The 72,089-nt window shown below is 41.4% G+C and overlaps 1 long non-coding RNA gene and 1 other non-coding gene across 2 annotated transcripts; one reads left to right on the plus strand and one right to left on the minus strand.

Moving 5' to 3' along the window:
- Window positions 1–17,976: 17,976 nt before the first annotated feature.
- LOC139362417 (uncharacterized) lies at window positions 17,977–56,985 on the plus strand. Its single transcript, XR_011621307.1, has 3 exons — window positions 17,977–18,695; window positions 54,718–54,870; window positions 56,249–56,985. It is a non-coding gene; the product is annotated as an uncharacterized lncRNA (long non-coding RNA).
- On the minus strand, window positions 38,355–38,459 carry LOC112426218 (small nucleolar RNA U13). The gene has a single exon (XR_003017506.2). It is a non-coding gene; the product is annotated as a small nucleolar RNA U13 (small nucleolar RNA).
- Window positions 56,986–72,089: the final 15,104 nt, after the last annotated feature.

A 72,089-nucleotide genomic window follows, 5' to 3' on the forward strand; every position in this document is an offset into this window, starting at 1 on the left:
AGGTCAGATCTGGCTGCCTGTGGACATTTCTGGGCCATTTGACAAATGGGTCCATGTAAATGGGGGTGGCAAGTGGCCGGCAGGGAGGGCGGGGATGAGATAAGAAGGTGGCTCTCCCTTACCCTCACTGAAAGGTTTGGAAATTCCGCAGTCATGGATTCTCCTCCCTTTTCCACCTCAGTCCTCAGCTTGCTTTCTTCGTTGTCATTTCCTCTCTGTTCCTCCACTTCCAGCAATGACTTGGTGGCTCTCAAAAGAACAAATGTCTTCAGGGATGCCTACAGCTGGAGGAGTTTGGCATCTTACGATCTCTAGAATATGCCCTTGCAGGGACTCCAGATGTTGGTGAGTCAGGATACCCCCTGATGTGTGCTTTGACTTGGATCCCAGCCAGGGTCAGGGGAAGAGGCAGGGGTGCCCTGTGCAGGGCTGGGGTGGAGCAACATATTTGCAAGATGGTGAATCAAGCTCCTGGAAGCTGGCTTACCAGTCCTTTGGGAATATCTGAAGACAGAGGGTTCTTGTTTGGCACTGTGTCTACATTGGCTATGGAAATGGGTGGAGGAGGTCACAGCCTGGCCCATTTATATGGCAGTGTCCACACTTCTCCCCAGACTGTGCTGCTTAGATGTGCAAACATCCTCAGGGCTGTCCACACTATCTTTGTTTTGTTTTGTTTTGTTTTGTTTTTTTAATGAAACAGCATGTTTCACTGACATGGATACTCAGGAACTAGATTTGAGCTCACCCATTGATCTGCACTATTCTATAAAGATCTGAGTTTGTAAATTTATTTCTAAAAACATTAGGCTTCTTCCCCAATATGTCCTCAAGAGTTGTGCCAATCTAACCAGATCCACAACCCCTGGGAAGCTCCCAGATTTGAAACACCACTAAAATCCATCCAAGGATCAAAAATCTGAGTCTGCGAACAAGAACCTCCAAATGAACTGGCATCTTGTTTGGTAATACAGAACCTCTGGGCCTGTGAAGGAAGGCAGAGTGCAATGGGGCAAGACAGTAGATTTGCCTGGGTCCAGGTCTGAGCTACTCTCAATGGTTCAGGGCTTGAGCCACATCTTGGGACATAGTGCGACCCTGTAGTCTTGGGCAGACACTGAACTAGACCCATTTGTGGGGAGGGGCACATCTGGAGGAAACAGCTGCCGTGAGTAAGTACCGGAGGCAGGAAGCCGTGGCTTCATCCGGAAGTCCGCATAGGTGAGGGTGTAGGGCAAGGGAGGGGACAGCTCCAGTGAGAGGCCTCCTGAGAGGTGGGTTTCACGCAAGGACAAGGTATCCAGCTCATGTGATTCTTGGAGGCCAGACAAGCATGTGGTTGTCATCAAGTATATTTCCCTAAGTTGTTTCTTACAGCATTTATTTATTTATAACACTCTGTCATCTCAAAAGCAATCTCATGTGGCTTTATTGTATAGATGTTATTAAGATTGTTCTTGAGCTTTAAATCATTAATGTGAAATGCCCAATATAGACTGGAATTGCAAAAACAACTATAAATAGATCCATAAATTGAACCACAACTCTATTTTTTAAGGCTTTTAATTTTCATATTTCATACTTACAGAAAAGTTACAAGAGTGCCACAAAGAACTCCTGTTTAGCCTGTACCTAGATTTACCAGTTGTTTTCATTTTGACCCATTTGTTTCATGATGTTATTAGGTACTCTTGAAAGCCAAGGGCAACACTCTAACTCTCAGGCCCAGGCTCAGGAAACGGGTGGAAGAGGTCACAGGCTGGCCCATTTATACGGCAGTGTCCACACTTCTCCCCAAATTGTGCATTCTCAAGGCTGTCCACACTATCTCTCTCTTTTCATGAAACAGCATTTTTCACTGACATGGATACTCAGCAACTAGATTTGAACTCACCCATTGGTCTACACTATTTTATAAAGGAGGGAGGTGTTTGGGGGGTGGAAGGGTCATGTGATCGTCCTGGTCAAGGTCGTCCTGGAGAGACAGGGGACAGGGCAGGTCAGCAGAGTAGCAGAAAATGTGCTGAACTGGCCACTGAGGCAATTTTCCAGAGGGATGGGATCACTGAAAGATCAACATGCCCAATTCCAGCTCTGTGATCTTGAATAAAGTGCTAAACCTCTCTGAGCCATTATTTCCTCGCTGGTAAGCAAACAGATTAACATCTACTTCATTGGGCTTTATGGAACAAGCTGGTGTATGTAAAGTATCTTACGGTGCCCGGCTCACAGTGCGTGCTCAATCATGGTATTTTTTAATAATGATGAAGATGGTGATGGTTAGAATAATAAAAAGAATACCTCCTGAGGTTGAGATGGGAGCCAGAGGCTGGGACCAGCTTGATGCAGCTGGTGGGTCGCCGGTTTTGCCTGCAGACCAGGAAGGAGCACACAGACCTGGATCCCAGATGAGATTCATGGTTCCCTGGGCATGATGGGGAGGCTGCTGGTGTGGGGAGGACCACGTGAGGAATTCTTCAGCATGAGAGAGCCAAGTTCCTCTGGCCAGGCTCTAGAGGGTGGAGATCTTGGGTAAGAAAAAATTAAAACTGACAGCCGTAGAATGCCCCTCCTTTGGCCCCAGGAAGGATGAATTGAATATTTGAGATGCTGGAAGCCCTCCTACATGGCAAGTTCAAAGAACTGAAAGTGTCTCGCTTTTCTGAGGATTCCAAACAGACTTTTGCTAAAATGTAATTAAGTTCCAAGTCCCTGGAAATCAATCATGCTCCCAGGAACTAATACCTTGGCTTGTTGATTAGAAGTGAGGGGGAGCCAGGGGCAATTACTCTCTGAGAAGCAAATTCTTGGCTCAGAGATCCAAATGCTCAGACAGCCAAGGCCAGAGAGCTGAGGGTGGGGGCGGGGGGTGGGAGTGGGGGTAGGGGTGGAAGTGGAGGTAGGAGAGGGGGTGATGAAGTAGCCTCTGGGAACTGTGGCTAATTACATATGACCTGTTTCTTTGGGCTAAAGTTCTTCACTGGCTACAAAGCCCATCTCCTGATCTATACTTGAGTCTCACGAGCTTTTCTTTATATTGGGGAGAGACTGAGTAGAAGCGATCGCTGGATCGCAGGGCTCAGTGAGGCCAGCAGTCATTGTTTAATCCATTTCCCTCCTGCCAAGCCAGAGGGAGAGCAAATGGAGAGACAAGACAGCCTGCCCGTTAGCCCCTTGTTGAGAGGCTTCTGAGTGCCCAGCCCTGCCCTGGGCACTGGGCTTGGTACTTGCTCTCAGAACTTGACAAGCATCCCTTGATAGGAATGCAAGAATCCTGGGTCCAGCCAGAGTTTTGCCTCAAACCAACCACATGACGTTGGTCCAGCTGGCCTTCTGGCCTCAGTTCCTCACCTATAAAATGAAAGGTTTGCACCACACAGTCTGTAAGGTCCCTTCCAGCACAGACACCCTTCTCTCCAATTCTTTGCCACATGGGAGGGGATGGAGGACAGCATGGTGGTTGACAGCCAGGGTAAATGCAGAGAGAAATCGGAGACAGAGAGTACAAAGAGATGGGCTAGATGTGGTAGAGATGATGGATTGAGGATTGAGGACTGTGTACAGACTCAGAAAAAACAGTCTGCTGAGCGCGTGACGCTGGCTCTGCAGCTGAGGCTCTTGGAGGGCTGAGAGGACAGCAGGGGAAGGGAAGGGAGTCCCATTGTGACCTGAGTGCTGATCAGCCCGGTGCTAGATCTCTCAAACTAGAAGAGGAGGCCCAGCTTCATTCAGACCCAGGCAGAACTGTCTGAGCTGTTCCTCTCCAGCTCATGCTCCTGGATCTGGATGTGCTGTGGGGAGTGAGGGTAGAGAAAAGGACAGGAGGAGAGTCAGAAACCCTTTCAGAAGCAGTACCTCAGTGTCCTTCTTCTTTTGGGGTCTAGGGCAGCTTCAAGTGGGCTCCAGACATAAAGCCTACTGATTGTCCATGAGTGGCCTGTGGCAGGGCAGCCTGAGGCAGACAGAGACTAGGTTCAGAGGCAGAGGTCGAGCAGAGGCTGCGGGATGGGCTTGAGCCTAGTGTCAGTGGTGCACCTGACCCAAGGCATCTGTGGACACTTGGCTTTCTATGATCCAACGCCTGGTCTGGAGGGGCCTCAAAGGGTGTGTGTGAAAACACTGGGAGACACTTCACAGCCCTTACTATAAACTATGTGAAAAGAAAATCACCATTGTTAACCTTCAAGCCTGGACTCCTGAGCCCTTCTCTCTCCCTCCAGCATGTTGGCCCCATGCCCTTAGGCCGAATGCAGAAGGCAGCAGCTCCTATCTCTGACAGTTTTCATTCTGGGATTTCCTTCAAAATTTTGGGCTGGATATCCCTTTACAGATGAAGCAACTGAGCTTGTCCCACTGAAATGAGTATCTCAGGGGATTGGTTAAAAGCAGGGACTTGGGAGTCACAAGGACTTTGGTTTGAATCCCAGATCACACACTTATTAGCTGGGTGACTTAAGGTGATTTTTTTTATAATTGGAGACTCATCCTCTCATCTGAAAAATGAGGACAAAACTAATATCCTCCTCATAAAGCTGTTGTGAGGATTAAATGGATCATCTATGTAAAGAGCTTAGCACAGTATCCAATTCTATAATAAGAGGCTGTTAATACTACTGCTACTACTACTATTATTATTATTAAGTTCCTAGCAGAGCCAGACCTAGAATTCAGGCCACCTTACTCCAGGTAAGTGCTATTCTGTAAATTCACCTTGGCATGAGCTCTTTTGGGTTCCTTAGAGGAAGGGCGAGGATTGAGACGAACTCTGGACCTTTGAGCTTCAGAGCAGCAGTTCTCCTGGTGTCTGCACTCAACTCTACTTGGGTAGTTCTATACCCCCTACTTCCACTTCCCCATCTCTCAGAGCCATATCTGAGTGGGCTGAAGGTCTTCTGACCTCCACTTTCACACATGGCAGCTGCCTCGCGCTGGGCTCACTTGAGTCTTTCTCCTGACCTGCTGTTTGTGCTGTGCCATTGAGGGCTGTCTGCTTTCCTAAGCCAAGCTGCCAATAGCCAATTTTCCATGAATCATAATCGCCTTACCCCATTAGGCAGGATAATTAAGATAGGATGGTGGGCCGTTTGCTCAGCACACACAGGAATCAACAGCTGTGCTGGCTCTCCAGAGAACCCCAGTATCTGTCCACAGCTGCAGCTGCTTCTCTCCCCATGAAACCTGGCATCATTCCCCCATCCTGCGGGATTGGGGGAGGGGTGGCAAACTGTCCACAGTCCCTGGGGTCCTTCAGTGAATTCCACAAGACGTTACTGAGCGCAATTGCAGGAGATGAGCTGCCCAGTTTGCTGAGAGCTGGTTGTAACTAACATTTACTGGTGTTAATTTACATCCATTGAATACTTCTTGTGTGCCAGGCCCCATGCTAAACATATTACATAGATGATCTCATTTAATCCTCACAATAGCCTTCTAACATTGCTATTGTTATTAACCCCAGTTTACAGATGAGAAAACCGAGGCCGCCAGAGGTTAAATAAAGTACTCAAAGATAGAGCTGGGATTTGAATTTGGGCAGTCTGACTCCAGAGTCTATGCTCTTAATTGCCTCTTCTTTGTCTATGTGTAGAAAGTACAAATGTTGAATAGTTTTTCTTCTTTTTCACCATTTTCCTAAATAGTATTTTTATCTACAAATTCCATCTAGGCAACTCCCGCCTTGGAGGGCATGGTGCTGAAACCTCGGTTATTTTATAATTAACAGAAGGTTATAGATCCCCTATCTCCTTGGTTATATCCTGAAGACAGTTAAATGAAGAAAGCTAAAAATGTTGAAGGAAAAATAATCCTGTGTTATGAAACCAAAGAGAAATCACTTTGAGATATGTGTTGTTTTTGGATTATCCATCAATGTGGATAATCAAGAGCTGACTATATTTTTATGCACAACTTAATCTGCACCTTCTAAACAACTTCTGCAGTACAATTTTAGACAACAAATTGTTTCAGATGAGAGACTCTTGCTCCTCCTTGAAAACCATTCTTCATTTAGAATTATCCTCGCTGCCAGCCATCAGGGCTGACAAGAAAGCAGAGACTTAAGCTGTTGATACAAATCCTGGCCCTCGGCTGTCCCTCATTTGCTCATCACAGATTCTCTTTGTATCTCCTCCTTCAGGAGATGTCCTGAGCAGGGAGGAGGAGCTGGTCCAGCATTATTGCAGGCTTCAAAGCTTTGCATGAGCCTTCCTTTCATCCTCCTAGAGGCATTTGTTTATTTGAGGAGCCCTCAGCCAATTCTGGAAATGGGGTCAGCTCAGGGGGGCCTCTGAGCAGCTGGGATCGAACCAGCAGCCTATCTTTCAGGCAGAGCTCCCTGGCGTGAGACCACATCAGGAGGGCCTGGCCACCTGCTGTCGTTTCCTTGAGCCCAGGCAGCCTGTGGGTAATAGGGCCATTTCTCCAGGAAAAAGAAAGTGGAAAGTGCGATGGGCACCTATGCCAAAGCAGACTTGGTATTTGGCATCCTGTAGACCTTGATTTACTTAATTGATCTTTTTACAGCTCCTGGAAGAGGCAGCGATGTCTCCAAACTATGGGTGAAGAAACTGAAGCTTGGGGAGGTTGCCACTTTCCCAAGGTCACACAGCTTGTCAGCGGTCTATTTGGGATTTGAACTCCAATGCAACGCCAGAATCCTTGTTCTTTATTTCTACAGGGCACCACCTCTCTGCACCTGCCATTTGGTCTTCATTTGGGAGGCAAGGGCTCCCTTTAGATCCAACTCCAGGCAACACTGTGATTCCTCTTTTCTTGGATTGGACTGGCAGGTGCCCCTCAACTTCATAGAAGTGAAGAAAATTGTATCAGAAACATTATAAAACCATCTTCAAAAGAAGATGAAATTAGCTGTGCAACTTTGAAGCATAAGGTGTGGTTATGCTTCAAAGTTGCATGGTACAAGAAAAGTCAAAAAACTTTTGTCATGTAGAAAATACAAAAAGTAAAAAGTGCTTTGGTGTCACTTGGCTGATAATTTTCCATACTATCATGTCTACACAGCTTGTAGTCTGCCCTTGTGCCCATGCAGCTTTGTTCTTTTGTAATAGCAAATACTAATAGCAAACACATATATAGCACTTGTTATGTGCCTGTGGCTGACTGTTCTAAGAGCACTTGCTTTATAACTTACTAGCTTCATAACTAACTTAGTCTCCACCAAACTCATGAGATAGATACTATCATCATTCTCAATTTACAGAATTTACAGGTGGGGAAAGTGAAGCACAGAGCAGTTAAGTAACTTCAAGGTCATGCAGCAAGTAAGCGGCAGAAGTGGGATTTGAACTTGGGCAGTGTGATTCCAGAGTCTGTGTTCTTAATCATGCTTATATAAAGTCTTCTGCAGCTTTGTATCACTCAGTGCACAAATTTCTTGCTCTTCTTTGGTGGTGTATTCTGTTGGGTGTGACCCTTCAGCTGGGGTTCCTTGCTTGGCTGTTTTACTCTGCACTTAGCATTTCCGTCTGAAGGCAGCTGTTGGATTGAAGACGGAGCCGTGCAGGACCAGGGGCCTTGGCTTTTCCTTCTCCCTGTGTGCAGCCCAGTGCTGCACCTTGCAGGGACCTTGCATGCTTGCCCCTCTACTCAGGAGGAGCATTTGCTTCTTTGATAAATGCATTTTGGCTGCACACCCTGTGCTGGCCCTGGCCTAAGCGTTAAGAGGCATGGAAGCAACACAAAGCCCACTGGGGACCTCTCCTCTCTCCTGTACCCTCAGCCCAACTCCATCCTTTTCCAGAAGTCAAGGAAAATCAAAGATCCAGGGCAACCTTGAAGGGAAAAGTGATCACACAGCAGCAGCCTGAGGCGGGTGTGGGCAGGGAGACAGCAGCCCCAGCCTTCGGTTGCAGTGAGGGGCTGGGTGTGCTAAGGAGTCCCCATGCAGCTGGGGACCCCAAGTCTCTGCAGCCTCAGCGCTGGCTAGACAATGTGCTCCCGGACAGTGGCCCCCAAATCGGAATCATTTCTGGGCCTTTCACTGTGTCTGGCCCAGAGCAGACCTTTAGCAACCATGTCCTGGATAAGCGAATTTGCCCCTTCGTCACTGTTTGGTGCTCAGGATTTCTCAGGGAGGCTTGGGGCCTGCGTTAGCCACAGTCTCCAAAAGAAAATGGGTTCATCCCAGTTGGTTCATCTCAGATGGTTGAAATGAACAGGACTTAACGAAGGGATGATTTACAGAAGTGCGGGCAGCATGGAGGGAAAACAGGAAATGGTGGGACACCCAGAGACAAGCTGCACTATCCCTAAGGCTGGAGAGATGGGACTGAAGTGGGATAGAGAATGGCGCCCTGGAGCAACTGTGAAAAGGAGGCCACCCTGCAGAAGCTACAGCCATGCAGGGGTAGAGCCAGAGATGTGACCCTGAAACAGGCAGGGCATGGGGAAGAAATGCCCTGACTTTTCTCTCCTCCCATATTCTGAACTCTGGCAGCTGTTCCTGCTTCGCCGCCCCCCCCGGCTCCCCCACAAACCCTACTGGATGCACAGCAAGGGAGCCTGGTGACACAGTCTTCTGGTGTCAGCCTCTTGGGGCCTGAAGGGTGGAGAAAGGATGGGGAGAGGGGTCAGGATATGGTCCTTTCTGTCTCTCCTGTTCACACCCACTGACCACTGGCAGGAGGCCTTTCACTTCTCCTCTGCTGGAGGACGATTCTAGGAGCAGCCAGAGCCTGGGGGCTTGGCCTGGTTTGGAGGAATCAATCTCTCCCTCTCTCCCCTCCTTTCTCCCTCCTTCCTTCTTGCTCTTCTTTTCTCTTGCCCTCCATTTAGACTCCAAATTTTACAGGCCTCACTTGTCCCTCTGACTCTGGGCACCCAGGCACTGCTTCTCTCATCTCCTCCTTCCCAGCCTTCCTTTCCCTTCTTCTGACCCACTGAAAGAACCTTGGCTGTTAGGCCAGCCCTGGACCAGCCCAGAGCCAGGGGTAGCTTCTGAGCCCGGGGTGGGAAGTTGCCACAAGCCAGAGTGTGGTCAGGCTCTCTGCTCAGCTTCCCACTCCCCCAAACCAAAGCCACAGGCCTCCGGGTAGCAAGTAACCACCTGTGTTGCTCAGCACCACAGCTCTGGGCCCTTCTCCTCCACTATGGAGCAGGAAAGCAAGTGGTTCTATATGTCTACAGATTTTGCTCAAAGAGAATTTTGCCGGGGAGGGCAGGGGAGGGGTCAGCATAGGGCCATAGCATATATCTCGTTATAGCCTAGGAAGAAGTTGAGTGAAAGAAACTCTTTTCCAGTGGCTAGCCCGGTGGGGCTTCCATCGCTTTGTTCATTCATTTGTAAATGTTTCTGGAGCACCTACTATGTGTCTACCACTGTGCCAGACCCTGAGGATTCAGAGACGGCTGTTGCTTCTGATGGGTGGTGGCCCTGTTTAGTGCCTGTGGGTGTATTTTGCCAACTTGAGCTCATTCTAATGTGTACCATGCAGGCTCTTACTGATATCAGGTGATGGGACTCAGCCTGCAGTCAGCCAGATTTTGTGCATGTGGGTAAAGAGAGGCAGGAGAGAAATTTCCTATTTCCTAGAAATTGTGTGACTCTGGACAAGCCACCTAGCTTCTATCTGTGGCTTCTCTATCTGTGTGAAAGGTATACCCTTCCTTTGAGGAATTACAGTTTTCCCATCCCATGGGGCTGTCAATCATGAGGCTTTGCCTGCTACATTGGAGGGCACTTGACACAGACTGGCCAACCAGAGTACCCCATTCATCCATCTTGTGCAGTGATTCCTCTCAATGTAGGCACAGAACCCTACCGGTGTCAGTGGGTTTTCCTCTACTGTTTCCCCACCTCCCAAACTGGCCTTTCGTGGTAGTCTTTATCTGAGTTGATGATAATTCTCGCATTCCTATTGCTCAGGCTCGAAATCTTGTAATCATTCTGGACACTTTTCTTTCTATCAATTCACATCCCAGTCATTATTGAATCATTTTGGCTCTATTTCAAAACATGCTCCAAATCTTACCACTGTTTCACTCTGGTGGAAGCCACCGTTATCTCTGCCTGGGTTACTACAATAGTCTCCTAGCATCAGTCACGCCCCCTACAGTCAAGTCAGTTCCAGCAGCCAGCGTGAGGTTTTTTTTTGAGACTAAGTCTCGCTCTGTCGCCCAGGCTGGAGTGCAGTGGCGCCATCTCGGCTCACTGCAACCTCCGCCCCCCAGGTTCAAGCGATTCTCCTGCCTCAGCCTCCCGAATAGATGAGATCACAGGCATGTGCCGCCACGCCCAGCTAATTTTTTGTATTTTCAGTAGAGACGGGGTTTCACCGTGTTAGCCAGGATGGTCTCGATCTCCTGACCTCGTGATCCGCCTGCCTCAGCCTCCCAAAGTGCTGGGATTACAGGTGTGATCCACCATGCCCGGCCTATGGTGAGCTTTTTAAAATGCGTGTCAGCTCACGTCATTTCTGTGCCCCAAACTCTTCAGTGACAACCCATTTCCCTTTCTATATGGCCAAAGGTAAAATGTGCCTCCCAGCCACACCCATTATTTCTCTGATCCTGTTATCTCTAGTTCCTTCTCTCTCACTCTGCCTAGTCACACTGGTCCCTTCTTTGTGCCTCCGTCATGCCAGGCACGCTTCCACCTCCAGCTCTCTGCATAGGCTGTTCCCTTTGCCTGAAATGCTCTTCCTCTATACACCTGCGTCGCACCCTCCTTTGCCTCCTTCAGCTCTGTGCTCGAAAGCTGCTTTCTCAGTGAGTTCTTCTCTACCCTCTACCTCCAGTTTAGTAACATACCTCCTGGTACTCTTATCTCCCTTCCTTGTTTTATTTTCCTTGTGATTATCACTATGTTGCACACTTTATATTTTACTCACTCATTTTGCTTTTTATTTGTTCTCCACCCTTCTTCCAATAGAACATATTTTATTGTAAATGTAAAATGGGATTTACATTTGTTTTGTTTATGGCTGTATCCCTGGTGCCTGACCACGATAGGGGCTGCCTACATCCTGTTGAATGAGTAAATAGACCGGACATATCGGCTCTGGGAGAGGGAGTCTCTGCTCCCTGCTCAGAATGAGGGCTTGGGGCTGTTCTCTCTCCCGCTGTTCCCACTCCCCCAAACCAAAGCCACAGGCCTCTGGGTAGCAAGTAACCACCTGTGTTGCTCAGCACCACAGCTCTGGGCCCTTCTCCTCCACTGTGGAGCAGGAAAGCAAGTGGTTCTGTATGTGAGAGCACCTCCCTGAGTGTGTGTCCCACAGGCACAAGGAGAGCAGATGGAGACATCAAGTCCTCAAGACAGTGTTGGAGTCCTTGGACACAGCATGTCTCTCCTGGACCTGGCCAGCTCCATCGTGGCTTCCTAGTCCCTCCAGAAACCTCTTCTTTGGCATAGCTGGTTGGAGTTTGGGTTGATCACTTTCAACTGAATGAACCCTGGCCAAAAAATTCTTGGCCCTTGGGAATTGTGAGGATTTAGCCAAGTGACAGGGTCAAGACACTTGCAACAGGTGCCCAACCATAGAGGCAAGGGTTGGTACACATTCTGTGGAGTTCTTTCACCCCAGACAGGCGGGGTAGAGTATTCTGGCTATGAAAGAACACTTCTGAGAGCAGAAGCTGAACTTCTGCTCTGCCCTTTGCGCATCTACTAAAGACAGACCTTCTCTGCCTGTGACTCAGGGCCATATAGGAAAGAAAATGCAGGCTGGGAGTTCTTACCTGATTCCAGCCCCTTAAGCCTTCCAAGACCACTGCAAGTGACACAGCGAGGAGGTGCCCTAGGTACATGAAAAACCTTGACCATGATTCTGAAATCTTAAGACAGGATCTTGGCTCTGCTATCTCAGCTGCATGGCCTTGGGCAAGTCTCTGCATCTCCTTGGCCTCAATTTTCTCATCTGTAAGGTGAGGGGATGAAATAAATTACTCCCAAAGTTCTTTTCCACATAACTTTCAATGGAAGCAGTAGAGCATTATGGTTAAATATGCAGGCTCTGGGGCCAGGCTGCCTGAGTTCAGTTCTACTGCTTATTGCATGATTAACTTCTGAGCCTCAGTTTCCTCATATTAAAATGGAATACAAAATGATATCTACCTCATGGGGTGGTTATAAGAATTAAATGAGTAGAAGACATAGAGGGCACAGAAGTAAGCTAGGCATATACTATGTTCCCCAAAATATTAGCCACTATTATTTACCATTACTGAAAGAATTTGCCCTGGATACTGGAATGATTTCTGCTTCATCTCTAAGGGTGACCCCTTCCAAAGGCAGAGCCCTTTTCCCAGGGGTTCTAACTCCCCCATCTTTGCATGAGCACTGACCATTCTCTCCCTCTCCCGGCAGTGTCTGGAGGGAACAGAGTGCCCTGAGGGCCAGGAGTCAGCTTCCTCACCTCCAGGCTGAAGGCTGGGGCTGGCTTCACTCACTTAATTTGGAGAATTTCCATAGCCCTTTTAGCATATTTTGCTTGGGCTAGCTTATTTACGCCAACCATACATCTTATCACTGTCATAAATTTTTATTCCTATGGACATGTCTAAACTTATGGGTTGAAATAACGTAATTTACATGCTGTTTAGTATGCAGATTGGGTTAATCTGCTTCTGCAGATTCACCACCAGGCCTGTGTAGCCGCTCTCTCCCTCCAGGACCTCAGCCTGATTTGAATATTGCATTCTGTTTTGTGTGGGGTGGTGAAAGATGTGTGGATCACAAGCCTCCCCTAGACAGCTGCAGCACCCCACTCCCTGTGCCTGCGGCCAGCCCTGCACACAGCTCCCCCAGGCAGAGGCGTCTTTCCCACTGCATGTCACCCCCACAGACTCCCCATCTCAAGGCTAAAAAGCCACCGGCAATCAGGTGAGCTCCCTTCTGTCTTAGACTGCGTTCTGAGATGAGGATTTCAATGTGAATGAATCCAGCGGGTGGTGAACCCAGGAAGCACTGGCAGGTACAGAAGGGAAGAAAGCCAAAACAACATGTCCTGGAGCAGGTTACCCTTGTGGGCATGTGGGCTCAGTCCCACTGGGGACTCTGGGAGATGGTTTTGAACATGACTCAGAGTTGTCCCATCGAAAGGGTGAAGAAGCCAGGGTCCTTATTCTCTAACTCCTCGCCATCATTGGCTGCATCCATGGTCCTGATTGTCTAACTGCTTGCCGTCATTTGCTGAGGGCTGTTGGCTGAGGGGTATTAATCCTCACCCACTGCCCCCGTGCATCTGACCTGCCCCATGTGTAGACTGAGGAAAGCCTTCAGGAAGGAGCGATAGGTGTTCGCAGAAGGACGTCATTGGCACTTACCTGAATAAAGAAGGACAAAGAGATATGAGTGGGGCACGCTGTTCAAGCCTCTCTTTCCCATTTTCATCCTGATTCTCCCTCATTTCACCTAGGCTTTGTATCCAATTCATTTCCTCAAGGAGGCCTTTCCTAACTCCCCTATTCGAGACAACACTTTCTCATGCTCTATTCTCCTCTTCTACTTGTTTTTCTCTCTGTGTATTTTTTTGTCTGAGTCATTTTAGTGTGGAAAAAGACAGTAAGCTGACAAATATTTAATATATCAGGCAGTCAAGGGCATGACAGAGAAAATTAAAGCAGGAGAAGACGACTTAGGAATGTCATATGGGGATGGGTTGCTATTTTATATGGGACAGAGGGTGTGTCAAGGTTGTCCTCTCCAATAAGACATCAGTGAGCTGGAAGAAACCTTTAGGAAGTGAAGGAGTGAGCTGTGCACAAGAGTTTTCCAGGCAGAAGGAACAGCAGGTGCAAAAGTCCCAAGGTGGACACATGTTTGACTCATTTGAGGCCAACATTGTGGGAGCACAGCATTTGAAGGGGAGAGGAAGGAAATGAGGAGGAAGATGGAGAGGAGAAGAAGAGGTAATAAAGAGGTCTGATTATATAAGACCCTGGCGTTCTTGGTAAAGACTTTGGATCTGTGTGTTAGTCAGGGTTCTGCAGAGAAACAGAATCAACAGGGTGTATATATAAACAGACTTACTATAAGGAATTAGTTCATGCAGTTATGCAGGCTGACAAGTCCCAAGATCTGCTGTTGGCACCCTAGAGACCCAGGAGACTCAATGGTGTAGTTCTAGTCTGCATACTGGCAGGCCAGAGACCTAGAAAGAACCAATATTTTAGTTCAAACCTGAGGGGTGGGGAAAAAAATACCAGTGCTTCAGCTCAAAGGCAGTCAGGAAGGAGGAGTCCCCCCTTACTTGTGGAAGAATCAGCAATTTTGTGCTAGTCAGCTTTCAACTGACTGGATGAGGCCCACCCACACTGAGAAGGGCAAGTTGCTTTACTATCGACAGATCCCAATGTTAATGTCACTGAGAAACACCTTGACTGAGACACCCAGAATAATGTTTGACCAAACATCTGGGATCTCCATGGCTCAAACTGGCACATCAGACTCTGAGTGAGATTGGAAGATACTGGAAGTTTTAGAGACAAGTGGTATAATTTGACTTATGGTTTAAAAAATTACTCTGGCTGCTATGTGAAGAAAAGTCTGCAAGGGGCAAGGGTTAATCAGGGAGAATTTTTCAGAAGCTATTGCAATAATTCAGGCAAGTAATGGTGGTGGCTTGAGGCAGGATGACAGTGGATGGAGGTGGTGAGAAGCGGTTAGATTCTAGATGTATTTTGAAGGGAAAACCTGAAGGACTCATTGATGGGTTGGAATGTAAAATGTGACAGAAGGAGAGGCATCAAGGATGATACTAACGTTTGGGGCCTGAGTAATCAGAAGGTAGGAGGTTCCATTAATTGAGATGTGGAAGACTGTTGAACCAGCTGGTTTGATCAGGATAAATCAGGTGTTAGATTTTAAACATGTCAAGTTCAAGATATCTGTTTATATTTAAGCAGGAATGTAGAGCAGGCCATGGGATATGTTTGACTGGAATTCAAAACTGTGATGTAGTTTTGTTCAGTTTGGCACTCAGTAAGTACTTCTTGGCCAGGTGCATTGCCTCATACCTGTAATCCCAGCACTTTGGGAGGACAAGGTGGGAGAATCGCTTGAGCCCAGGAGTTCAAGACCAGCCTGGGTGACATCGTGAGACCCAGTCTCTACAAAAGACATTTCAAACTTAGCTGTGTATGGTGGCACATGCTTGTAGTCTCAGCTACTCAAGAGGCTGAGGCAGGAGGATCGCTTGGGCCTGAGAGGTCAAGGCTGCAGGCAGCTGTGCCACTGCACTCTGGCCTAGGCAACAGAGAGAGACCCTGTCTAAAAAAACAAAAACTTACTTCTTGAATGAGTAATTAAGAGACTGGTCAGATTTGTCCCATGAGTCTCCAATGACCTTCTGCATATCACTAATCCTTGTAGTCCAGAGAGGCCACCTCCAGCAGGTGACATCAAAGTCTCTGCTCTAGAACAAGGACTCATCAAACTGTTTGCCATGATGCTCTTGCTAATTATCTGACCTGGTAGAGACGAGTAGAATCTAGACTAGTGGTTCTCACTGGCATTGTAACCACCTGGAAATCTTTTAAAACATTCTATTGCTCCATTCCCAAATTCTGATTCAGTTGATCTGGGGTGAAGCTTGTACATTGGTAGTTTCAAAAGATCCTCAAATAATCCTCTGGATCCTAAAGCCTGTCCAGAGACTGAGAACTATTATTCTAGGGTTCTGCCTTAACTGACCTTCTGTACTTCATTGTTTGTTTGTTGTGACTTAAAAGAAAAAGTCAGCTCTTGGCTGTTCGCGGTGGCTCACGCCTGTAATCCCAGAACTTTGGGAGGCCGAGGTGGGTAGATCACCTGAGGTCAGGAGTTCAAGACCAGCCTCGCCAACATGGCGAAACCCTGTCTCTACTAAAAGTACAAAAAATTTAGCTGGGCATGGTGGCAAGTGCCTGTAATCCCAGCTACTCGGGAGGCTGAGGCTGGATAATCACTTGAACCCAGGAGGCACAGGTTGTAGTGAGCCGAGATTGCACCATTGCACTCCAGCCTAGGTGACTAGAGCGAAACTCCATCTCAAAAAAAAAAAAAAAAAAAAAAAAAAGTCAGCTCTTTGTCAAGGCTCCAGAAAAATTATAAAGTCTTAGAAAGAAATGTTTGAAAAAAATCCCACCAATTAGAAGAAGAAAAGTTCTGTGCGAAAAGATATTTGATATAGCATTATTTTTAATAGTGGTAACTTAAAATCATCAAATGGAATATTATGCAGCCAGAATCGTTTTGTAGACAGTATAGTAACTTGCAAATATGTTATGAGAGAAGGTTAAGTAAAAAAGTAATATGCTAAAATGTGTCTACATTATGAGTGCAACCGTGCAAACTTATCCATGCATATAAGTAGAAGACTTTAGAGGAACAAAGAAAAATGAAAGCAGTTGATGTGTTAGCATAATAGTATAGTGAATGATGCTTCTTTCCCTTTTAAATGACTGCTTTACTGTTGTTAAGGTGTTTGCATCGTAAGCAGCAGAAATAAAGAAATGGCAGTGTTGCTCCAAGCACACAGCCATATTCCCTGCCTATCCAGGAAAGGTCCTTAGATTTTTTCTCACTGTCTCTGAAACACTGGGATCAACCTCTGGACTCACTGGGGAATCTATTCTTTGTCAATTAGTTGCCTAATGTGCCAGCACTGTGCTAGCTACTGAGTTGGAACTGGGTTTGGGAATGTATAAATCAGTCGTTGTTCTAGAGGAGCTCACTGTAGAGATGGAGAAATTAATGTATTGTAAGCAAACTATTATAATAATTGTAAGATAATGCTATGAGTATGATCATAATGGCATGAACAAAGTTCTGTGTAAACTCAGTAAAATCTGCTCCATGAGCCCAGGGAGGTAGAAAAGAGGAGATGATATTTGATCTTAGTCTTGAAGTTAGAAAAGGGATGGGGGTAAGGGGGGTAGGGAGTAACAGATATTCCAAACAGAGTGTGTAAGGACAAAGAGCCATAAAAGGCATGGAGTGTTTAGAAAATGGCAAATAGGTTTGGATGGAATATTTATTATTTATTAATTTAATCAACAAGTAATTGTTGAGTATTTGTTGTGTGCCAGGTGTTGAGTTAGGTATTGGGAAGACCAAGAATTATGAACCTTGTCTATGCCTTGAATACTGATCATAATAATAGCAAATATTTATTGAGAGCTTACTCAATGCTTTATATGTATTAACCCATGTATTCTTTCCAATAACTGCCGGAGAGGGTACCATTCTTATTCTCATTTACAAATGATGAAATTGAAATTTAGGGTAAAAGATTTGTCCACAGTCACACATTTGTCATGCAGTGGCACCCCTAGAGATCACAGTCTAGTGGAGGAAACAGATAAGGAAGCATGAAAGCAGAGTGACAAGTCTGAGATGGAGGTAAGGGAGCTCTGAGTAAGAGCCCAGATGCTGTCAAAGTAGACTTCTTGGAGAAGATGACTTAAGCTGAGTCCCGGAGGATGAGTGAGCATTAGACATGGAAAGTGGGAGTGTGAGAAGGAAAGAGAAGAGCTTTACAGTCATGATGGGTGATGAAGCTGGCGAGGTTGATTGGGGCCAGTTTAGGAAAGCCTTGAACATCCCATTAGGGAGTTGAGCCTTTCCTCTATAAGTAATGATGAACTAACAAGCTTTTTTGATCTGTTTTTAATCAGGAGGCTGAGTCACTTGGGCAATGATTCAGCCATACCAACTGTGAACTCTCAATGACTTGGGCTAATGAGAAGAATGACATGGATAATCTAAAAATAATGGACAACTGGAAAAAACATCAGCCTGCTTGTGGAGTGCACCAGGTCATGATTTTCTCCAGTGCAGGAGCAGCTGATTTGCTTCATTCATTCTAGAACCTCTATTCTAGCTGATGTTAAATCTTCTTGTTTTTGAGAGCACCCGTGGCCGTCATGCCCATCTCTGTAACACAGGGGTCTGGGAAAAGAAACTTTCTTCTGGCCAAGGATGGAAGAATAAAAACATAACTGAGTTCCAGATATGCTAATGTTTTCCACTCAACAGGACCTGGAAAGGTGGCAATGACCTCATGGTTCCCAGGTGCTGGGGTTGCTGCAATGGCTGGAGCTGAGGAAAACTTGAAGGTTTTAGAGAAGTTCTGCTTCCAGATGAAGAGTGCAGAATAATTAATGCTACAAGCTACATGGAGTGGCCAGTTGAAGAAGCTATAAAAGTTGGAGCAGTGCAGGAAGCAGCATGCCTGGGAAAGGGGATTTTTTTGCACTTTTTGTTGCAATAATGCAGAAATATTCTGTGAATGGAATCCAGGGGAGCTTTCAAGTCCATGTTCGGGTGGCTGATTTTGATCCTCTTCTGAGACAGCTGTCTTCAGGCTCAGGCAGAGATCACATTATTTTATTAGAGCCTTCAATAGTTAAGAGAAAGTTATTGGTTGACTTGGGAAGGGGACCTAAAAATAACTGTAAAATGTTGAGCTAGCTCTGCCCCTTTCTGTACTAGATACAGCCCTGGATGCAGAGAACCAGAGACTTGAGGTTAAGACCTAGCTCTGGCACCAACTTCAACAAATCACGTCATCTATCTCCACCTATCTCCTTCACTGTGAAATGAGAGGATTGGACTAAATGATATCTAAATCTCCCCTGGCCTCCATTGTTTCTGCTTCGTGGATCCATTTTATGGATTGAGAAATCAAAGGCTATTGACGAAAACGTTTGCAATGTGCAGATTCACTTGGAACACAGAAAGACTCAGAGAGCTGGTCAGTACCAAGGGAAGTTGGAGTGCTTTGCCTTGAATGCAAGAAATAAGGATGTGCAATGTCTATGTAGAATGTTAAAACAATAACAGATGCAAGAAAAAGTCGGTCTGCTTTTTATTATCGTCTTGCACTGACAGTTCTAAGCAACGTCAGTGATAAAATATTCCTCACCTTGATGGACAACTCTCCCCATCCTCCATCCTTGGTATACCACTGTTTATCTGTACAATTCTCTTTTTATTCAGTGCTCTTTCAATTCCTCTCACTACAAAGGGAGAAAATCTCTTTAAGGAGCTCTTTTTTAAAAAAAAACATTGTTCTTTTCTTTTCTTTTCTTGCTTTTCTTTCTTTTCCTTCTTTCTTTCTTTCTTTCTTTCTTTCTTTCTTTCTTTCTTTCTTTCTTTCTTTCTCTCGCTCTCTCTCTCTTTTTTTTTTTTTTTTTTTTTTTTACCACTTCTTAGCATTGATTTGTCTCTAGTAAAGAAACATGATGAATTACTTTGAGTTACTTCTTTAGTAAGAAAGGTATGCTATAGTAGAGAACTGGAAAGGGACCAAGGAAGCAGGGACAATAAACATGGAGAGACCAGAATACGGAATGAGGTATGGAATGGGTACACAAGGCTGGGTGGCTTGTGGGTCAAATCCTGAACACGTGGCTTGTGGACAGGGTGTGGACAGCTCCCTGAAGGCCCAGGTTAGGTTGGGCACGTGGTGCATGAAAACAGACCCTGCCTGCCTCTCACCTCAGATTTCTCAGATCTCCAGCGCCCCAGCCATTTCCTGGGGCTTCCCCTTGCCTCCCCTCAGGTGGATTTCCTAGGAGTGATCCCTCTGTACTACACCTGCAGTCACACCACTCGCCATGCTTCTCTGGGTTGGATTTCCTCTCCACCCTGCCCTGGTGTCTAGAATATGAAGAGGCTTCGCCCCCTGGGGACTTGCATATCCTGCATTGGTGCCTCCCTTTTGCAGGCTTGGCCCCCTTGGTGTTTAACCTTCTGCGAGCTGGCACCTGCTGCAGGGTGCATTTGCATGCTCCAAGGAGCCATTCCTGATAGCAACAAAATAATCTATGCACATTCTTTGGGGGCTGAATGGGCTGCTCTGGAGAAAAACAGAGGGGTCTCCCAGAAAAATACGAGTGTGGTGGAGGAAAAAGCTGAAGGCAGGATGTTGACCCTAAAGATAGAGACCCTTGTCCTCTCAAATTAAATAAGAAGCTTCAGGTTTTTGTTTGTTTATTTGCAAAGTGAGAACCCAGTTAGCAGCAATTAAATTGACAAAAAACCCAATCCAAACCAGTCCACACTGAAGCCATGAGGGCCAAGTTCTAGTTTCTTACAGATTTACAATTTGCTAAATTTTGTCTTTGACACACACACCAGACACATATTCCCTCTTGCACATTTAGTTTCTAATTGCTATCCTAAGATGATTTATTTATTCTTACAGGAAGAGAAAAGAAAGGGGCAGCTTTCACTGAAGTTTGTCTTATTTCTTTCACCCTTTCTTTTCTGATTATAAAAGCCACACATGTTTACCACAGGAAGTTTAGCAGATGAATGTTCTAAACAGAAATAAATCCTTCCTATGAACCCCATCACTCAGAGATGACCACTCTCCATTTGCAGCCATGGTTGAAATGGAATCGCTGGGTGAGTTCTACTGGCAAGAACTTGCTCTATTCGGTTCAGCTTTTCCTTAAGAAGACCCCTGAGGTACCAGCCCTCTCTGGGCCTAGGGGAGGGGGACTTTCTGTGCATGTTGAGGCTCCTTCCCAGCCTGACAGAAGCTTCTAGCTCTTCCTCAGTCGGTTCCCTGCAGGTCTGGGAACCTTGTGCTAGTTCTGTTCTGTGGCCTCTGTGCTGTCGCCTCTGAAGCTGGGTCCTTTGATTTTGTCTTGCAATCCTCTTGTTGCTCACAGCTGGCAACCTTCATAGTCATTCACACTCACACACATACAGCATTTCTTCATTTATTCACATTAAGTCATTTCACACTCATTTTAATAGTTACCATTCACAATACTGTTAGTTTATAGCACCACACAACATTATAATGTTGTAATGAACAGTCATCATTTCTTTGTGCTGCTCAGCCAGCTTTGCACCATTCTGGGTTTGGGACCTCCCCACCCACCCCCTGCTGGGTGTGCAGGCTACTCTTCTCTCACAGTGGAAACCAAAGGGGAGAGTTCTTCTCTCCCAGCCTCCCAAAGGCCATGTGGGAGCTCGCCTGTGATCTTGGTTCAGCCAAACAGGCACTACCATATCACACTTTGACTTTAAGAGAACTTTGCTAAGAATCTGGAACAGGTCAGACTTTCTTTATGGTGGCGGCAGAGCGTTTGAGATTTGGCAGTCAGCCCTGTTGGTTTTGAGCACCCCTAGGCTGCAGTGGCCTAGACCAGCATAGACACTGCCCTACCCAGATGGATCCTGAGGCCCCGGGTAGTCCCCACTGGCCATCCTGGGTTTCCATCGTGTTTCTGGGCCTTGTTCTCCAGCTTTCTGTTGATTTTGTGAGTTATCTGATATTCTTCAAAAATACTCCTTTTCATTTAACGCTAGCCAGAACTGCTTAAATAAAGAACCCTATACTGTTTGACTTTTGTCTTAAAGTTTGAAACGCTACTTAGTAAGTCATAACATATTAATTTGAACTCCATTTGTAACATAACTTATCTTTCTGTAGGCCACATAAGTCAGGGAGATGGAGAGAGAAACAGAGGGGACAAAAATACAGTCACAACAGTACTCACCTGGCTCCACACTTAGCTGCAATCATCCAGAACTCAGGTCCTGCCTCCTAAGATCCTCCACAATAGCATTTCTGTGCTTCTCACTGCCTGGTAGCCCTGTAGACTTCTCCTTGTCTATCTCAGAGATTTCTGGTGGTGCTGCTTTCTTCTTCCATGGTCTGTTTGTCTGTGGGCTATTTGGCTTGCTTGAGTCATATCCACTAATCAACTTTTAAGGCCAATTCTTCTCTTTGGAAGACCCAGAGATTTCAGCTATGATTCTGGGCTAGACTTTGAGCCTCAGAAATGACCACATGTTTAGTGGTGACCTCATGGGCAAATGCCGCAATACTTTTCTGGTGCCTGTCTACCTAAGTCTTTTCTTCTCTGTCACTCCAGTTCTGCCTGTCCCCAGGGATATGATTTTCAAGTTTCATGACTTTATGTCAGGTCACATCCAATGTGATCTGACTGGTTGGGGAGCAGGATGGGGTTAGATGATCTGGAATGACTACCTCCTGTGCTGGAGTAAGCGATAAGCAGACAGGCTCCTCTGCAAGTGCTGGGAGGAACGCCAGTGCTGCAGGTAGAACACAGCATGAAACGGGTATGTGGAGGACGACAGGCCTGAAAAACCCTGCCTCAGGCCAGAGTGGAAGGCCAGAATGTGGACTTTTCCAAGCAAACAGGTTTTGCAACATCTCTAGGAACCCAGGAGCCAGCAGTGAACAGGAGTCTAGGTAGGCAGATGGGAAGCAGCGTCCGTCCTAGACACTCAGCTAGGGTTTGGGACCAAGAATGCAGAAATGAATAACTCTGGGTTGGGGGTGGGAGGTGTGGCACAGAACTAGGACACATCTGTAGAAAAGTATTTTTCTCAAACCATATCTGTATTTTAGGTATTCCAAGTCTAAATATTCCATGGTTAAAAAAGTTTGGAAATTACGGAATTTTAAATTCTTCTCTTGGAGATTCATGATGCACAAGACTATACAAGACGTTGAATCCTATGTTTACAAATAAAACCAAACCTGTTTAGTAGGTAAACAGGGCTATGTAGGCAGAAGACATTTTCTTTTTTTAAATTACTTTTTTCAAATTCATGAGCATTTGAAGTGGCAGCCAGCTGAGTCACAAAATCACTTTTTAAAAATCATGATTATTTTGTAATTATAAAACTGCGTATATAAGACATATAAGTGGTTTCAAAAATATTAGAGAAACAATACCTTAAGAAATAGATTATTACCATCCCTACGAAGTTCCCTTGTGTGCCCCTCCTCATTCAAATTTCTCTCCTCTCTCTAAAGGTAACTCCACCCTGAATTTTACCACTTTTCTATGTATCCCCAAACAATATTGTTTAGCTTCACCTTTTTCAAATATTATACCACTTGAAATCATTGTTTGCAACCTTCTGTGAATTGCATTTTTTCATTAAACATTATATTGATAAAATTAATCTATGTTGACATGTTCTATAATTATTTCATCTTTATGGCTGTTCAATATTCCATTGTATAAATACATCCCAAGCTAGTTGTCTATTTACCTATCGAACATTTGGGGTACTTTCATATTTCTCCTGTAGTTATTACAAACTATGCCATGTGAACATTCTTGGACTTTTCTCCTGCACGTATGAATAAGCCCTTCTCTACAATCTATTCTTCCAAGTAGATGTTGCTGGGTTACAGGAGTTGTGCACATCATCCACTTTACTAGAAACTGTTTTCTAAAGTAGTTGTACCATTTTATACTCCAACCACTGTTTACATGCTAACCAACACTTGGCATTTTCAGAATTTTCATATTTTTTTACAATTAGGTGGGTGTGAAATAATATCTTATTCTGGTTTTAATCTGCATTTCCCTAATTTGCTATCTCCACCACTATTCTCCCAGTATTCTCCAGTGACAAACAGAGATGATCACTGAAACTAAAGTTAATAGGATGTGGGCTACTAAACAGCCTTTGTAGCTGAAAGATAAAAATACAAACTGCATAATTCATGGTTTATTGTTATATGTAACTCCGGTTGACTTCAATGGAAAAGGAATTTTGAATGAAATATCATGGAAAAGACAATACCTATAGCAAGGCTGGAGGACTAGGCTCAGGGAAAGGTCCAGAAGCAAGGAAGACCAGCAGGAACCATGGTAGGATTCACTCCATAGGGCCGTTCTGGTTTTGAATCACTACTGTTTACATAGGCCGCTGCTGCAAGGGAACCACTTAAAGGCAATACTAGTGTTTCTGCGGGGAGACCGGGGGTGGGAAGAGTCAGGTGCAGATAAAATTTTACTTCAAACTCAACAATTCCACATCAAGAAACAGCTACCAGCATTCCTGGAACCATTATGCCATTATTTGCTGTAGCTTGCTTGTCCTGTAGCCTACTTTGGCATCTGGCATCCCTATTTGTTGACATTGTCTTTCTTTTTGAATTATTTATCATCTTCATCATTTTTAAGTGTACAGTTAGGTGGTAATAACTACATTTATATTCTCTTTTTCCCCTTCATCTCCCTTCCCCTCTACCCTTCCCTGGTAACCACCAATCTGTTCTCTATCTTCATGGATCCACTTTTTTAGTTCCCACATGTAAATGAGAACGTGTAATATTTATTTTTCTGTGCTTGACTTATTTCACTTAACACAGTGGCCTCTAGTTGCATCCATGTTCCTGCAAATGGCAAGGTTTCATTCTTTTTTATGGCTGAATAATATTTCACTTCATATACATACCACATTTTCTTTATTCATTCATCCATTGATGGGCACGTATGTTGAGTCCATATTTTGGTTATTGTGAATTGTGCTGCAATAAGCATGGGAGTGCAGATATCTCTTTAATATATTGAATTCCTTTCTTTCTTTTGATTATATACCTAGTAGTGGAATTGCTGGATCATATAGCATATCATATAGTAGTTCTATTTTTTACTTTTTGATTTTTAGAGATGGTTTTTCGCTATGTTGCCCAGGTTGGAGTCGAACTCCAAGCTCAAATGATCTGCCGTCTTGGTCTCCCAAAGTGCTTGGATTATAGGCATGAGGCACTGTGCCTGGCCCTATTTTTAGTTTTTTGAGGAACCTCCATACTGTTTTCCATAGTGATTGTACTAATATACATTCCCATAAATAGTGTATGAGGGTTCCCCTTTCTCCATATCTTCGCCAGCATTGCCTTTTTGATACAAGCCATTTTAACTGGGGTGAGATATTTCATTGTAGTTTTAATTTGCATTTCTCTGATGATTAGCAATGTTGAGTATTTTTCTATACCTGTTGGCTATTTGTATATCTTCTTTTGAGAAACATTTTTTTCAGATATTTGCTCATTTTAAGATTGGGTTTTTTTTTTTTTTTTTTTTTTCGCTATTAAGTTGCTTGAGCCCCTTACATATATATATATATTCTGGTTATTAATCCCTTGTTAGATGGACAGTTTGCAAATATTCTTCCCCATTCTGTGGGTCACCTCTTCACTTTGTTTCCTTTGTTGTGTGGAAGACTTTTAGCCTGATGTTATCCTGTTTGTCTATTTTTGCTTTGGTTACCCATGCTATAGCTGCCTGACATAAAAAAATCTTTGTCCAGACCAAAGTCCTGGAGTGCTTCCCCAGTGTTTTCTTCCAGCAGTTTCATAGTTTTAGGCCTTAGATTTAAGTCTTTAATTCACTTTGATTTGATTTTTGTGTGTGGTGAGAGATAGGGGTCTAGTTTTATTCTTCTGCATATGGATATCCAGTTTTTCTGACACCGTTTTTTGAAAAGACTGTCCTTTCCTCATTGTATGTTCTTGGCACCTTTGTTGAAGATGGGTAGGCTGTAGACGCATGGATTTATATCTGTGTTTTCTATTCTGTTCCATTGGTCTATGTGCCTGTTTTCAGGCCAGTACCATTATATGATGTTTTGATTACTGTAGTTTTGTCATAAATTTTGGAGTCGGGTAGTGTGATGCCTCCAGCTTTCTTCTTTTTGTTCAGGATTGCTTTGGCTCTTCAAGGTATTTTGTGGTTCCATATAAATTTTAGAATGTTTTTTCTGTTTCTGTGAAGAATGTCATCGGTATTTTGACAGAGATTGCATCAAATTTGTAATTTGCTTTACAAATTGCTTTATAATTTGTAAATTGTAATATTTGTCATTTTAGCAATATTAATTATTTTAATCCCTGAACATGGAAAATCTTTTGATTTTTTAATCTCCTCTTCAGTTTCTTTCATCAGAGTTTTATAGTTTTCCTTCTATAGATCTTTCACTTCTTTCGTTAGATTGATTTCTAGATTTGTTTTTTTGCAGTTATTGCAAATGTGATGGTTTTCTTGATATCTTTTTCAAATTGCTCGCTATTGGTGTATATAAATGCTACCAATTTATTTATGTGACTTTATATCCTGCAACTTTACTGAATTTATTTTATCAGTTTTAACAGTTTTTTGGTGGAGTCTTTAGGTTTATCTAGGAATAAGATTGTGTCATATGTGGACAAGGCCAATTTGACTTCTTCCTTTCCAATTTGGATGCCCTTTATTTCTTTCTCTTGCATAAGTGCTCTGGCCAGGACTTTGTGTGTTAAGCTGAATAAAAGTGGTGAAATGGATATCCTTGTAAAGGGAATACTGTTGATTGCTGCTGCCCCCAGAGTTCCAACTTAATTCTCTCTCTCTGTTTTATGCCAGGGAATTTTGGCATCTCAATTTCACTTATTGTAGACCAGTGCTGAGTGTTGAGTCCAAATTTTAGTCAATCAAACAAACTGTTGACTACTAAAGACAATGCATTAAATACAGATTTCCAGATATTGATTAATATATTCCCTATATTGATCAATTCTGCCTTATCCAAGGCTATTTCTATCCTCCTTGGAATCTACTTCTACACAAATACATATTTTCTGGGTTTCTAATAATAAAAATGAGCAGAAATATGCAATTCTTTGGGTGTGTATAGCCTATGTCCTCTTGCATGAGACTTTCCTGGGATTGGTTATAGTTATGAATCTAGAAGCAATAGGTGTACATTGGCATGAACTTGAGGAGCATAGGAATCCTTTGAAAGACAACTGCCTCAGGTGAGGTTATTATAGCAAAGATTGGCTAGTTTCCTTGGAAGGAGAAGAAGTAACTATTCCTGTTGGTAAGGGAAGCTTGGGGGATTTGGGGGATTTTATTTCTTAGATTATTTCTAGTGTACAAAATATCTCCATTCAAAATTGCAGGTTCCTAATCCTCCCATGTCCTAATTTTCACATAGGAGAATTGATGAAGCTATAAATTAAACTTATAATGTAATTCTGCAACATGTAAAATCACATTTGGAATCTTATTTTCAGCCATATCTGCTTTATGGCTACAAAAATTAAGAGATAATTTTAGTGCTTCAACGTACTCTCTAGTTCTCTGACCGTGCCTTATGCTGAAAGTTTAAGTCTTTGAATCTGTCATTTTCTTTGTGTAAGCTCTCCAGTTTCATCAGAAATAGGTAGCTTATCTCAGTCTCTACTGTCATTGTCACTGTCATGACAGTCAAGTGCCCTAGTCACTTGGCCTTCCAAAGCCTGGCCTTTAACAGGCACTACATTCCAAACATTCACGAGTGATAATTTGAGAAATTGTAATGGCACCACAAGGCATGAATTTACAATATCTTATTTCCAACATGTAATGAGATGATCACTGCCCTCTTACTCAAACGGGTCAGCAACCCAACCCCAGGATTCCATTTATGAGGTTCTCTTTCTGGAAGCACTCCTGACACCAAGTACTGATATCAGTCAGGCTTTACTCAGGATTGCAGAAACCACTGTAGGTATTTTGAATAAAGGGAACTTAATAAAGGGAATTGGATATATTTCTTTTGGAAGCGCTGCAGAAGCAAAAAGGAGAAGGAAAGGTGCTGGAGGAGTCAAGAGTAAAAAAGGGTAACACCTAAAGATTAGAAGCTGCTAATGCCCTGGATTGGAACCTATTAGCAACACCTGCCATTGTGCTGTTGGAGGAACTATCTCAGTCAGTTCTGGACCCATCAAATGTTGACCTGGGTTGGAACCACAGACAAAAGGTTGCCTTAGGCCAAACTTCTGGAGTTCAGAATCTCTTTCTTCACTGTTACTACAACAACAACCAGCAACTGCCACACTGTTGGAGCCAAAAGCAGAAAACTTCCCTCTTTATCCACTTCTGATCTTTCAACAGTGACTTTAAATTCCCATTAGCAGAATCTAAAAGAAAGTCCGCTGGCAATGGAAACTGAGGAACGTATTTCGCAGTTTCCAGCCTTGGCAGTATAGAACACAGTATTAAAGGGTAGGTCTGAGCTGCCAAGGGTGGGTAATGGGGTAAATAACTGGCACACATAGCCTTGAGGGAGATTGGCCTGTAATGTTCATTCCCATTCTAAATTCATTAGTTTCTTTTAATCATTTATTACTGAAAATTTAAAATACACAAAACGGAATAATTTAATGAACCTCCATGCTTATCAGCCAGTCAGCAATGATCACTTCATAGGCAATCTTGTTTCACTTATATGCCCCTCTCTAGAACCTTCCCTTTATTTTGAAGCAATTCCCATACATCATATAATTTAATAATTCCTCAATAGCATCAATATTCAGTAAACACTTGAATATCTTTCTCTTAATGTCTTCTCGCCCTTTCAACAGTTTGTATGGATCAGGATCCAAATGGAATCCATACATTGCTACTAACTGAAATGTCTCTCTCTCTCTCTCTATTATATATATATATAGAGATATATATATATATCTATATAGAGAAAGAGAGAAAGGAGTTCAAGGAGTGCCATTTCTCCTTTCCTCGCCTCTAAATTTTATACATTTATATGTTTAAGAAGCTGAGTTGTTTGTCCTACAGAGTTTAGCACAGTCTGAGCTTTGATCATTGCATCCTCGTAGTGTAATTTGACATATTTCTTTGCTCTTGTATTTCTGGGGAATCGGTAGACAGGTAGAGAGGCTTGATCATATTTAGGTTTGAAAATTTATTTAGAGATTTAAAAACTTGTCTCTTTGCATTGATTTATAACTTAATTGTTTTGTGCCTAGAGAATACTTTTTTTACGTACCAATTTTCTGAAAGTTTTGAGGCTTGCTTTATGGTCATGCACATGATACATTTCTATCAGTGTTTCATGAATATATTAAAAGAATGCATATAGTCCAATATTGAGTCAATTATTCTGTAGTTATTTATTAGATTAAGCTTGTAAGTTATGTTGCTTGCTGATTTTTTGACTGTTTATTAATTATTGAAAAACAGGCGTTAAAATCTTTCATTATGGTGGTGACTTAGAACATTTCTTCTTAAGAGTTCTTTTGATGTTTGTTTTACTTATTTTGAGCTATGTTTTCAGTGTGTATGAGGTTAGATTTTTTACACATTCCTGGTGAATGAGACCTTTTATTATTATATAGTAACTTTCTTTGCCCCATTATTCTATGTTCATATGTTCTAGTTATTTGTTTATTGAAAGTAATATGACTTCATTCAACAACTTTTAAAATTTTTGTGGTATGTAGTAGGTGTATATATTTATAGGGTATGTGGGGTATTTTGGCACAAGCATACAATGTATAATGATCACATCAGGGTAAATGTGGTATCCCCACCTCAAGCATTTAGCTTTTTTGTTAGAAACAATCCAATTATACTCTTTTAGTTATTTTTAAATGTAAAATTACATTATTACTGACTATAGTCATTCTATTGTGCTTTCAAATACTAGGTCTTATTCATTAGTTCTATGTTTTTGTACTCATTAACCATCCCCACTCCCTACCTCACCCCCACACTACTCTTCTCAGCCTTTGGTAACAATCATTCTACTTTCTATCTCCATGAATTCAATTGTTTTAATTTTTAGCTCCCACAAGTAAATGAGAACAGGTGAAGTTTGTCTTAAGGGGCATTTTAAAAAACATTGGGTCTCATAATTTTTGTTTATTCCATTTACATTTAGTTTGATGAATTATACATTTGGATTTATTTTTACTATGGATTTGGTGCTTCCTACTTGTTTAACTTTTCTTTATTCTTTATCAAATTATGGAAATTCTTTTCCATCCTTAGTTTGCTATGAGTTTTTATCTTAAATTGGAGTTACAATTTTTCAAAGACTTTTCTGAAATCTCTGAGATGATCCCATTTTTAAAAATTATTTTGTTACTCTAGTGAATTAATCGATTGATTTTCTAATGTTAAATTAGTCTTGCATTCCCAAAACACATAAAACTTGGTCATGACTGTTAAAAATATATAGGTATATAAACAGTTCTCACTTTGTATGGTGGTACACAATGGTAAAGTAATTATGCAAGCTGAAACCGTGCAAAGAAATCTTAATCCATAGAAAAATTATAATTTTTCTGTGATCTTTGAAATTTTTTTCAAAACATTAAAAACTGTTATAAACATATAGATACATGAAAAAATAGTAAAAGTGGTGCTTATTGAGTACACTATAAAACACAGAAACATTGAGAACTAAAATGTTTTATTTCTTTGCAAAAAAGCTGATCAAACAGTAGTTTGAATAGTGCTTGCCGTCTTACGATTACATAATTTTTGAAGCAAGCATCTTTTACATGCCTTGGAGAATTGTCATATGCCTTTCTAGGTTTGGGCTAACTTCCAACATTTTGTTTCTTTTGCTTTCAATGCTATGAAATATCTCTGAGAGCTTTTTTAATGTGAAATTTGTTATTAGTGTCACTTTCTCTGGGACCTCTTCATCCTTTTCATCACAACCACCTTCCTTGTTTATGTCAATAAGTTTGTCTTCGCCAAGTTTCTCTGGTTGTCTACGTATAGTTTCTTGAAGGAGGCAGTGTCAACATTCCCATGACCATCTATTTCTTTTACAACTTTATTTGCATTCTCTTTGAATTTCACTTTCAGTATTATCACTTTTCATTTCTTTGCTGTCATTTCATCTTTGTTGGCCTTTTCCCTTTTAAAACTATCCATTTTTTTGTAATATGAGCTTATCACTGAGAAACAAAGAGGAAACATGCTTTGCTGTCTGCGTATGACCTGAATAACAAATGTGTAGTGACCAATCATCAACAGATTTTGAAGGCATTATATGATTAGTCACCAATCATATTGCAATCTATTATTTACATAGTGATTTGTGGACTGAAGATCTACAGTGATTTTTGTATTTATGTAATTATTAGCAGTTACTATATTTGAGGACTGGTATTACTTAAAAAGTAGTAACTGAAATGTCTGCACTTCTGAACTGTGCAAAGCGAGAACTGCCCATGTATTGTTGGATTCAGTTTACCAATATTTGTTTAGGAGTTTTGCATCTATGTTCATACTGAGATTGGCTTATGATTTTTAAAAATAATAGTTGCCTTTTCAGGTTTGGTATGAATATCAAGGTACCTCATACAATGGGTTGGGGACTATGTCCTTTCCTTTTATTCTCTAAAACATATACGTGTTAAGATAAAATTTTTTCTTCCTTGAATATTTTGTTGAATTTACCAGTGAAATTATTTGAAACTGGAGTTTTCTTCGGGAAGATTGAAGACTACAAATTCAGTTTACTTAATGGTTATAGGACTATTTGTATATTCTATTTCTTTTCAAGTTCAGGTTGGTAAATTTTGTTATTCTAGAAATTTATCCATTATATCTAAAGTTCCAAATTTACTGGAATAAGGTTATTTATAATACCTTTTTGATATCTGTAAGTTTTGCAATAAAGTCTCCATTTTCACTTTTAACACTTATTTGTGCCTTTTTTCTATCTCTCTCTTTTCTTGTTTAGAGGTTTATCAACTTTTTAATTTTTTCAAATAAGCAACTTTTGACTTTGACTATTCTCTTTTATGTTTGTATTCTATTTTACTGATTCCTGCTCTTACTTTTATTATTATTTTTCTTTTCCACTCTTTGGGTTAATGCTTTTATAAAAGGCTTTTATAAAACTTCTCATGATAGATATTTAGTTCATAATTTTCAGCCTTTCTTGTTTTCTAAACTTTTTACAAATATTGCTTAGCTACATCTCATAAATTTTGATATATGGTGTTTTTACTATCATGAAGACTACAACATTTTCTAACTTTTCATTATAATTTTTTAATCTTCAGGCTATTTAGAAGTATATTGCTTAATTTCTAAATATGGTAAATTTTTTTATGTTGCAAATATCTGTTCCCAGTTTATCTTTTTACTTTGTACATAGATCTTTCTTCTTGCTGTTTATTTTTTATTCATATATATATATTTATTATACTTTAAGTTCTAGGTTACATGTGCACAACATGCAGATTTGTTACATATGTATAAATGTGCCATGTTAGTGTGCTGCACCCATTAACTCATCATTTACATTAGGTATATCTCCTAATGCTATCCCTCCCCTCCCCCCACCCCACGACAGGCCCCGGTGTGTATGGTAAATACTTTTAATGTTTGTTGGTTACATTTAGCTTAATTGCATTGTAATCGGAAAACACAGTCTGTATGATTTCCATCCTTTGAAATTGTTGAAACCTGATTAACAGCCAAGTATATGTTCTTATATTTTTATAATTCTTCCATGTGTGCTTGAAAAGAATCTTTATTCTATAGTTTTAGAATACAGTGTTCTACATATGACTGTTAAGTCAAGTTTGTTAATCAAATTATTAAAATATTTTATAGCTTCACTGGATTTGTTTATTTGTTCTATCAATTATGGAAAGAGAAACATTAAGATTTTCTATAATGATTTGTCTTCTGTAGTTCTGTCAAAATTTGCTTTCTGTATTTTGAGGTCGTGTTACTATATACACACAAATTTAACGTTATATGTTTCTGGCAAATTGAAATGATTATTATTAAGTGTGCCTCTTTAATTTTTGTTTTATATATTAAAATTTATTGATGGATATTAATATAGCTGCACAAGTTTTTCTAAAAACAGATTTCTTGAGGCATAACTGGCATGCAATAAACTGTACATATTTAAAGTATATAATTTGATAGATTTTGATATTATGTATACATCCATGAAATCATCACCACAATCAAGATATTTTAAAATTCTCTTTGATTTTTTTTTTTTTTTGAGGCAGAGTATCTGTCGCCCTGACTGGAGCGAGGTGGTACGAACTTGGCTCACTGCAACTTTCGCTTCCCAGGTTCAAGTAATTCTCCTGCCTCAGCCTCCCGAGTAGCTGGGATTACAGGTGCCTGCCACCGCTCCTGGCTAATTTTTGTATTTTTAGTAGAGACAGGGTTTCACCATGTTGGCCAGGCTGGTCTCAAACTCCTGACCTCAAGTGATCTGGCCACCGTCAGCCTCCCAAATTGCCGGGACATCAGCCACTACGCCCAGCCTGTCTTTGATTTTTTTGCATACTGCTTTTCTTTTTTGATAGTTTCTATTGTTAGGTCTTCAAGTTCACTATTTTATCCAGAATATTTTCATCTCACATGTTGCAGTTTTCATCTCTAGAAGTTCAGTTGGAATCTTTTAACATCTTTTATGTCTCTACTTAACTTTTTGAACATATGAAACCAGTGACAACAGCTATTTTAACATTATTATTTGCTAATTCTAACATCTGTATCAGTTTTGGATCAGCTTTGGCTTATCGATTTTTCTCCTCAGTGTGGGTCATATTTTTCTGCTTCTTTGTATGACTGGTAATTTTTAATTGGTTGCCATACATTGTATACTTTACCTTATTTGATGCTGGTTATTTTTGAATTATTTGCAGTATTCTCGAGCTTTGTTCTAAGATGCATTTAAATCACTTGGAAACTGATCCTTTCAGGACTTTGCTTGTATGATCTGTCAGGTGGGAGCAGAGTGGTGCCCAGTGTAGGGCTAATTAGTCCCCATTATTAAGGCACGACCTTTCTGTGCAATATGCTCAATACCCTGTGAGTCTTGAGGCTTTCCAGTCTGACTGGTGGGAAGAGTCACTATTCTTAGCTGTGTGTCATTGCTGGGCACTGTCACTTCTGGTCCTTTCAGGTGATTCTTTTTCTGGCTTTGGGTTGTGTCCTCACATGCATTATGATGATCAGTACTCTTGAATGCTAGAGGGACACCTGCAGATTTCTAGAGTTCTTTCTCTGTGCAGTTTTCTCTTCTCTGGCACTCTAGCCTACTAGATATTCTTTGATCTATCTGGATTCTTAGCTTTATCTTCTCACCTTAAGTCCTTTGGGTTCTGCCTCGGTGTCCTCTCCCCATGCCATGCCCTGGCATCTCTCTCAATGCAGTAAGATCTTGGGCAGGTGTAAGTTTCATCTTATTTGTTTTCTATTTCTCAGGGATCATTGTCCTTTGATACCTGATGTGCAGTGTTTTGGCTTTTTTTTTTTTTTTCTCTTATAGTTTGTTGGTTTTTTTGGTTCTTTCTGGCATGAGGGTAAATCCAGTCCCTGTTACTCCATCTTGGTTGGAAGCAGAAATCTACCAACTCTACTATGGTTGGTATTAGCAAAGTGTACCTTTTTCACCACTTTTCCTTCTTTCTTTCTTTCTCTCTCTCCTTCCTTCCTCCCTCCCTCCCTCCCTCTCTCTCTTTTTCTTTCTTTCTTTCTTTCTTTCTTTCTCTTTCTTTCTTTCTTTCTTTCTTTCTTTCTTTCCTTCCTTCCTTCCTTCCTTCCTTCCTTCCTTCCTTCCTTCCTTCCTTCCTTCCTTCCTTCCTTCCTTCCTTCCTTCCTTCTTCTCTTTCTTCTCTTTCTTTCTTTTTTTGAGACAGAGCTTCGCTCTTGTTGCCCAGTCTGGAGTGCAATGGCACTATCTTGGCTCACTGCAACCTCCGCCTCCCAGGTTCAAGCAATTCTCCTGCCTCAACCTCCTGAGTAGCTGGTATTACAGGCATGTGCCACCACACCCAGCTAATTTTGTATTTTCAGTAGAGACGGATTTCTCCATGTTGGTCAGGCTGGTCTTGAACTCCCAACCTCAGGTAATCCGCCCATCTCGGCCTCCCAAAGTGCTGGGATTACAGGCGTGAGCTAGACCTTTTCCTTCCATCCTTCAGTGTCCTTATATTTAGTTAGATTTTGTTTCTTCATCTAGTCTGTCTTTATATTTCTCTTTTAACTAAACAATATAGTTTATTTATGGTTAATGTTATTACCAATATATTTCTTTCCAAATTTACCACTTGTTTTGTGCTTCCTATTCCCTCCAATACTCTGTTTTTCCTTTTATCTTCTTTTTTATTTTCTTTTGGAATGGGTTTTTAAAATCTTTGCATTTTTATCCTCCACTAGTTTAGATGTTGCACAGTCTATTATTTGAGTGGTTAGCTTTAAAATTATAACATGTGATCTTAATTTGTCAAAATCTAATGTTGGTAAGTTTTTTATTCTTGATCTACCTGCCTCAGCCTCCCAAAGTGTTGGGATTACAGGCGTGAGCCACCGTGCCCAGCCTTTCACTGAGCTTTTAAGGGTCTCCGATTTATGCAGGGGCCTTAGATTAACTTCTTACCTTTTATAAGCCCCGGGCCTTTGTTTTTTTCTTTTCCTTTTCTCCAGGAAAATGCTCATTGAAAAAGGAAACTTCAGTTTGCCAGTGATGAGCAGGTGTCCTCACAACAACTGGCTGCTCAGCACTCACACCTCTTTGGGTTGGTGTTTTATGTCTTTTTGATTTTTGAGGACTTTCCTTATTGTCATGTCACCTCTGCTATGCATTATTCATTTAAAAACATATTTGAGGCAGGGCACGGTGGCTTACACCTGTAATCTCAGCACTTTGAGAGGACAAGTGGGAAGATTGCTTGAGTTCAGGAGTTGGAGACAGTGAGACCTCATTTCTAAAAAAAAAATTAAAATAGGCTGAGCATGGTAACATACATATAGTCCCAGCTACTCAGGAAGCTGAGATGGGAGGATAGCATGAGCCCAGGAGTTTGGTTACAGTGAGCTATGATGGCACCCTAGGCAACAGAGTGAGAGCTCGTCTCCAAGAAAACAAAACAAAACAAAACAAAGCAAAACAAACAAACAAACAAACAAACAACATATCTGAAAATATTTCACACTACCTTCGTGGGTTCTTTGTACCTTGGTGGTTTTTCAAGATTTCTGGTCTGAAATATGGTCAGGAATTGAAATCAAGGGCTTCCTTTATTTTCTACTCAACTGCTAACATCTTCCAGAATACTTTTCTATTAACAGCTCTTTGGAAGATTCTGTGCCATGGCAAGCCAGATTTCAGTTTGGTTTAAGAGAGAGCTTTCTGTTAGAATGTCTGGAAGATGGAATGTGCTGAGGAGGTGGTGAGTTCCTGGAGGTTTTAGAGTGCAGACAAGATGATCTTTTTTTGGTAATTTTGGAGAGCAATGTATGCACCATGGATAGAATAATGGAGAGATAAGAAACATGGATGTTTCTTAAAGCTCACAATTCTTTGTTATTGGTGGCTGTCCTAAGGAGGAGTATGGTGGTAGAAATGCACTAACATTTGCCGAGTACCTATTATATATGTGGCACACATTATATTGGAAACTTACACAAACTTTATAATCTATTCCTTATAACAATCTTATTGTGGTAGGTATTGTTATCCCTAATTTATAGATGATATAAACAAGGTTATGAGAAAATAAATTTCTTAAGGTCACATATTAAGTGACTGAGCCAGAGTTGAAATTCGTCAGTTGGCTTCAAAGCTGAGGTGCTTTCTTTCACACTATACTGCTGATAGTCCCTGTAATAGGACAGCAGAGACAGATGAGGCTCTCATAACCATCTCCCAGGGGTAGCTGAACAGATTCTTTCCTGCCCTTGCTTTAAGCTCCTCCCTTTTTCTCTGCTTAATTTCCCACTGTTCAGATTTTAAATTGCTGTTTGAAAGACAGAAGTATACACAACCTCAAATCAATTTTGGCTAAAAAAGGAGAGCTTCCAAGTACATGCCACTGGAGGATCACTTAATGGCATCACTTTGATTTTTACTGCAAATGCTTAGGGATAAATGCGGTAGTAAATATACTATCTTGTTTAGCAATTTAAATATTCCCTGCAAGCTCATTAGGTTCTGTCACCTTATGGCTGTTCCTTGTGTGGGAGTGATACTCCCACCCCCACAGCCTGCTGTTCCCAAGACAGGTGTTTCTGGAGTGAGCGCTTGGGGGGATGCTCCTCACACGGAGGGTAGAGAGTCGGGAGGCAGCTCTTTAAAGGAATTACTGATGGTGTTGTTGTAATAAAGAATCAGACTCCATTTGTGGTGTTTGACTGCTGACAGCTTCCTAGCCCCACTAATCCCTTTTCTCTTTCTACCTCCTTATCTGGGGAGGGTTATAAGAGAGCCAGGGTGCTTTTTGCTTTTGTATCAGTGGGAAGTTCAAACCATGCAAGCCCAGGCCATCACCCCAGCCCCACTCCATAATCACCATGAAACTCCAACTCAGTTGTCCCTTGCTACTCTCTCTAAAAACCATTTTTGACCCTGCTTGGAAGTCTATCCTGCTTTTCCCAGAGAATCTCATTATATGAAGAACAAACATTTTTACCCTCTTGGCATGTGGGTGTATGGCAACATCAGTCTTGACATCTGGAAGCAAATTCCGGGTGAGGAGGGATGGCTCATTCTGCCTCTGTGGGGTAATCACAATACAGTCATGCACCACTTAACGATGGAAATCTGTTCTGGGAAATGCATCGTTAGGCAATTTCATCACTGTGTGAACATTACGGAGTGCACTTGCACAAACCTAGATGGTAGAGCCTACTAGACACCTAGCCTATATGGCAGAGCCTTTTGCTCCTAGACTACAAACCTCTACCACAAGTTATTGTAGTGAATATTGTAGGCAATTGTAACACAGTGATAAGTATATGTGCATCTAAACATAGAAAAGGTATGGTAAAATATGACATAAAATATAAAAAATGATATACTTGTATAGGGCATTTAGCATGAACGGAGCTTGAGGACTGGAAATTGATCTGGGTGAGTCAGTGAGTGAGTGGTGTGTGAACATGGAGGCCTAGGACGGCACTGTACTCTACTCTACTGTAGACATTATAAACACTATCCACTTAGGCCACACCAAATTTATGAAAAAAAATAAAGTAATCATGCTACAACATTATCATGGTGATGACATCACTAGGAGATAGAAATTTTTCAGCTCCATTTTTATGGGACCATGTCACATGGTCTGTCATTGACCAAAACGTTGTTATATGGCATATGACAGTGCTGGTAATGGAAAGATTGAGCAAGATGTGACAGGAACCTAGGTTTCTGAGTCCTTGGCTGTCTGTGCCAGACATTGACAACTCTGAAGTGTTCCTGAAAGCAGTGTGTGCAGAGGGCAAGGTCAGGCAAATGCTCCAGTGTTATCACCGTGAGGCTGTAGCGCCGCACCTCACAGGCTCTTCTTGTATGCCGTATGGATGATTCCTTTTGCCTGGTGGAAGGTAGCTCAGAACCAAGAATAGAGAGAGGTTGAGTCCCTAAGCCTCATCCTACCTAAGTCTGTACCCAAATATCATGGCTAATGAAATTGGAGAAAGGCAATTTTAAAATAGTTCTATTTCTTCTTTTCCAGTCTGGGTGCTATTTATTTCTTTAGCCAAATTGCACATGGCTAGTATGTCCAGCACTCTGTTGACTAGGAATAGGGCAAGAAAACATCTTTTCTTTGTTTTTGATCTTAGGAGAAAAAACTTAGCTTTTCATCATTTACTATTACGCTAGCTGTAGGTTTCCCATGCATGACCTTTACCAGGTTGAGAAAGTTCCCTTCTAAGTTGACTAAGAGTTTTTATCACGAATGTGTGTTTTGAATTTTGGCAAATGATTTTTGTGTAACTATTGAGATGACCATATGATTTTCCTTTTAGAATGTTAATATGGCAACTACACTGATTTTTTTTCATTTTGTTTTTTTCCCGCATGTCAAATGGGTAAAGTGCCAGTGTAACAAAGTTCAAGAGAGGCATATCTCACACATGAGTGTGAAAACCTAATCATCATGCTTTGATACATTTTTTTAAATGTTAAACTGATTTTGCATTCTGGCGATAAACTCCACTTGGTCACGATGTATTAGCTTTTTTATATATTGCTGGATTCAATTTGCTTAAATTTTGTTAAGGAGTTTTGCTTCTATGTTCATGGTGGAAATTAGTTTGTAGGTTATTTTTCTTAGAATAACCACCTGGTTTTGGGGATCAAGATAATGCTTAAGTAATAGAATGAATTCAGGGTGCTCCCTCAAATTTTATTCTGTGGAAGAGTTTATGTAGAATAAATATTACATATTTCTTAATTTTGGTAGAATTCTTCAGTAAAGTTGTTTGGACCTAGAGTTTTCTTTATGGGAAAATTTTAAACTACAAACCCAATTTCTTTAATAGATACAGGGCTATTCAAGCTATTTCTTCTTTAGTAAGTTTTGACAGTTTGTGTCTTTAAAGGAATTTAAACCATTCACATTTAAAGTGATTATTGGTGTAGTTGAATAAATATCTACCAAATTTGTAACTGTTTTCTATTCTTGCACTCTTTTTAAATCTTCCATTAATCTTCCGCCTTCTCCAATTTTAATTTTATATGATTTCATTTTCCCATTTTCTATCTTAAGTTATATTTATTGACATAAAATTTTTATATTTGTTTGGTCTCCTTTTAATGTTGGCAAGATCTATAGTTATGGCCCTTCTCTCATTCAGGATGATATTGGTAATTTGTTATGTTTCTCTCCTGATCAGCCTGTCTAGAAGGTTATCATTTTTATTGTTATTTTTAAAGAAAGAGGTTTGATTTCGTTGGTTTTCTCCATTATTTTTGTTTTCTATTTCATTGATTTTCACTCTTATCTTTACTATTTACTTCATTTCACATTAAGTTTGGTTTTATTTCTCTGGTTTCTTAAAGAGGAAGCTTAGTCATCGATTTTAAATTTTTCTATTTTTCTAATATAAGATTTGAATGCTACAAATTATCCTGTAAGTCCTGCTTTAGCTTTTTTTTAAAAGGGAAATTTTAATATGTTGTGTTTTCTTTTGTTCAGTCAAAATATTTTCTGATTTTCCTTGCAATTTATTCTTTGGCTCATGGGTTACTTAAAAGGAGGTTTCTTAGTTTCTAAATATTTGGATCTTTTTCACGTATTTTTGTATTGATATCGACTTAAATTCCATTGTGGTTAGATAATATGCTCTGGATTATTTTAATCCTTTTAAATTTATTGAGACTCGTTTCATGATCTAGAATATGGTAAATATTGGCAAACATTTAGTGTATACACTTGAAAGGAATGTATTTTCTTCTGTTGGATAGGATATTCTATAAATGTCAGCACAAGTTGGTTGATAGTGTTGTTCATGTCTTCTATATCTTTATTTTCTGTTTATGGTGTTTATCAATTATTTAGATAACAGTATGAAATCACTGACAATAACTGTGGATTTGTCAATTTCTGCACTTTTATTTCTGCTTCATGCATTTTAGAGCTCTGTTATTAGGCACATAAATATTTATTATTGTTATGTCTTCTTGATTAATTGACTTCTTTATCAGGGCTAATTTTTCTAGTTCTGAAGCCTGCTTTGTCTGAAATTAATATAGCTACTCCTGCTTTCTTTTAATTAATGTTAGTATGTTACAGATTTCTCCATTCTTTTACTTTTTTATTGTAGCAAAAAACACATAACATTAAATTTACCACTGTAGCCAGTTTTAAGTGTACAGTTTGGTAGTGTTAAGCATATTTACATTGTTGTGCGATTAATCTCTAGAATTTTTTCATCTTGCAAGCTTGAAACTCTATACCCATTAAACACTAATTCTTTCCTCCCCCTGCCCTGCCTCCATTCCTTTTCTTTTAATCTATAAGCATCTTTATATTCGAAAGATTTCTTATAGACAACTTATAGATGGGTGTTTTTATTTAAAAAAAATTGACTCTGATGTTTCTGTTTTTAATTGCTGTATTTAAACCATTTCCGTTTGAAGTCACTATCGATGTAGCTGGATAAATATCTACCAAATTTGTAACTCTTTTCTATTATTGGACTCTTTTTCAATCTTCCTTTCTTTTTCTGCCTTCTCCGATCTTAATTGAACATTTTACATGATTTCATTTTCTCTCCTCTCTTAGCTTATCAGTTATACTTCTTTTCAAAAAATTATTTTAGTAATTGTCCTAGTGTTTGCAATACACATTTACAACTACTCTGAGTCTACTTTCAAGTAACACTATACTTCTTCACAAATAGTGTCAGCATAGTAAGGTATTTCTAATATCTCCCTTCTATTCCTTGTATCATTGCTGTTATTCATTTTACTTATCCTTAAGGTATGATAACCTAAAGAATTGTTGCCATCATTATTTTGAGCTACCAGTTATTTATTAGATCAGATAAGAATAAGAAAACTAAATATTTTATTTTGTTATGGCTTCATTTATTCTTTCTGCAGTGCTCTTTCTTTATGTAGATTTAAGTTTCTGATATATATGCTTTTCCTTTCTCTGAAGAACGTTTACTATTTCTTGCAGACCATGTCTACTGGTGAAAATTTTTCTCAGTTTTTATTTGCAGGACACAGAATTCTAGGTTTGTTAGCTTTGTTCTCTTAACCTTAAATATTTTAATGCAATCTTATAATCCTGCCTTTTAATTCACGTGTTTACACTATTTACATTTAACGTGATGATCAATATAGTTGGGCTTAAGTTTGCCACCATAATGTTTCTTTTTTATTTGACTCACGTGTTCTTGTTCCCCCTCCTTTAGTTTTACTTTTATTGACTTTAAAAAATTGATTTTATATCTTTTATGATCATTTTTTCTTCTTTATTGACTTACTTGTTTTGCTTTTGCTTTTGTTTTTCAGTGGTTGTTCTAGGGTTTGTAGTATATACTTTTAGTTTAACACAGTCTACCTTCAAATAATTTTAACCATTACACATATTATATAACAACTGTATAATAGTAAATGGTTCCATTTTTATTTTTCCCTCCTGGCCTGTATGTTTTTGTTGTTACACATTTTACTTTTACATATGTTCAAAAAAACCCCAAATGTGTTGTTAATATTTCTACTTTAAACAGTCAATTATGTTTTAAAGAGATTTAGAAATAAGAAAACACATCTTTTATATTTACTCTCATATTTACCATTTTTGGTGCACTCCATTCCATTGTGTAGATCCTAATTTGCATCTTGCATTGTTTTCCTTCCTGTAAGAAATCTGAACATTTCTTACAGCGCTACTCCTCTGGTGATAAATTATCTCAGTTTTTGTATACCTTAAAAACTCTTTATTTTGCCCTCTTTTGTAAAAAGACATTTTAACTCTGTACAGAACTCTATACTGACAGGTTTTTTTCCTTTCTGTTGTTTAAAGATGTGACTCCACCATCTTCTGACTTGCACTGTTTCAGATGGGGAATCTGTTGTAACTCTAAGTTTTGTTCCTCTCTATGTAATATAGCTCCTCCCACCCCCACCCTCCTTTGGTTTATTTTAAGATTTTATCTCTATTACTAGTTTCCAACAATGTGATGATTTTTGATGTTCTTTGGTGTGGTTTTCTTTATGTTTCTTTTGCTCAGGACTTACAGAGCTTCTTGGATCTGTGGATCTGTAGTTTGGCTTTTTAAATTTTAGGATAAATAAGAGGTGGTTTTCATAGGTCAGGTTCCCTGGAAACACATCTTTAGATGTAGATGTTCAAGCAGGAGGTTTACTGGGGTACACACTCAGGAACAACAACTGAGAGGAGCAGCATTGGGCAGAGTGAAAATGCTGAGAGTTGTCTCAAATTCCGACAAGGGAGCTAAGCCCTACACTGACTGATCATCGAGTGTGGGCTGCCCTTAGGAAGGTGGCATAACCATAGGCAAGGAAGCTTTCTTTGGCCAAAAGAAAATTCTGGAGAAGGATTTAGCTGTAAATTATCTGCAGTCCACACTCCTGGCAGTTGGGGTATTAAGTATCTCACTCCTGAAGGTGAAATATAGGCAGTACACACAGCATCCTTTATAGAAGTGGTTCCTAGTAATATGTAACGAACTTGAAATCATCAGTGCTAGCGGTGAAATAGACTCACTACAGTATACCTTACTCCTGCAATGATTTTTGGCACTTCCATCAATAATGATCTTAGATTTTTACTCAACAATTTCATGTATGTAAGTCCTCAATGAAACTGTAAGCTTCTAGAAAACATTTTACCAATGTGTAGCCCCCTAAGTGACTTTCAGAGTATTGTGCTCATTTACTAGTGAAGTAATTAACTCCCAAAAGAAGCTTTTGGATTACCTCATCCAGATTCCACATTTTACAGCTGAGTAAACTAAGTGAGATAAGTCATACAGCCAACAAGTACCATACTTGAGACTAGAATCCAGATCTCTTAACCTATAACTCAATAAGTACTGCTTTCACTTTGCCTGGCTATATCACAAGGGCTCATCAGTAATTAGTACATAAATATAAATAAGTATTTACTACTTTACCTCTGGTGAATAAATAGCTCCAAGAAGACTTTAAGTAAACATGAGTGGTATTGCATAGATGTTTTAAGGTAATGTAGGATTCGAAGAAGACTCAAAGTTTTACTAATACAATAAATTACAAGTAATATATTTTATATTGGTAAACAAATATAGATTTTAAGTGTTTAAATAAAAAGAAAAAGACTATAAAGATATACAGTCAGCTCTCCATATCTGTGGGTTCTGCATCTGTGAATTCAACCAATTATAGATTGAAGATATTCAGAAAAAAGGATGGCTATATCTGTATTGAACAGGTGCAGATTTTTTGTCATCATTGTTCTTAAACAATACAGTAAAACAACTATTTACATAACATTTATATTATATTAAGTATTATAGGTAATCTAGAAATGATTTAAATTATATAGGAGGATGTGCACAGGTTATATGCAAATACTACACCATTTGATATAAGGGACTTGAGCATCTGTGAATTTTGGTATCCTTGGGTGTTCTGCAACCAACTTACCATGGATTCTGAGAGATGACTGTACCTTACAACAACACGTTAGCACTCATGATCTCTGAGTTGTGAAATTAAGAGCATTTGTTTTCACTAGCCATTAAAAATTTTTAAACAATAAACATAGATTAATTGTGTAATTTTAAATGAAGCTAAATCAAATATCTTGTCCAATGAGCCATTTCAGAATTGTATTGTTATTCAGCATCCTTGTGACAAGTTGCTTATCACCTCTGTAGCTAGTCTAATCCATTTTTAGACATTACTGCTTCTTAGAATACCCTTATGTTGAACTGGAATCTATTTCCCTAGAGTTTTTGCCTTTGATCCTTTTTTTTCCCTTGTGGTCATTCATTGGAAGTTTTATTTTAATTCTACATGAAAAACCTTCAGACACACAAAGACAGCCTATTCTTCCTCTACCCAAACGTCTCCTCCTTTTCATCTTCCCAACTTCAGGATATTTGGGCATGTCCTTAGTCATTGAGGACCATCCCAAACCACACCTCAACAGGTCTCTGGGAGCATCAAGCCAGACTCTTAGATGGATCCAGAGTGGCCACTGCTGGTTTATTTACTCACTAAACTAATCAAATACTCAACATGTGTCATGCTGGGGGCTGATGGTACAAGAATAAGTGTCCAGATGCTTCCCCTGGGATTCACAGCCTGGAAAAGGCAGATTTGTGACAGATGTTGACCATGTATTAATAGGTTAATGAAGATGTGAAAAGAGATCAATGGAAGCACAGAGTTGTGACAGCTCTCCCTGGGGGAGTGCAGGAAGCAGTGCAAAGGAGATGGCATTAGAGCTATATCTGAAAGGGAGAGAATGAGTTTGCCTTGGTCCAATTCAGAGAAAGACAAGCTGAGGCCACCAGCTTTTCCCAAGGAAGTTATGCTTCTCCAAATACAGTGACAAGTTCTTAGTGGTTCCCATCCAGTCACAGTGTGTTGGCTAGTTCACATCTTGGGCAGGGTAAGGTATGGAAATGAAAGCATGGCATAAAGCAATAGGGAGTTGTTGTAATCTACTAGGCAGATCTTTAGGCATTTCCCTCCTTTTGCTCCCAATCTGAACAGAGTTTCCCTAAACGAAGATAAGAAAACAGAGTCCACTTTTCCCATAGTGCTTGGTAAATCAGGTTCAGCCCAGTGTGGCCTTCAGCCAGATCCTCTGAACTAAGTGTGTCAATCATTTCTTCCTCATGCCACCTCATTCTTAGAAAACCTTCCCATTCACAGTCTGAAAGGGGAGGCTTTAGTTACCATGTGTCTCTACATCAGTAATATCTGATTACATAGTGTAGACAGCTGGTCCTAGCTGAGCCAATAGATGGCTCTTGTAGGGAATTTAGAATGGGAGTGCAGAGATTGAGTCATTAATTTGTGGGAGCATTCCTGCAAGATTCCATTAACTAGGGACTGAGGTCACCATTTCAGGGCATTCATGACAGACTGTGTGAAAGTGGGATCATGAGTACAGAAACTGGTTTAGGAACAGAGAGATATTATCATGAAGATAACATGGAAGACGTGAAAGACATGTAGTTTGAGGTGGAAAGAAGATAGAGGGAGGAAGAGAGAGAACGGGAGCACATCAACTCCCCATTTCTTCTAAGGCTCATTATAATTTTTTTTCTGACAATTTTGTTTTAGGAGATCTCTCTCTTTTTTTTTAATAAATTCTATTTTATTCAAATTAGCTTCAGTGAATATCGGTTCCTTGCAACCAAAATATCTCTAAGACATCTCATTTACTCAGTTTACCTCTTTAATTCTTTTTTTTTTTTTTGAGACAGAGTCTCGCTCTGTCGCCCAGGCTGGAGTGCAGTGGCCGGGTCTCAGCTCACTGCAAGCTCCGCCTCCCGGTTCACGCCATTCTCCTGCCTCAGCCTCCTGAGTAGCTGGGACTACAGGCGCCCGCCACCTCGCCCGGCTAGTTTTTTGTATTTTTTTAGTAGAGACGGGGTTTCACCGGGTTAACCAGGATGGTCTCGATCTCCTGACGTCGTGATCCGCCCGTCTCGGCCTCCCAAAGTGCTGGGATTATAGGCTTGAGCCACCGCGCCCGGCCTACCTCTTTAATTCTTATACAATGCTAGTATAATTAGATTGAACTACTAGCCCCTTCTCCAGATCTCCTGTTATCCTGACCCAAAAGCAAGAATCCTTTTTAAGAGAAGGACCAGCCTCTGTTGGGACTGCATTTGACAAGCAATAATTCGTGATGCCAATTTATAAATGTGATCTTGGCTATTCCCGACTACTTTTTGCTCTCCTCAAATCTGTTTGGTCTCACAATATGTAGGAATCAAAGGCAGCTGGCATGAGAAACTCATGGTGGCTTTGAGACTTCAACAATATGCCTGTTCCCCTGGTTGTGGCCTGAGAAAGCTGTTAATTTCCTCAGAGGGTGAGGTCTGAGTCTCATATTGCAGTGCCTGAGAAATCAGAAAGTAGTTGCCTACCTTGTAGGACATAGATAAAGACATGCTCAGTGTCCCTTGAGACATTTAACTTCATTTCTCCTCAGTCCAGGTGGGTTCAATTGATTTGCAAGTATTTATTGAGCATCTACTGTGTATCAATTATCTCGTCTTTCTTTTCCCTATTGCCCCTCCTCTAACTCCTATCCCTCAATTTACATTCTGAGAACATTTTCTTCTCCAGTACTCTCTTGGGTTACTGATGCACATCTCTATTTTATTGCTGAATTTCTTAAAGAACCATCCTCAGTTGTTATCTTTACTTCCTAAACTTTCTTTCACTGACTTCTTATTTCTGTGCCATCTATCTTCTGCTTTCCTCATGATACAATTTGGTTCTCTGAATTTTATTGTATCTCTAAATAAATGTCTCTCTTCTTAAGTTAGTTGAAGTGATTTTCCATTCCTTGTAAGTAAACAGCTTTTGAGACATTCTTATTTCCTCGATTCACCTCTCCAACCCTACACAAGACTAGCATACTCCGACTCAGAGTGCTTTTCCCTCACGCATCTAAAGGAATGGGGATTTCTCTGTTAAAGACCAGGTGGATCTAGGAATAGCCAAATCTTGCCTTGACTTAGCCACAAATTCTCCCTTAATGTGCCTGAGATGGCTGTATACATACATGGCAAATGGGAAACCAGGAAGCACTCTGTTATTGGTTGAGCTAGGGCTTGATACCTCAGCTGTTTTGGGTAAAGTCAATTAGAACATGCATCTTGAGCTTAAACCCAAGGAGGATCTCTCTGCAGTTGGTCTTCAGGCTTGAGTGGGCAGGCTCAGTTATTGTTCCTGAGAGAGGAGGCAGAAGAGAGGGCCAATCAATAGCCTGAAATCAGACCAGTGAGATCAGAATTTGACTCATTCCTCCATGGGGCCTAGGAGAGGGAGGGATAGGGATGGTGTTGGAGACCTCACTTGCCAGAGAGAGACCAGAGGGAATTTATTATGAAAATTATCTTTCTCTAGGGTGTGGAGATAAATATGTAGGTAAAGTGCAGGAACAAAATTTGATACCACCTGTTGACTACAGACCATTTTTGGTATAGACGCTGATATATTTAACCATCTATTTGCACTTCAATTACTCTTATCCCAATCAAATAATTGTTCTCAAAGTATATAAATTGTTGTATCATTTATTCATGGAATTGTTATATCAATTTATTCTTTCACTCAGCAAATGTTTTTTGAGCTAGGTAGCAGAGAATAAAAGTGAATCTGTAAGGCAAGATCCCTAGTCTTAAAAGCTCATAGTCTATGGGTAGGGTTGGGAGTGGGAACGACAGGTTTATAAATGGGTAGGTGCCACAGGGTGTCGTAAGAGAAGCCTGAAGAATGTATAAGGAGAAAACAAAGGAGGGAGGCTCTGGGCAGCCAGATGAATACAGGAGGCTCCACTTCCAGCCAGCTGGTATCACAGCAAGCCCAGAAGAGAGGAGTAACCAGATCCTACATTGTTTATATTAGGGGATGCTGAGGAATCTTCTAGTTCAACTCCTTCAGCTATAGGATAAGAAAACAGATCACCCTTCACCCTCCCAAGGGAAGAACATAGATTGGACTAAAGTCTCAGAGCTGGTCAAGGGCAGGGCCTGGATCCCTGTTCTCCCAGCCCAGAGATCTCTTCTCTAACGTGTCTGCCCCAGGCATCCTTTTACCCAGGTTGGGAGCCCCCAGCCTCTCTCTGGAAGATGTAGTCCAGGGTCTCCAGCCCAAGCTTGGCCATTCACAGGCCGCAGCCTAACTTGTGCTCCCCGTTCTTCCATTTCCAGAATCCTCCCTGGTCTTCACTGGGTGTGAAGCCCCTTGGTCAGCTCCTGGAGCTGTTCATTCATTTCCTCCTTTTTCCAATTTGTTCTTGATAGCTTCCTGCTTCTCTCAGCTGTAACTAGTTCATCCTTAGTCTGATCTAGTTTTTCTAGTCAGCTTCTCTCTCCCCTTGGCTGTTTCTCCTCCAACAGCTCCTGCTTTCCTAGAAGCTCCCTCCTCCCCAGACCCAGCCTCCAGCTCCTCCTAGAGGCTCTTAACCTATCCTGAGACACAGACCCTCCAGCTGCCTGGCAAAGCCTGTGCACCCTTTCTCACAGTAATGATTTTAAATGTATTAAGTAAACTCTAGAGGACAAAAAAGGAAACATGTTATTTTGAAAAACGGTTACAAAAACATAAAAAACCAAATTTGTAATATAATAATAGATACACTTTTAAATCAATGTGTTAAATAACAAGACATATTGGTGAGTCTAATGACTTCTATCACATTGAAGTAGTGATGAGCACAAATGATCTTGCAAGGTATCTGTGATGGTTGTAACATGTATGAAAATATCTGTAAATTCTATTGTTCACAAAAGTCACAGGTACTGCATATACTGCTGTAGGTTGCTGCCTACAGTCAGTCATAACTGAAAAAAAAATGCTAAATTTCAGGTGGAAGTTAGTAAAAATGAAGATATAATATTTTTTCCATTCAGGTTTATGAAATCCTTTATGCACAGATCCTTGGACATTATATCCTTCAAGTCAAGGAATGCTGTATTAGATGTTACCATGATTTGAGATGCTGTATCTGTGTAGCTATTACCAAAATTAGAATCTTCAGACCAGTAACTATTTGGATATCTCACAGGTGTCTAGAAAACTTAACAGGTCAAAAAATAAGTTTCGATCTTATCCTCCAAAATAGCTTCTCCTCATTTTTCTCATTTCAATAAATATCACCTTCAATCCCTTCAATCCTGGAATTCACTCTCTACACCTTCTTCTCTTTTATTTTTACCTCAAATTTATAAATCATTCCATCATAATTTCATTTGACAAATATTACCCAATACCCACTGTATGCAAGCACTGTTGTAGGTGCTGGGACTCAGCAGTGTATAAGACAAGTCCTTGTCCTCATGGAGCTTACGTTCTAATTGTGAAACATTGACAATAAGTAAGAAAACGCATACAAGAAAGTTAGGTAGCAATAAGTGTATCTCAAATATTATATCTCCCAAAATATTTCTCCAATATTGTCACTTCTGTCCATATCCACTGCCACTCCTTTATTCTAAATTCTTCCCTGCCACAGTCTCCTAACTTAATTCTGTAGCCAGTCTAATCTTTATCCATGCAGCAGTCAAAGTGAAGGGTGGATTATGTTCCTTCTCTGCTGAAATCCTTCAGTGACTTCCTACTGTGCTTAGAAAAAGCCCAGACTTCTCACCTGGAGGGCCCCACACTATCAAGTACTCATCTACCCTCCATCTTCCTCTCCTACCAATCCCTCTGCCTCTACACTTGGGTCCTCTTGGCTTTGCAGTTTCTTGCAGGCACCAGTTTCCTATATTGGGGCCTTGTATATCTCTAAGGCTGCCTGACTCTTACTGGCCCTTCAGGTCTCAACCTAGTTAACCTTTGTATAAAATTCCCTGTCTTTGAGGAGCACTTTGCTGACCCTTCAATCTAAATTATGTGTCTTTCTCATTCTCCTTCAGAGTAATGTCTTCTTTTTCTTTATATAACAAGCTACTTGTTATAATTATTATTTAACATAATATTCATGTATATACCTAATATCTGTTTCTCTCACTACACTGCAAGTCCCGAGAAGGCAAGCTTTGTTTTGCTCACCAGCAGCATAACAGTTCCTGGGATATGGTTAGTGCTTAACACACATGTAGCTGTTGAATGAGTTATGAGTTACTGCACCTTTCATCTCTGACATCTGCCCCCAAGCTCTTCACATATTCCAAGTTCATACTTCCTCTTTTATGCACAGGCATATTAAAATCTCTATCTGTACTTAAGTTGTTCCTCACCTAATCAGGTACAGTTATACTCAAATTCATTTATCCATCCATTCATTTAACCATTATTTATTGTGTACCTTCTAATTACAAGGCACCATGCCAGGCACTATATAAGATTAAAACATGAATAAGACATGGTTCTTGTTCTCAAGACATTTACAGTCTAGAAGGAGATTTAAGACACTGTCAGATAGCGATAGCAGAAAAACGGGTGCTATGTGCCACCATCAGCAGAGTCAGTGGCAATGAAAGTGCAGAAGAGGTAATAATAATATTTCCAACTTGAGGTTTCAGGGAAGCTTTTATGGAGAAGATGGCATCTGAGTTTGGCCTTGATAGGTGGGAGGAATTTAGACACCCATAGATGGTAGGTAGAGTCCCAGATGAAAAAGCAGAAAAACACAGAGCTTGTAGAAGAATAAGTGGTTCATTGCCTAGGTTACGTGTAGGGGAGCTGTAAAGGCAAGGATGGGGCATGTGAAATTTTGATCTTTATTTGATATTGCTTGCGAGTCAACAAATATTGTTGGACAGAGGAATAAAATAAGAGTTAAGAGGGAGCACTGAAAAGATATAACTGCCTGCCTATATGATTTTAAGTTATTATCCTTGTAAAATTAAGAGATAATCAAACAAAACACGAGGGCAGGAAGAGTCCAGGGAGGAAAGATGTTTCTGTGAGCTGGAGCAGATGAGGAAGTCCTGTGGAGGAACTAGACATTCCTTTGCCTTCAAACTGGAACGCTGACTTATGGACATTAAAGGAGTCAAATTCAAAGTTATGATGGCCACTCTCATCTTTGGACCAAGAGGCCACTGGTTCCACAGCTGGGACATATTAGTTCAGAATGCCCTAACAAAATACCAAAGACTAGGTGGCTTAAATAACAGAAATGTATTCTCACAGTTCTGGAGACTGAGAAGTCCCACATCAAGGTGCTAGCTCCTTTGATTCCCAGTGGGGGCTCTCTTTCCGGCTTGCAGATGGCTTTTTTCTTGCTGTGTCCTACAATGGCCTTAACTCGGTGCATGCACGTGGTGAAAGAGATATTGCTCTTTCTTCCTCTTCCTATAAGGTCACCAATTCTGTTGGATTAGGAGCCTCCCCACCATGATGTCATTTAACCATTACCTCCTAAAAATCATATCTCCAAATACAGTAGCATCAGGAATTAAGGCTTCAACATATGAATTGCAGAGGGCTGGTGGGAGAGACACAATTCAATCCATAGCATGGGGCAAATCAACCTCTGAATCCTTTTTAATCAAAGACTATGAGAGTTTCTAACTCAGTGGTTTCCAAGCAGTGTTTCTAGGAGCATTGGGCATCCCAAGGAGCACTTTCTGAGGACAAAGTACAAGTGGGCTCTACTTTACCTGTTTACTATATTAGACCTCCATATAAATTTTCTCTGAAGACAGGGTTTTACAGATAAAATCATATTAGAAAATCTCTGGTCTGGTTTGATGACTTCATTTTATGAAAAAAAGATAGGATATTGAGATCTAGAAAGGAAAAGAGACTTTCCTACAGTCACACAGCAGGTAGGGACAAATTCTAGTAGCCAATGAGTAGATCTACCATCCTGTGTGTAGATTTCTAGTCCAGTGTTTTGTCCATTGTTCTTCTTAGGTCCCTCCAGGTTCAAGAGGGGGAAGCCCCAGATGTCCTTATTGTGAGCACAATGAATGGGGAACCCTCCTGGCATATCAAAGAGTGGTTGCTTACTGAAGGTTTTGTGCAGAGCAGAATTAGTGCCCTGGGGCTCCAGCAGGGCACTGATCTTTTATTTATTCTTCCTTCCCCATCTGGTTCACATGCCCAGACTTTATAATGAGTTGGCAGGAGTTATGGACTATTAAATAATTAAGTTATTTTTCCTAAATAAATGTGCCCAGAAAATTATGCCATAAATGCCTAAGTGTTGCTCTAATGGGCTGCTGTCAGACACTCAGAGGAATCAGAAGAGGTAAATGGTTTCCTCTCTGGAGATGGGAGAGACAAATCCATGCCACCTAGGGAGAGATCACTATGCTGAGGTTCTTCAGATCAGTTCAAATCCTTCAAGAAGTCAAAGACATGCAATGAAGATATAGAACAAAGCTGTTGGAACAAAGAAGAAACCAGTCTGGTCTTCCTTCTGAGGCCCGAATACCCAGACTTGGAGTGCAAAAGTTACATCTGTAGACAAAGAATTTATTTTAAAAAATTTGATTTCCCTTGTAGCTAAAAGGGTGTGTGAAAAAGTGGCAAAGAGCTCCCTGTATGATTCCTGGAGTGAGGGACCTCACTTTCCCTCATCCATGGATACAGGCCATCCAGGGGGCCAGACTCTTTCCCTTGGGTCATCTCCCTTTAACTTTTCACTCATCAGCCTTCAGGTTGCAGCTCAAATGTTTTATCTTCTCTTCAGAGAGGCATTTCCTGACCACCTTGTTGCCCCATTGTTATTCTCAACAAGATAATTTCCCTTTTCTTCAGAGCAGTTAAGCCAAGGTATAATTACATATTTATATGTTTGACGTTTGCCTCTCCCAGACTGTAAGCTCCACTCAAGTGCTATGCTAAATGCCAGGGTATTATGGGTGCCTGATACTACCTGGCACAGCATAGGTGCCCAGTATTTACTGAATGAAAGAGTGGTTCATTTCCACTAATGTGGAAGTTTTGTTGTTTTCTCTTGTTTTGTTGAGGATCAACCATCTGTATCTTCCTGTTACATTCAATAATTTCTATAGCTATGGATTTGCAGCCTAGAGTCAAAAACAAGAAGGAATGTGAGAAAGAAGGGATTTTAGTCTGTAATTGGCCAATGAAAGATCAAATCCTGGAATGGAACTTCCTTTGATAAATTCACTCATTTAGTTTTTCAAAAAATGTTTACTGATCAAGTGCTATATTACTTGCACCGTAAAGTACAAGGGATACATCATGAACAAGATATAAATAGTCTCTGTCTTCATGGAGTAGAGAGAAAACAAAAGGAATTAAGCAAAGTTGTTGCGAGAATCAGCAGGATGATGAGATGGAGTGTAAGTAGGGCAGACTATGCTGATAGGGGGTCACAGAAGGCTGCCTTATACTGAGACCTGGAGGATGAGAAGCCACTGGTTGTATAAAACATAGACAGAGGGAACAACAATGCAAGAGCCTTAAGGTGGGAATGAACTTAGCATGTTGAAATGACAGAAAGGAGATGAGACTGGCCAGAGGACAGTAAGCAAGAGGCAAGAAGTGTAGGCTGAGATGAGTGGCCATGAAGAGCTCTAAAACTGTGCTAATGAATCTGGATTTTGTTGTAAGAGCAATGAAAGATTTTAAACAGAAGAGTGACAAGATTTGGTCTGTATTTTAGAAATGTTGCTGAGTAGAGAGTGGTTTACAGAAAGGTAAAATAGAGTCAAAGAGACAAGTGAATCTAATGGTAATAGTCAAACAAGAGGAATAGGGGCTTGACCTTGGGTTGTGACAGTGGGAATGAAGAGAAGTGGACGTCTGAGATTTATTTGGAGGTAGAACTGACAGGGCTTAGTGATGGATTGAGTGTAGAGGGTGAGGGAGAGGGAGAAATTGAGGATGACTCTAGTATGACAAACAGCCTTTTCTTTGAAGTAATGCATCTTTTCAATTTTCTACTGACTTGATCTACCCTGCTTTCCATTGTTATAAACCATTAAGGCTTTCAATATTCTCTCCTTGGCATCACTTAGTCTCCATATTTAGCATCTTAATTCAATAATGTACAATCTGTATGGCTCATATCTTGATCTTCACAGCTCATTGAACCCCTTTAAATGGCCTGCAACACACATGAATTAAACATGGTGGGCAAAGTGAGAGAGGCTCTAAGTGGCAGATATCCTGGCTCTTTCAGCCAAATATTCTGAATAGAATCCAGGTGGGGATTATTACTACAAAGTAATGCTCATGGCCACTGTCTCCCCAGGTATTTTCAGGAAAGATGGAGAAATTAAATTGTATCAAGGAGAAAAGGATTTGGGGAAATGAAGGAGGGAGAGAGAGAGAGACAAAATCTGAAATACCAGGGACTGCCTAATCAAGAATCTTGATGAATTTGAGATACTAAAATGGATAAGGTAATCAGTGTTTTGTTAAGCCAGGCTATGCATGTGTGTAGACACACACAGTCAAAGGGAAAAATAGAGGGAGCTGGGTGTGGGGAAATGAGACAAGTAACAGGAATAATGTGGCCACCATTTGTTGAATTTGTCATGCATTATGCTAAATCCTTCAGGCAACACATGCCATGTGGTCCTCACAAATCACCTATGAGGATTATCTCCATTTCACAGATAAGAAAACTGAGACTCATAAGGTTTCAGTGACTTGTTTGTAGAAAAGCGGCTAGTAACTGGTATAGCAAGGATTTAACTCCAGATTAGCACGACTGCAAATCCTGTTCAATCAGTTATACTACACTGCCTTCTTAAAACTGGTAAGGAAGCAATGGAAGGCAGAGGTGGCATGTAAAGAGAGGGAGAGAAAGCCTAAGAGGACAAATGTACTTGATATTGAAGAAAAAAAAAAAAAAAAAAAAAAAGAGTAGTTGACTAAAATGAAGGGGAATCTAACCTGAAGAAAAAAAAGTAAATTAGTGTATGACATGAGAGTGAATCAAATCTTATGAAATTTCTAGAGATGAATATGGTGTGTTAGCAGCTTCCCATTCTATTTCCCTGCTGGCTGTAGACTCATAATTTCTATCTTTATTGCTGTTTCTGCTCCCAGCCATGAAACTGTCTGTCTTGAGATGAGCCAACAGCACCTTACTCCTCTGACCCAGACCAAAGCTCACTCTGGGAATGAAGGGACTGGGGAAGATTGCAGTAGGAACCTTGATTCCCAAGTGAAGGCAATTCATGCCAGATGAAGGACCCCCAAAGGAGCAGCACTGAGCTGTAATTAGCTGAGATTTGTAACTTGGCACAAAAACTGCTCATGTTAGATATTCAATTTCCCTGTTCTTGTTCCAGGTTTTCAAAGAAATTCCCCTAGCATCCTTGTCACTCCTGCATTCCAGGGGACATTCCAGGAAAAGGCTGTTTTACCACTTGAGAAAGAGGACTAGAATAAGTGAAGGGTGTCTCATGCATCTGTGTCCTGAGTTCACCAATCTCCGTATATGGGTAAATATTTATTGAGACCCAACTAGATGGCAATTAATTGACTCATCGATATTATGTCATTACTACAGTCAATGTGGATGTACCACATCCCATACTAGACAGTGGAGCTACACAAGGAGAAACATGACAGATACAAGCCCTGTCCTCATGATGCATGCAGAGCTGGATAGATATGGAATAAGAAATTACAATTGCCAAGGTGCACTTACAGTGGAGGAGAAATAATAAGCATTTTGGTGTCAGAAGACCTCAGTTTATGCCTTTAGTGGTTCTTTGACCATGGCTAAGTACTTTGTAATCACAGTGAGTCTCATTTTCCTCATCTACAAAATGGAGATCATTCATTCATTCAACAGATGTTTATTGATTAGTGCTAGGATTACTGTAGCTTGAGTCACACGAGAAAGCCTCTTTGGAGATGGCATTTGAACTGAGATCTGATTGATGTGAAGACATCAACACGTAAAGGGTGGGAGTACAGGAGAAATATACCAGATGAAGGGAACAATCTTGCAAAGTCTGTAAAGTAGGAATGAGTGCAACCCTGTCTACCAAAGCCCATGGGCAGAACAGTATGAACTGCTAATCCAAGACTGATTTATTATTGTTTTTGTCCTCAATATTTTCACATGTCATTATTATTCTAATAGAATATACCCTACCCTTAAAGAGCTTCCTTTATACTTGGGGAGGTAACATCTGGAATATTTAGAGAGGAATATAAGATGATGGGTAGCAAAGTGCCAACTGGTGAGAATTCGAATATGCTGTGAAAGGTGGGGGCAAGGGGAGGTTAGTCTGGAAAGGATTAGGTGTATGCTCTTTGTCATGGGAGATACACCAGTGACTGTGGGTGAGCCAGAGATGCTCCAAGCAGTGGAAACCACAGATGCTGCCCTGCAACTGGTATCTTCACTTTTTTTCTTTTGCTAAACCTGCTCCAAGAGTGGAGGGGCCTCATTGTAGTTATGGTTTTGATGCCCTCTGGAGACATTAGCCTTGAGGAGAGCCCTTGTGGGGCATGAGGTGGCAGAGGATGAATCCAGAAAGAAGTAGGGGGGAGAATGAGAAAAATCAAGCGGGCCAATGAACCAACCCCAATAATTAGGCATTGGCTCATTTGGTTGATCCTTGGTGGCCATCAGAACTTAAGTTCTCTCCTGCCTTCTGCTCCTCTCTAGAGTGCTCAGGACTGTAGATGGCATGGCTCATGGGACTGGCTGTTTAATTCTGGCTTCATTTCAATTCCCAAGATTATTTTTCTTGCTGTAACCTGTGTTGAAGACCATATGGGCATTTCAGACATCCCACGCCCACAAACCAATAAATACAAATGAAAACAAATCAGCTCAAAATATGTTCTCTCTGTATCTTGCAGGCTCGACTCCCAGTGGCAACAGCTGGAGAGGAGGCAAGGAACCCTGGAACTGCCACCTGATAGGCTGTCTTCCTAGCTCCTCTCGCACTGGCAATCCTTTCATCACATAGGCCTTGTTTTGAAGGGACCTATCCCACCCACAGTGGTTTCTCACCTCTAGGAGGCCAAAAAGCTGTAGTCAACTGCTGTGGCATCAGGAACTCCAGTTCTTCTCAGAGGTGTTGTGAAGAGCTTCCCTTCCAACAGTACATGGCCTAAATACCAGGGAGGAAGTATCTGACTCTTCCCATCTTCAGTGAAACAGAACAACTGTTGTGGATGCAGTGGCTTTGCAAGGAGAGTGGCATTGTCTCTTGGTGAATGTAGTTGTTCAGGGCATGGGGAGGAGACAGGTTTAGTTTTGATGCATATATTTTCACTATTAGTTCTCAATAGTGAAAATCTTAATTCATAGATGAGCCAAGATAGGAGGGCATCTTCCCAACATAAATGAGACACGAAGACAGTTTAGGTAAAAAGTGAAATCAGCTTTATTGTGAAACTGTAATCAAAGAAGAACTGGCTATTGGTGCTACCACCTGGATTCAAGAAGGTGGACAAAATGACCTCAAAATCAACCCACAAGTACTTACCGAGCATCCACAGTTTGTCAGGTACTCTCTATTGTAAGTCTGTTTCCTCTAGAGCTGTGCTGTTACTCTAGAGCAGGGGTCAGCAAACTATGGCCCTTGGGCCAAATCTAGCCACCTGCTTTAGTCAATAAAGTTTTATTAGAATGTAGCCATGCCCATTCATTTACCTATTGTCTGTGCCTGCCTTCATACTACACTGGCAAAGGTCAGTAGAGTCATGAATCACGATGGGGATAAAGTTTGAGAAATGTTAGGCAATTTCCTCATGTGTGAACATCAGAAAGTGTACTTACACAAACCTAGATATATAGCCTACTGTACACCTAGGCTGTATGGTATAGCCTATTGCTCCTACACAGCATGTTACTGTTCTGAACACTCTAGAAAGCTATAACACAAAGGTGAGTATTTGTGTACTTAAACATAGAAAAGGCACATAAAAAGTATATAATATAAATATAAGGCATATTAAAAGTATTATAATCTTATAGGACTGCCATCCTATGCATGACCTGATGTTTACTGAAGTGTGTCATTAGACAGCACATGACTGTAATTGTAACAGAGACTATATGGCCCACATAGCTAAAAATACTTACTATTTTGCCCTTTTTAGAAAATTTGTTGACCCTTACTGTCAAACCTTGCATCTTGACAAAAAACTCCACAGTGAGGTGGTAGTTGTGGGGAGAGATGAGTAGAAAGGGAGAAGGGAAGTAATATGTATTTTGAATAGGTCCAGTAGTTAGGAACACAAGCCGTGGAGTAAAAAAGAACTGGGTTCAAATCCCAGCTCTCTCACTTACTAGTTGTGGGTTTGGGGCAAATTACTTTGCTCTCTAAATCTGAGTTTCCACATCTGTGAAATGGCTCTGACAATTATCTCGCAGGGTGGTCATGAGGATTGGAGTGATTAATGTAAGCACTGCCTAATGTATAATAAGTGCTCAGGAGGGGGAAGCTGTTATTTTTACCACTAATGCTGTATACCAGGCAGTAAGTTAAACACCTCATGTATTTAATCTCAGTTAATCCCTATGAGGTAGGTATTATTATTTCCATGTTAAGGAAGGGATCTATGGCATAGAACATTGCTTTAGGTCACAGGACTTGAAGGTGGCAAAGTGGTCTATGTGAACATACATCCTGTGGATCCCTAAGGAGGGAAAATGATATAACAGTCCCAAAGAGTCACAGTGGGGGCTGGGTAGGGTCCAAGGAGAATCAAACCACCTCTTTTGGAGCTCATGTCAGTGCCAGTCCCAGCCCCAGGAAGAAACTGAGTAGGCAAAGGGGCATGGGACTTATTGGAGGGTGAAGGGCAGAGTTCACTCTCCAGACTAAGGAGCAAATAGGCCTCAAATAGTTTTATTGTGAAAGATGGAGCAGAAGTGGCCAGAGCCCTGAGAATCTTTGAATCAGGTAGTTGATGAGGTCTGCTTTGGAACATGGGAAGGAATTGCATGGTTTCCTCCATTTCCTTTCACTGTCACCTTTAATTTCTACCCACGGCCTCCTCACATTATCCTGGGACTGCACAAGAAGTACCTGGGTTGGGAAGGGAAGGCTAGGGCTGAGATGAGGATGATGTTTAATAGTCACAGTGGATTGAGAACAGGGGAAGGGAGGGTGGCAAAGCTACCAGGTGGTGTCTTGAGTCTATATCATGCATATTTAAAGGCAAACTCCAGAAGTTTTATTCAGTTACTTGGGTCTATTGATGTCACTTGGACTGGATCAATATATCTTCCTGGAGAATTCAGAGGAGAAAAATCTATGTGGGACCTACTCTGTAGGGAGAGCACGTTGGTGCCAGAGTGACAACTCTGTGAGGAGAGTGTTAAGCACTCACACACTGAGGTCCTCGCTGTCTCCCTGGCTGGAGCTCTAACTTACCATCCAGATGGAATGAACAATGGGAAGGGGAGTGAATGCGTGGGAAGCTGTCATACATTTACACACAAAAGGATCCAGTATCAACTGAGCTCCTGTGATATGCCAAGCTGTATGCTCGACACTGGAGTCACAAGACTAATGAGGCACCATGACTGCTCCTGTAGGACAAATTCTGGTTTGTTTTGCCCCTGGGACAGGCTCCTAGGGAGATCCAGATGTCAGGGGCCCCAGTAGGGAAGGGGTGTGGAGCTGTCTCCTTTGCCAGCTGCTGCAGCAATACAGTAAAAGGGATAGTTTGTTTTTTCAAAGCCAGCCTCCTTCATTTCCAGGGTACAACACAACCTCCAGCACTGAGTCATCAGGGCTGTTCAGTCTCACATTTTTTCCCATCTCCTTTTTTTTTTTTTTTTTTCTGCACCCACAAGTGGGAGGGCTTCATTAAGCTAATTAAAAAGGCACCAGGGAGAAAGCATGACAGAAAACCACTTGGGCTTTCTTATGTGGCATAGGTGGGAGCATGGGCTCTGATTTCCTTTTCTCCAGTTTGGGCTGCTTCTGGTCCTGTGGCTGTGGGGTGGGGGTAAGGGCAGAAGCAGCAGCAAAAGAATGGAATGGGAGAAGACAGAGACCTTTCTCAAGCAGCTGAGCCAAAGCCCAGGCTTCCAGGCCCCGAGGCAGTCTCCATACCCCTTCCTCTCCCACTTGCACAATTTTCTAACATACTGCAAGAAGTATAGTCTGAAAATTGCTGATGGGCTTTGGAAGGAGCATGCCCATGTAGAGCTGTTGCTTGAGAGCCTTTATAAAATAAGATGTCACAGATTCCTCAGCCAATATGTGGAGCACCCACATGTTGGGACAGGCCTTTCTTATATTTAATCCAAATTTTTTTGTTGTTGCCCAAAATCACATGTTTCTTGGAGGGAAAGAATGGAACAGATTTGGCATCGTGATCATTGTTCTTGCTTGGCAACAACTCAGGAGGGCTTTTCCAGCCTGACGACTTGCTCCATTCTGGATGTGGCATAGGCTTTGTCCTGCAGTGGTTCACAGTTTGTAATGCAACCTCATCCAGATGGAGACTCCTTTCCTGGACCTGCAGGGTGGACAATGGAAAGAGGTGCAATCCTTGCTGTGGCACAGCTGGAGGCAGGGAGGCGGTAGGCTTCAGGTTGCCTCTTGGTGGCTGAGGACAGTCGTGTTTACTTTCTCTCCATCGTAGGGATCCTCCAACGGCTCGGCTCGCTGGCTTCCAATCTTTCCCAACCACCTCCCCTTAGCGCACTTCCTATCTAGCTTTTGGTCCCCGGGAGTAGGCAGTTGTTGGAGTGCCCCTCCATCCCTGAATGAGCCACACACCCACTCCAGGATTCTGCTAGCCAAGCTGCTGAAGCAGAGGGGGAAGGGGGTGAGGGAAGAGAGAGAGAGAACGCACAGATCTGAACTGTAAATTTCTGTGCTCTTTAAAGCCAGGTACTCAGACACTACATTGTCATTTTTCAGTGTTTTATTATGGAAATTTAAAGGCTTACACAAAGTTGAAAGAATTTTACAATGAAGAATTTTACAATGAAGATCTGTATACCCACTTTTCAGGTTCTGCCATTAGCAATTTAGTATATTTGTATTATTACATAATAATCTCTTCATCCTTTTTTTTTTTTTTTGAGACAGAGTTTTGCTCTTGTCACCCAGGCTGGAGTGCAATGGCTCGATCTCGGCTTACTGCAACCTCCACCTGCCAGGTTCAAGTGATTCTCCTGCCTCAGCCTCCTGAATAGCTGGGATTACAGGCACCCACCACCATGCCTGGCTAATTTTTTTTGTATTTTTTTAAGTAGAGATGGGGTTTCACCATGTTGGCCTGGCTGGTCTTGAACTCCTTCTAATCATCTACCAAACCACCTCAGTCCTACTCCAGACCCCAGAACAACTGAATCAGAAACTCTACAGTGGGAAAATGATATGTGGTTTAACAAACCCTCCAGGTGAGTGTTCAAACTAGAGAAACACTTAAATGTCTTGGTGCACTTCAAGATAAATTGAAGATATTGCTATACTTTCTCCTAAATACTTTATTCAATAATTATTTATTTATTGGTCACTTACCAGGTACAAGGCACTATTCTTAATGATAGAGACAGCCTTTCACAGCCTGATAGACTTAAAATAGCTGTCATTAATAGAGAAGAGAGAGCAGACAGGGAGGGAAGGGGAAATAGGAGGAGAAAGGCATATGGGCAGGAAAGCAAGCAAGTAAAGCAAAGCTGAAAAATTTTATGTGGTTATTGGCACATGCAAGTAACTAGAAGTAAATAGATCAGAAGCCCATTAAGTTTTAAGGGACTTGTAATATCAAGGGACTTTACAATGCTTGCCTAATGGGATTTATAAATTTGTCACAGATCAGGGAATGCTGTGTGCCATTTATTCTTCCTCGTTTTCACTGGGAATGATGACTACAGTTCCATTGTCCTTGTTCCATCTCTGAGTGCAGCTCAGAGGCCACTCTCCGAGGTGCTGAAACCAGCACCCATTAGTCTCTGCCAAGAACTGACCCAGCACGAAGCAACCTTAACTATTGGGTAGATGTTTAGGGCTCCCAGGCAAATTTTCAGAAATGACCTTCTTGGGATTTTTAAAAAACAAACTGCTCTCCAGGTTCCATCAAAGCACAGAGGGGAGGGAAAGAGAGAGGGACTGGGAGAGTGAGGACTTGAAATTGAGTTTCACTGTACTTCATTGTTTCACACTGAGTCAGGCAAATAATTAAGCCTAAATAAGTAGAACTGTCTGATAGCCAGTGAGGGGTATTTCTTATAAGTAGAAAGGTTTAGGTGAATTGGTTTTGATAGGTAAGTAAAAGGCTTTGTGACACTTTAGAGCGGTGAATTTTAAACTATAGTCCCTGGGTCAGCAGCATGAGCATCATCTGGGAACCAGTTGTGAATGCAAATTCTCGGCTCCCACTCCAGATCAACTGAATCAGAAACTATGGAACCAGGCCCTAAAATCTGTGTTTTAACAAACCCTCCAGGTAATTTTGGTGCTTGCTAAAGTTTGAGAACCTCTACATCTAGAGTGATGGTTCTCAACACTGGCTGCACTTTAGAATCACCTGGAGGCTTGTAAAAATATTGAGGCCAGGTACCAGCAGCATGCCTCAAAAACAGAATCAGAATATGTAAGAATATTTTTCAGGTTTTAGTGTGTTTTAAAAGTTTCATAAGTGATTCTAGTGTGCAGCTATGTTGAATCACTGCCTTAAATTTTTATTGAAAATACATAGAAACATCCACTGAATCAACAAGGGGCCACAACTCCCAGCACTGTGACTTCTGGCCACCAGCCTTGGCCTTCTGGGCCCTGAAGGCTTTCTGGGGTTTCTTGGAGACTGACTAGACCCATCATTGCTGCACAAGGACATCACACTGATATGAAGTAGGAGTGTACTGAGGACATTTGCATAGAATTGACATAAATAAGTGGGGTTTTGCCACCAGAGATTATAAACACTAATTTGTGGCATTGTTTGGATTGACATCATCGTATTACAGCTCTCTGATGAGGTCACCAGATTCTGATTCATCTCTGATTTTCCCATTCTGTCTCCCTTGATTCTTTGATTCTAAATGGAATGAGAGACACAGCCATGTGGAGTAGAAGTCATGAAACCAAAAGAATGTAGAAACTTTTCTAAGACATCTTGGGGAATGAGGATGGGGAGCTCTCAACATGTCACCTCTGGTTTTTGTTATTCAAGAAATGTGAACTCACACTTCTTGCAGCATGTGGTTGGATCTCCAGTGTGACAGGCTAAAGGGAAAGAAGATATGTGTAACTGTGCTTTGTAAACTATACAGAATTATATAAATGTAAAGCACTATTATAACTTTTTTCTTTTTATACTAGTTATGTAGTTAGAAGCCTGATCTGGTTCTAGAAGAATCTGAAAGCTGCACATTGAATGAAGGATCTTAGCAGCATTTTCATTATATTAGAGTTCTTAGGAGCTGTGGACTCTGTTGAAAGTTTAGTATTTCAGACCAGCCACAGTTTATCTCCCAGTCACTTCTCTGGGTTTTCTGTTTTCTTTTCTCCCTTTCCTTTCCCTTCCTTCCTTCCTTCCTTCCTTCCTTCCTTCCTTCCTTCCTTTTCCTTTCTTTCTTTCTTTCTTTCTCTCTTTCTTTCTCTCTCTTTCTTTCTTTCTTTCTTTTTCTTTCTTTCTTTCTTTCTTTCTTTCTTTCTTTCTTTCTTTCTTTCTTTCTTTCTTTCTTTCTCTCTCTCTCTCTTTCTCTCTCTCTTTCTTTCCTTCCTTCCTTCCTTCCTTCCTTCCTTCCTTCCTTCCTTCCTTCCTTCCTTCCTTCCTTCCTTCCTTCCTTCCTTCCTTCAGACATGGTCTTGCTCTGTCACCCACCATGCCATCGTGTTGGAAGTATACTGAGATACTGTCAAGAATACGTGTGCATTAAAAGAGACTTTCTGGAAAGGCAATATTTAACCCAAAGAAAGGTCTGTTTCAATGTTGGTGAGCTCTCCTTGGTCTTTACTAATGCATTTCTTGTCTGTATCAACTACTAGGCACCTCAATGAAATCATGGGCTCCCTCAGAGAAACTTCTGAATATTCTCCTTGGTTACCATTTTGTTTTGTATCAGATAGAAACAAATTAATATGCTGATTAACTGAGAGCCTGCAGACAAAAGTTCAGATATCACTGAGGGGTATATTTTGGGAATGAAGTCCTTCTTGAGCTAAAGTGTGCATACAAATAGCCATCACACAGCATAGAAAATGGAAGCTATAGGAGAGGCATCCTTCCTGTGGTAGGAAGATGAGATCATCCCTGTATTGAGGAATCGGAATATTTTGTGCTTCAAATGGGAGTTTGAGCTCAGTCTTACAGAATGAGTAGAATGTGGACCTGCAGAGGTGAGGGCATGGGCATTCCAGGCAAGCGCAATAGCATAAATAGAGGCATGGAGACCAGAAAGCTGAGGTATATAATGTGGAATAACCAGAGGTTCCACGTGACCAAAGGGAAGAATTCATGGAGATAGTGGAAAATAAAGTTGGAATGAAATGTTGGAGTCAAATTATGAAGGACCCTGAATATCATCCTAAGATCTATGGACTTTACGGATAGAGAGTGATATGACCAGGTTGAGTATATTCAATTTGAAGAATATGAGAAAGGTCCCATTCACTTGTAACATGTCTTCCTTTAGCCCATTAGAGTTTAATTTGAGTTTCCATTAGAAGTTAGTGCGTTTGGAGTAACAGGTCCTGTGGAGTTGATAGCTCCTGAATATAAATGTTTATTCACACATTAGCTTAAACTAGTAAAATGACCACTTTGTTTTCTAATAACAGATGAAAATTAGGCAACTGGGCTACATTTATGAAAAGAGGAGCTGTCCACTGAGGGCAGGCTTTAACAGGGCTCTCCAGTATGGTACTTGGGGCAACAGACTAGGAACAAGAAAATGACTGCAACACAGGAGGTAGCTGTGGGATAATATTTACCAATGTTGTTAACTAATTTACAATTGACAGATCAGTTTTACCTCCAATATTTCATTTTGTCCTCACAAGAACTTTAGGAGGGAGATGAGACAGTGATTATTTTACGAATAGGACATTGAATATCACAGAGGTCAGCTTTCCTGCCCAAAGGTGAGCTGACAGTATTTGGATTTGAGCACAAGTCTCTGGAATGTAATTGCACTTTTCACCATTTTGCAATGCTCACGTATTTCATACTCTTGCCAAAGGTCAGTCCATCAGGGAGTTAAGCCTTTGGTTCTTCCATTAAATGCTATCATGTAACTGAGACTGTAATCCTCAAAGCCATGGACATTGACACATCTCTGAGAGACAAAATCAAGGAGGCTCAGACAGCCCTAGCTCTTGGCCTCCTTCCATCTTTGAACTTCTGTTTATTTTCTACTTGTCAGTGGATTTTCAGAATAAACGGAGTATAAAGAAAGGATATGAGTGATTACAGAGAGCAAAAAAGGTATTATTATTTTAATAAAACACTGAATATTTAATATTATAATTATTGCTTAGGCATGTCACTGGCATTTGTAGGGAGAGGACTCTGAGCCAAACCATTGCTAGAGTCCTTATTGTGCAGTTATTAATGCTGCATGGCTCATGTGCTCATTACTCCCAAACCCCACGCAACTCATTGCTGGTTGGGTCTCTACTTTACACTTCTCCCCATGGAGAGTCTTGCTTCCTGAGACTGAAGTCTGGAGCCGGGAACAGATGCTTGGGGCCCTCATGACAGCTCCAAGGGATACTTCAGAAAGCTTGGAGCTGGTGTGTCAAGGAAGAAAACCCTTTGTTAAGCTCATCCTGGCACTTAAGGAGGCAGAAAAGAAGGGATTTGCCAAAACAGAGAAAAGTAATGACTCATACAGTAATAGTTTATAGAGTGTTTACACCAAGGTTATCTCATCAGGTCTTCACAACAACCTGAGGAGGCAGGCAGGGCGGATAGAACCTTGAGGAAACTGAGGCTCAGAGAGGCTAAGTGCCTTTCCCAAGCCATTTGACTGGAGGACATTGAGGCTGGTATATGAACTTGGGGGGCCTGAGCCTGGGTCTGTGTGCTTTCTGCTACATCATCCTGCATCTCTAGAAAGTGGAAATTGTCCAGACTCAGAAAGCATTCTTGTCCAATTTCAATGGCCTATGGTGATTTCATTTTGAAACATTGGCAGGGTGCACCCTTAGTTCTAAGCTTAAAGGTTCAGCTGTGGTGTGTACCATCTCTAAGAAGCTCTCCTTCCTAACCCTTGCCTCTTGGCCTGGGTTTAGTTGTCCCTCCGCTGTGCTACCACCCTAATCTTTGCCTCAATTGTAGAACTTATTACTTTTGTTTACTTACCACTTGTTTATTTACTTGGTAGCAGCTAATCTGTGAGTTGCTCTGGATCTGGGTCATATTCCCTGTTTCTCTCTGGTGCTCAGAACAATGCCTAGGATGTGGTTGGTGGACAATACAATGGAAATTGAATGAAATTAAGCCAAACAGTAGAAGATAACTCCAACTGCCCTTGTCCAAATCCTTTGTTCCCGCATGGAGTTAGACCCTCTCTCTCTGCTCAATTTTCATGTCTCCTACTGCCCACTCAGAAAGGATCCATTGCTCCCACTCATCCTGAGGCATGAGTGACTGAGAAGGCTGAATGCTGGGTCCCTGCTTGTGGTGTTTGCCAGTGTAGAATTTCCAGCACTGGAAGCCCCAATTTTTGGTGGTGATGGTTGTAGAGGGTGTTGGAGAAGGAAGGCTGATGTTTCCCTGATGTACCATTGCGATGCAAAGTGGCCAGGTGAAGGGCGGCATCTCTTACCTGTGAGAGCTTTTGGGTGCTTCTGTCAGAGCATGCTGTGAATGCATGTGTAAGTGTGGATGCTGTCATGAATCCTTGAGCTCCTAGAGTGAGAGAAAAAAAGTGTGAAGATGAACCACACATGGTCTACTTCTCCAGAGTCAACACCATTAAAGGAAGGGCCCCAGAGGGAAGACACCTGATCAGTTGGAGCCAGTCACCTTCCTCGTGCCTCCCTCTCCTCAGCCCTCTCAGTCCTCTCTTCTTTCTGACACAATGGGGAAGGCCCTGGCCAGAGATTGTATCAGTCTTGAATTTGGGAAATGATCTAATCAGATCAATATCGAGCTCCCAAATGAGTCCAATAAACTTCTACAGTGCAGAGGGCAACATGGGCACAGAGCAGGCTGGAAGAAAGGACTTAATAGATAACCTGGGACAGAGAGCTTGGCGCACCATTCATTTGTTTCCCATGGCACCATCAAATTTGAATGCCCGCAATGTCTGCTCAGGTCACTCATTCTTCTGTCCTAGGCACGCATACTCTCCTGCTCACAGGCACATTTGTTCACTATTGGTTCACACCATTTGGTGCATACTCTCTCTGTGTCAGGCACTGTGAGGAGTGCTGCATGGGGTAAAATGTGCTGCGCTGTCCCAGGACACCATCTGCACATCTGCTCCTGCCACTATTCTCATCTTTGCTTAGGTTTTAAGCTCCTGAGGGCAGGATGTAAGTTCTAACAATCTCTGTCTTTCTCTAAATACCTCATGCAATACTTTACCCTTAGATCTTACATATATATTTCCTGAATGCGTAAATAAATAAGTTAATAGATAAAGTGACATGGCCTCTATCTCTAAGTAGTTCATAGTCTGTCAGGGAAGAAAATATCTAATTCAATGGGTTCCAGATCCCACCCGATTTTATGATTCTGTTTTTATGAAATATCTACAATACAATGCAGAATGCAATCCATTCCATACAAGTATATGTATCTTCACAGGAGAGAAGAAACTCAGTTTTCATTCAACCAATTATTGAGTATTTGTGGTATTCCAGGCACTCCTGAATTATTGCTTCCTTTCATCATCTTTTATTCAGGGTGCAGTATAGTTTAATAACAGTAGATACTGTTCATCAAGTCTTGCTATGTGCTAGGCAATAGGCTGAACTCAGTGTGAATGATCTCCCTTAATCCCCATAACAAGCCTTTGAAATAGGTAGCATTATTTCCCTACATTAGAGATGAGGCAAGTGAGGCTGAGGGAGAGTAAATAACTTGTCCAAGAGAGATGGTGTCAGTTACTGCCCTCATAGGAGTTTAAAGTCCTGTTTGACATCAGTCCCTGGGTGTTGAATCACTCTTTCTGGGATGTGTATGGGCTCTGGGACATGTCCTACATCTGATTCCTGGCCCCTTACTTTTTTTTTTTTTTTTGAGATGGAGTCTTGCTCTGTCGCCCAGGCTGGAGTGCAGTGGCTGATCTCGGCTCACTGCAACCTCTGCCTTCTGGGTTCAAGCGATTCTCCCGCCTCATCCTCCTGAGTAGCTGGGACTACAGGCGCATGCCACCATATCGGCAAATTTTTGTATTTTTAGTAGAGACGGGGTTTCACCATGCTGGCCAGGCTGGTCTCGAACTCCTGACTTTGTGATCCGCGTGCCTTGGCCTCCCAAAGTGCTGGCATTACAGGCGTGTGCCACCGCCTGGCCTTGCCCCTTAGCTATGTAATCTTGAGAACCTCATCCTCTCTGAACTTCAATTCCCTGACTTGCAAACCAGGGATAAGAACCACTACCATGAAAGATTGTTGTGAGGATTAAATGAGATAATCTGTGTATATGCTTGTCACATAGTAGGTGTCAATACATGTTGGTTCTTTAAAAAAAAAAAAATAGGGTAACTTTCAAAAAATGAACCAGCAAATAACAACTTGTCCTTCAAACCTGCCCTGTTGGATAACCCTTCTCTGCCCCTGGACAGATTCTAAAGCTTTTCCAGTCACTTTCAGATATTAGAAGTTTTATTTACAGGTATTAAAAAGGCCAGGTGGATCTAAATCAATACTTTCATTTCACATCCAATTTAAGCTTTTCTCTTCCCTCCCAACTCAGGGCCTACTCATGCTCAGCCGCCTGCGGTGGGGTGGAGGGTGGCTATTTATTTCTTACGCTCCCTATTCCATCTCATCCCCCCTACTGGCCACTGCCTGGGGCTCTTGCAGGGCCGGGTGAGAGGAGAAAGCAGAGAGAGGGACACATCTAACTAGACTGGTGCTGCTGCAGTTTGGTAGCAGGGACCTGTGCAAGCTCTTTGGGTGTCCAAATGCTGGCTCTTTCCTTCATGGGGTGCTTTCATGGGTCTTTTAAAGGTTTCCCTCGCTGTTCTCTAACATGAGGACTTCTGGATGACCTCCGATGACTTCTCCTAAGCTCCTTCTGCAGGGTCACGCCCCCTACCCCAGCCCCTCTGCTGGGGTCACTTCATCCCAGCAAGCCGTCCTTTAGGGCAGGTTCTTCTTAAGATAACTCTAGTCTGGCTCTTATTGTGACATCTGCTTGTCCCAGGGAAAGCCCCACTAGACTCGGGCCTCCAGGTAGCTCTGACAGGCAGCTCCAGCCAGGCCTGACCTTCTGCTGCCAGGTGAGGATCAGATGCCAGTCCCTAGTCTCTGTGCCCCTCAAACTCCGCAGATGTAGTTTAGGTTCTCCAGAAGCTCTTTCCCTGCTTTGCTTCAGCCTTATGGAGTGAAGGTTTCCTTCTGCTCATTGCAGACGGCCTGCACTTTCTAAACATGATTCTCTGCAAGACTGAGGTGGGGGACAGGACTCCTTACTAAGGTAACAAGTCGCAGGAAATCTACTCTCTGAACCGTCCTTGATTTACCTGCTCTTATTTATGGGACTGAAGCAGGTGATGGGGTGAGGGTCACAGATGGAATTTTCCTGCCTAAACCCTGAAGATGAGATGTGTCTAAGCACTCTCTTAGAATGTGTGGGCATTTCACCATCACTTTTCTCAGCTTTGGAGCCTCAGCTCAAATTCCAAGACAATAAAAAAAAATTCCATTTAACATACTGCTATAATTCTCATACCCAGCCTGCCCACCCCCCACTTCTAATCAGAGTAACAATGTACATAGTTTTAAAAGTCAAACGGAATTCACAAGATTAATAACAGAAGAAAGCAGTTGCTTCTCCTATTCCTCCTAACGCTGTGTCCCATTTCCCAAAGGCAAACACATCCAACTTTTTCTATTTCTCTTGATAATTACATTTTTATTTCTAAATAATGTACACGTGTAACCAATTCTGGATTTAAAACTTTTTACTTATTATTTATTGCCTTCCCAACACAGAAGAGGAGAATTACATCTTCCACTACCCTCTCTCCCTCCACCCACCCTACCATAAATATTTCCTTCCCCCAATCTTTCTAATATATTTAATAATTTTGATTAAATAGTGTATCTGTTATTGTTGCTATGCAAATTTTAACAGTCAAGCTGTAATGATTACATTTCCGTTCTTGAATAATTTTTTGTTTTCACTGGGATCAATCTTTACTCATTTTGGTTGTTTGCTTAATATGTAATATATAAATAATTCATCTTCAGACTCCTTAACAAAATTATCAAGCTCCCCTCAGTAAAGTTGAGCACATGAGGTAGTCTTTGCGTCCTAATGAGTTCTTCCTAGGACTAATATCCGCCAGGAGCCTTCAGCCAGCCTTGTCCCTGGGCTGCTCACCCTCCAAGGTTCACTATACTGCTATGACCTTGGCATTTCCCTTCACTGTCATCCCAAGAAATCATGCCTTTGAACTGTTTAGATCTTCTGTTTCCTGGACTTGTTATCTTTTTCTTTTGATGTATTTGTGGCTTTTTTTTTTTTTTTTGAGAGAGAATCTCACTCTGTCCCCCAGGCTGGAGTACAGTGGCACGATCTCAGTTCACTGCAACCTCTGTCTCCCAGGTTCGAGTGATTCTTCCACCTCAGCCTCCCGAGTAGCTGGGATTACAGGCACGTGCCACCACACCTAGCTAATTTTTTTGTATTTTAGTGGAGACAGGGTTTCACCATGTTGCCCAGGCTGGTCTTGAACTCCTGACCTCAAGTGATCCACCCACCTCGGCTTCCCAAAGTGCTGGAATTACAGGTGTGAGCCACCATACCCTGCCTGTTTTTCATTTTGATGGCGCTTCCTGAGAAAGATTCATGGTAGATCATCCTTTTTCTAGACCTTGCTGGACATGTAAGACAGAGTAAGAGAAAGTTTGCTTGGCTATTGAATTCCAGGTTAGATGCAATTTGTTTTTTCTCTTGGAATGTTAAAGATAATGGTTTATTATCTCCTAGCTTCTAATATTTTTTGTAGATGTATCAAATGCCATATTGTTATCTGATTTTTTAAATGTACTCTGAAGTTTTCCTCTTTATCTTTGTTCTAAAATTTCATGAGCATGTGTCTTGTGTGGTTCTTTTAAAACTCATTATATTAGGCACATTCTCTATCCTCTCATTCTTTCTCCGGAAGTTCCAGTAGCTGGATATTGGACCTCTAGATTGATTCCCCACTTCTAAAAAAGAAAACTTTCCATCTGTTTGTCTTCTTGTTTCACTATCAAAACAATTCCTCACTTCGTCCCCAATCTATTAAAACTTTTATTTATGCTACTATATTTTTAATTTCCAAAAATTCTCCTGTGCTTTCAATTTTTTGTAGTGCTCTGCTCTTGTTTCACGGATGCAATATCTTATTTTTTGGGAAATTGTTTTAAAATAGTTCTTTTCTGTTGTATACATTGTCTCTGTTTCCTTCAAGTTTATTGTCTTTATTTGTTTCTTTGGACTCTGTTTTCTAATATGTAGATGCTCAGTCTCCATGTTTTCAGTAAGATTACAGGGCTAAGATTACTCAGCCCTGCCCTCAGTGGTGTCTGGTATCCTCAAGTTCAAAGTCTTATTGAAACTTTTCCAGGCCAAGAGTTTCAATAAGAGTTTGAATTTGAGGATACCGACTTGGGAGGCTGAAGTGGGAGTATCGCTTGAAGCCAGGAGTTTGGGACCAGCTTGGACAACATAGCAAGACCCTATCTCTAGAAAACAATTTAAAAATTAGCTGGGTGTCATGGTACACATGTGTAGTCCTAGCTGCTTAGGAGGCTGAGGCAGGAGGATTGTTTGTGCCCAGATGTTTGAGGTTACAGTGAGCTATGATCTCGCCACTGCACTCTGGCCTGGGTGACAGAGTGAGTCCCTGTCTCTGAAAAAGAAAATAGATAAATAAGCTTCTCCAATGCACAAACTTTACTCAAGGCTTACGCAGGGTGGTAGAGGTGCAGTTGCCTGGCATCTTGGACTGGAAGGAGATCTGAGAGTGTAAACTTCTTATATAGATTTTAAAAGACCCTCCTGTTTTTAGCCCCATCCCTCACACTTGCCTTCAGAGATCTCTGGAGGCTATCTAGGCTTGATTCTTTTTCTGGCTTTCTGGTGGTATCTCAGCATGATTAGGAAAACATAGCCTTTATGTACTGCATTATATTAGGCAGCTCAATCCCAGGGACAAAGGAGTAAGGGAAAATGGGAGTAAGACAGGGGTAAAGGAGAGCAAACACAAAATGTGTTCCTGTGCTGGCCATCACTCAGTTAAAGAGCCACTGACTGCTGCAGTGGAGTCGGTGGCTTTTAAATATGACTGCACCTTGGTATAATCTATGTGAGGGAAGGAAGAGGGATGAATTTACTTACTAGTCCCATGATCACACTGGTCAAAAGTTCACCTAAAGGGAGTTAACTTCTCAAAAGTTCCGGGTTATGCAGGACGGGCACTGAGCGAGTCCGACAGTGTCAACAGGGAAGCTGCAGGGCAGCACAAACATGAGGTGAAGTACTGGTGGCTGGTGCCTGCATGAATCTGTTTAGATCCCATGCACAGCTGGTTATGACATAATACATGGTA

Source organism: Macaca nemestrina, chromosome 1 (genome assembly GCF_043159975.1).
Source record: "Macaca nemestrina isolate mMacNem1 chromosome 1, mMacNem.hap1, whole genome shotgun sequence".
NCBI lineage: Eukaryota > Metazoa > Chordata > Mammalia > Primates > Cercopithecidae > Macaca > Macaca nemestrina.